Consider the following 72,089-nt stretch of genomic DNA (forward strand, 5'->3'; position numbering starts at 1 on the left):
AGCTGCCCCGCCCCCAAAATCAGTTATTGCCCCGCCCCCAGATCCCCCGTTTACATAGCCCCCGATCCCGTCCCCATTCCTCCGTTTTATAGGCTTAAATTTGACTTTTTTTGCTAAAAAAATTTGTTATATTTTGAACTAAAAAACTATTTTTCATAACTTAAAAAGCTTAAAATCTAGTTTTTTAACAACTAAAAAAATTAAAAATTCAACATTACAAAACGAAAAATCCAACAAACTTAGAAATATAAGATACGACAAATCTAAAATTACAAAAAAAGTACATGTCCAAAAATATATGATCAATTCACTATCGTATCGTCATATGGTGTGAAGTGTAAGAAAATCAAGAAACCCTAAAATTAGATAATGTATTCTCTCTCTCTCTCTCTATCTATCTCTCTTTCTCTCTCTTATATATATATATATATATATATATATATATATATATATATATATATATATATTATAAATATACAAACGGGGACCCCGCGGGAATACGGGATGGAAATACCCACTCCCGCCCCCGGTCCCGTAAAGAAAATGGGGTTTAATCCCACTCCCGCCCCCGCCCCCAAATTTTTAAAAAAATTAATCTCATACGGAATCGGGGTCTCATGGGAGCAGGGTCCCGCGAAAGTTTTTGACATCCCTGTTTCAGAGTGTAGACTGAGAGGGTACTCTTTATTGTTGTTAAGTGCCTTGTAGGATCAGTCTTCGTTAGGTGAGACTCGTGGTGTTTAGCTGCTACTTGCGAGGTGAGTCTTCTCACTATACTTGCTTGTGTGGTAGTATATGCATGTTGGCCCGTTGGGTCTTATTTGTCGATTGTTGATATATGTGAACTGAGTTGTTGGTAACTTCTAGACTGTTGTGGGTCCGTGGGACTGTTGATAGTCCCCAAGGTTTTTGATAACCCGTGAGAGGTGTTGTTAATCCACAGGGTATGTTGTCAGCCCACTGGGACCGCTGAAAGTCCTTAGGGTTGCTGATAACTCATAGTTGTTTATTATGTTGTGTTGTATGTGATATTTTGGGGAACTTATCAAGCTTTGTGCTTACAATTGTGGATTAACTATTTTGCAGGTATTTATCGGATTGCGAAGACGGCACTGTACACACAAATCAATAGTTTTATGATTCGAAATTCTGCAATGTCTCAGGCTTCTAAGTAATGGTTTATGAGCAAATGGCTGCCTTGAATGTAATTTTGTAAAAATGGATGTTTTTATTATTTTAAAAATGAAAAAAATAGGCATGTTTTTTTTTGATGTTACAAGTTGGTATTAGAGCCTTGATTTGAGGATTTGGATGAACACTCGTGGGATTCCAAACTCAAACTATGGAACTGAGAGTTTTACTAAACCTTTTTGGAAAAGATTCATTTAAAGAGAAGAAAAGAGAAGATGTGATGTGTACTTTCATCCGGAGCTCGTAAAGTGATTTCCCAAAATATCCATACTTGTTTTATATGATGTATGTGAGTTGTTATATGTGTTATAGTATGATGTGCATGTTATATGGTAGGCTAAGGTGTTGGATTAGTGTCTAAGTCCATAACTATAATTGGTATGTACTTGACCCGACTCGGCATGGTCCATTTGGGTTGCATGGCATCGGAACATTTGGATAGACCGTTTATGAGGAAAAGACATTTTGTGACATATTAATATATTATAAGTTCTAATATATTAATATGAAATCATGTTATTTAATTAGTATTGATCAAGAATTAATTTGGACTTAATTTAGTGAGCAAAAAGAGACTAATTAAATATATGGGGATTGATTGTGTAAATCATTCATTCTTATATATGTGGGCTTATGATCCAAGATTCCTTTATGTTGGGTTTAACCCATGTGGTGATCCATGGATACTCCATGGAGGTTAAAACCCATGGAGCATAAGGAATGGGTAAAGTCATGAGTTACATGGTGTAACCCTAATAGCCACACTATATAAGAACCCCTTTAGTTCAAGAAATTGGCACTAGTGATACATATTTTGAGGGCTAGCCGATTTGAACATGTATGTCTTCTTCTCATGGTTATTCCAAGAGTTCATGATGTTGTGTGAACCATTTGAGGTGTCACACTTGGGGCACTAGGCTCTCAAGCTTCATGGAGTCAAGCAACAACAACAAGGTATGTATTCTATCTATTTTAGTATCCTAGTATCAATGTTTTGGTATGCTAGTTAGGATAATACCTTGGATAATCATATTTGCATGTATAATAGAGAAAACATAGATCCAAGGTATTTAGGGTTGCATGTACACTTAGGAGTGTTAGAATGCTCAAAACCCATCAGTTGTATCAGAGACTAGGCTTGTTTTCAATTATACTTGATGCAAATTGCTGAAAAATGCTGAAAAAGTCGAATTTCGGGCATTCTGGGCACTAGACTCGCCGAGTCCACTGATGAACTCGCCGAGTCCATGAAGAAAATCATCCTACTCGGCGAGTAGGTTGATACACTCGACGAGTAGGAGCCCCTGACAGCATATCTTCGAGTTTTTTGGCTAGAAATGGACTAGGAACATTACCATAAGCTGTTTTTGAACCTATAATCCTGTTTTTGATGTGGTAATGTTCATACTAATCCAATTTCAAAGATAATTGTCAATAGATTCATGTTTTGTATTAGTTTAGTGATTAGGCTAATTACATGAAAAAGTTTGATTAAATTATCTTGTTCTTATGAGTTGCTTAGATTAATAGAAAAGTTAATTGATTATGTGTTTTCAATCCATTTTAATCTAAGAGTTGATTCTAAAATGTGTTTTTGTACCTTGTCCTCAAGTTATATGAAAAGTCACATTTAAGTTTCATAAAACTCATAAAAGTTGGTAATGGTTACAAAAATGAAGAGTCCTGTCCTCAAGTTATGGAGGTTAAAGAGTCACTTCATTAAGTAATAAAATGTGTAACCTTAATTAATTCCATAAATTACAAAATAAAGAAAAGTTACATTCTTTTATTAGTTTAAAGTCTTCCATAACTTGTCCTCAAGTTATGGAACTTGAAGAGTTTTTTTAATTAAAACTACTTTAAACACATAAGTTATGGAATTAATTAGTTTTGAATAGTTTCAAAACTTGCCCTCAAGTTTTGGAATTTGAAAAGTTTTCTCTTATGAATACTTTAATTCCAAGTTAGCCCTTAGAATTTTAAAAGTTAAAATTCAAACCCTTATACTATTATTATAATTTTAATTATATAGATATGTATAAGATAAAGTCAATCTTACTGTTAGTAGGCCTCATTCACGAAGTCGGTCTATAAGGGGGGTATAAGGTTACTGCCTATAAAATGGCAGTTTAATGGGTGTCCACTCTCACCCACCGCTTCCTTGACTGGTGGAGGGTCGTTAGCCGAACGGGTAGGAAAGGACTATAATTCTCCCTTCATTAAAAGTATTAATGATAAATACTAAGTAACTAAACACTTGTACATTCTCAATCTTAGTTACTTAGGAAAATGTGAAAAGGTGCTAACCCATGAAATTACACTTTGCACCTTACCAAGTCATTAGTGGAGCGTGTGTGGTTAACCGACACACTAATAAGGACTAGTAAGAGTGGCAAAGGGTAACTTGACTCTATTATAGATCGGTGGAGCGTGTGTGGTTAACCGGCACATCGATTAGGTGATAAAGTTAAGGGTACCAAGTCAATTTGCATGGTTATTCACACCTTGTTTGTGATCCTCGGCATCCCAGTCACAAACTTGAGAGGGCACAATCGAGATTCAAACATGCCATTGAAAGTTCAATGTATCTCAAAAGATCTAGGAGTTTCAAATCCAATTAAAACTTAATTATATTTCGTTTTTCATGGTGGAAATTGGTAAATTGTCATTTACCTATCTTCAACTATTTTATAACTTGGATTACGGCATCCCTCTTCCAGTTATAAATAGGTTGTTGGGTCCTAGCCTTAATATTTCATATTGGGTGTTATATTAAGGACTTTAAATCAACTATCTTGAATATCTCCCAAAAGATGATCTTCCCAAATCTCTTGAAACAAGTTTTCCTAAATGAAGATGATGTCCCATGGAAATCATACTTCATTCACCTCCTCCAATTATTCTCCCTAACCCACAAGTTCCTGAAAAGTTTAAGGTCACTCAAGCAAAGGTCTATATGTGATCACATCTTGGAGATGTAGTCAGATATTGACAAGCCGGGAGAGTTGGGTGTCAAAGTCTTGAGAAAGTTGGTGACTCAACTATTTTCTAAGTCACATAGTGAGTTCCTTTGGGACTCCTATGAAACAGACTATGACAAGACCCTTAATGATCTTATCTATTTGCTAAGATCAACTTCCTAAAACTTTATGGACATTGACAATGATGACATTGGATATCCAGTAAAGCTCTCTCTTCCCAATGGAAAGGGATCAGCCATAGTCAACTCGGTTGACCAAATGGTAAAGAGAAAGGCTAAGTCTGAGATAGTCCCATTATCAATGGTCCATTGCCAAAGAAAGGGGCATTGTTTGCGAAGCTGCCAAATTTACCTAAAGATGTTAAAGTCAATAAGTTTGACTCTACTTCAGGTAAAGTCCACTATCTAACTCTGCTAAGTTTCTATTATGAGATTCTTGATATATGATGTGACTGGGTCACATGGTGATGTTTTAAGAATCAAAGAAAAAGTGAAGAAACTTAAAGAAAGAATATGATGAATCTGATCGTGTAGATGGATTTCTATCACATAGTTTGAAGATCGGATTCTTGAGCTACTTCTTAGGAGTTATGATATTTTGCTTAGGAATAGATAACAACAAGTTTTCATATGGATTGTAAGGATGAGTTTTTCCGCAAAGTTTTAAAATAAAAGGTAAATCTTTTGATTTTATTTATTTTAAAATATCCTTACAATGACATTTGTGAAAAACTTTGTTGCTTATAAGATTCCGTTAAGAGCAAGAGTGGAAATATGAATTTGATTCTTTCATTTGTGGTAGTGTCTAAATTTACCAAATAATGAAAGATTCTCATCACCTAAGTTTCAGTTGGATAGAAACTTGGAATCATGCAAGTTGTATAGCATGATGAATAAGAACTTTCAAGCATTGGAAAAATTAAGACTAACTACTTGTTCACATGGATGCGTGAGTCAAGTAAAGGATCGAGTACACATTCTTGTGCACTGATCAAGCCCACCACAAATAATCGTTAAGACTATTCGTCATTATTTACTAAAATTCAGTAAATATGGTTATACTTACAAGCTTAAGTGTAATTCTGAGACATTGGAAAAGGTTTCAATGTATGGCAGAGCGAATAAGAAGAATCAATTTAGGCAGAAAGATAAAAGTTTCTCAAATCTGAAAAGATGGGAGAGTACTTTAGTATCATGTTATATAATCATCTTAATGATTAAGAGACCTTATCACAATTCATCATCTAAGTGCATTCTGGTAGCTAAGAAGAGGAGCTATGAATTGTTGAAGTGGTTAAATCAAGAAGATGATTTATACTTCGTTCCAAAAACAATTCTTAGAGTTATACTCTAAGATTGTAACTTGAGTGACATGTCTTAAAGAAGGTTTAAAACACTTGTCAAATGTAAGAGTAAAAGTTTTCTACTCTTGTACATTTGAAATTGGTAAGTTGTGATGTTTTGGATAAAACAAAGACCAAATAAGGCCAATTGTGTGAAGTGTTTGTCTTGATTAGAATCCACACTATCTCTTGAATATCTGACAAGAAAGTCTTATATGTCAAGAGGACAGTGGGAGTCTTAAAGGTCTTGAAAGTCTCAAGAACTAATCAAGAATAAAACCTGAAGTTCTTCACTAGCACACGACTTGAGGTTTATAACCTATCATGTCGACATGTCTGTGCCTATTCAAGTTGGCTTTGCATAGGAGTTCTGAGAGTTCTCAATTGGTTGCACAGCTACTTGGAAGCAATGGCAGGCCCTTGAGCTGCCAAATGGCAAGAATTTAAGATTGCACAAGTTTAATCCATATAAGTGTGGATTTGTCAGTAACCTTGTCTTGTGATTATGGTTTTGACAAAATTCATATGGATAGGAACTCATACACCATAAAATCTAAGTGTCATAAGGTTTCTCTCCGATTCATGAAAATGATGGTGAGGAAACGCTTTCACTAAGTAGATTTTAGCTAGATAGCAATTGTGATATTTGCATTCTCAAAGTCGTTAGTGGAGCGTGTGTGGTTAACCAGCACACTAACATGGACTTGTGAGAAGTGGTAAAGGTCTAAACAATCGAGACTATGGTTACGACATCCTTTTTCATAGTTCTTAAAATTGTTTAGACACACCTGTGAGCTATCTAAGATAAGGTGTATGATATTGATAAAGTTTTATCAAAGCAATCTAGTATCAGAAATCTGAACTTTGGTAAGAAAGTCAATAAAGTATTAATTTCTAGAAGTCCAACTGATTTCTGATTACATGTCAAAGCTAGTGGGAGCATGAGTGTTATGCCAATAATCATCATGTTAGTGGGAGCATGATAATTATGATAAAGATTGCAAGTTAGCAATATTAATTATAGAAAACAAAAGTTTCAATTCGTGAGGCTGCAGGGGTTGAAAAAGTTGTTTTGCTATAATTAAGGGAGAGGAAATTATACTTCATTTCAATTCTAAAAGCTTAGATTGAGGTTTTAAGTCGTATTTAGTCAAGGATATATATATGAATTTCATGTTGGAATGACTCAACATAAGGAAATTCTATATATGGGTCCATTATTTGCGTTCTAAAATTCGATTATGATTACGTCATCCCTTTTCATAATCTGAATTATGAGAACTTGGCAAATAGAAATGGAAATGTTATAGCAAAAGACTGGTTTAGTCTTTATGTGAGACATCATGACTCGTGTCCCATATGCTTCGGATATAGGATCGATTACATGTGCTATATTTATCCTTTCTAAAATTTTCCAAATGCCTGGGGCATTAAGAAGGGAAAAGGTCTAGAACTGGATATGACTAAAAGGATTAAGCAATTGTCGAGGACAATCTAAGGTTTACCAAAGATTGGTTGCTCAAGGACAGTTGGAAGTATAGTGTTAATTCTGGAAGGACCATATTGACATAATCTGTAAGGAGGCAACTCTTGTTCAGAAGTGATAGTCAAAATGGAATATGGAAATGTTTCAAAGTTGGAAATTATTCAATCTGTGTAAGATTAGGAAACTTAATGCAAGAAGGATGTTTCCAAGGAGTTGATCTCCTTGGAATGCTCTGTAATGGTTGTTGTCAAGTCTTTCTGACTCTGTGCATAATCATTACAGGAGGATCAATGCATATAAGTTTAGAATCTAACAGATTTCAGTAAATGGCATGAATTTGGAATTCTTGTATTTGCAGTAAGGATTTGGGACTGTGAAAGAGGATCATTGGAGTTATGTTCAATTGATCTAATTCACAAAGTGAAGATCATAGACAAACATAGTATGCATACTTGGTGTATGGCATGACTAGTGTTTAGAAAACATAGTGTACATGCTTGGAGCATGGGACAACTATTGTTTTAAATTCAAGAATAAAGTTGATAGCTGAAACAGTATACAATGAATAATGTGTAATCATATGGTGATAAATAAAAGGTGTTTTATTTATGTTCATAAGTTTTGATACCATATTAGATTCTATTATTATTGTGTTTCATTTTGCATGTTTTGACTTCCAGAATAACTAGGTCGTTTTTCCTGATTGACTAAGTTATTCAAACTATCCACAGTCGGTCATATATTGGAAGTAGATATGAATCAAGACTGTCATGGGTTGGCTTGTAGAGGTCTAAGATGTTGGACAAGGGGCTACAACACTCATGAGTGCTCATAAGTTCTGAGTATTGGATTCAACCCGCGCTCATTGGAATCACTTCATGGATTTTATCACGAGTGATCATGAGACGATAATATCTTATATTCTTCAAACCTAGAGATATGAGTTGTTACTATGAGTTGGTTGTACATTGATTGCACGAAAACGCATTCGGTAACTCGGTGTTATAAAACGTGCCTTTGTGTATGATTCAACAAGTAGTAGAACAAGCCATATGAGTCGAAGTTTATCCATTCCTTTTACCTTCGGGATAAAAGCGATATCTGTGGGCCCCTCGATGATTTGATGATGACAAATGGAAGTGCTCGGCCGAGCCAGGACTGATTTGATTTGTTCAATTAGTCAGTCGTCATAAATCGGAAATCGGAAAACAACAAATGGACAGAGAGAATGATTATAATCCATGTCTCAGTCCATATGATATCTAGAATGGAGGAATATATGATCCCTTATCTAATGGACAAGTCATTGACAAAGGTCAGAGTTCATCTACAAGGTCAGAGTTCGACAGCGGCTTTTGAGAGCTACGATTGCCAGTTGGTTCCTGAAGTCATACGCAATAATAGTTTTAGACTTATCCAAGTAGGAGACTGTTGGATTAGTGTCTAAGTCCATAACTATAATTGGTATGTACTTGACCCGACTCGGCATGGTCCATTTGGGTTGCACGGCATCAGAACATTTGGATAGACCGTTTATGAGGAAAAGACATTTTGTGACATATTAATATATTATAAGTTCTAATATATTAATATGAAATCATGTTATTTAATTAGTATTGATCAAGAATTAATTTGGACTTAATTTAGTGATCAAAAAGAGACTAATTAAATATATGGGGATTGATTGTGTAAATCATTCATTCTTATATATGTGGGCTTATGATCCAAGATTCCTTTATGTTGGGTTTAACCCATGTGGTGATCCATGGATACTCCATGGAGGTTAAAACCCATGGAGCATAAGGAATGGGTAAAGTCATGAGTTACATGGTGTAACCCTAATAGCCACATTATATAAGAACCCCTTTAGTTCAAGAAATTGGCACTAGTGATACATATTTTGAGGGCTAGCCGATTTGAACATGTATGTCTTCTTCTCATGGTTATTCCAAGAGTTCATGATGTTGTGTGAACCATTTGAGGTGTCACACTTGGGGCACTAGGCTCTCAAGCTTCATGGAGTCAAGCAACAACAACAAGGTATGTATTCTATCTATTTTAGTATCCTAGTATCAATGTTTTGGTATGCTAGTTAGGATAATACCTTGGATAATCATATTTGCATGTATAATAGAGAAAACATAGATCCAAGGTATTTAGGGTTGCATGTACACTTAGGAGTGTTAGAATGCTCAAAACCCATCATAAGGATCTACTCAGAGTTGCATTCTAGAGTGCCTGTTTAGGAATGATGCCTTTTGTATGTGATATTTGAACTATTAGATATGCGTGATAGTGTTTAGGCTATGAATTCTCAGGAAGTGCTTGTTAGAATTGTCTGATCCTTATGATGCCTTTTTGCCTATTGGTTTTCTACTCGAATCTTGTTTGCTTTGTGCTGTCTGATCCTTATAATGTTTGATTTAGCCCTATTGTGCAGCTCTCGTTTGAGTCCAATCGTTGTAGTGCAGGATCTTTCAGTCGAAAGATTGTTTAATCCTTGTTGCATGTAATTGTATTCGTAATATAGTTAGTTGGCATCGATAGGAGTTTCTTTCACAACTAATATCAGGGTGGGGTGAGTATTCTTAATGACCTTGGAAGAGTGATAGAGTGTGATAGTGTGAGCACTTGCGTATAAGGAAATCTAAGGTGGGAATATAGGCAGTTGGTGGTGGCTTTTCTAAGCATATGGGTGTACACCTGGCAGTGGTGGAGTTCCCAGAAAAGTGTTCTAGTGCGTGTTCATGTGCAAACATAATCCTAGAATGAGAGTCTAGGAAAAGCGGTAGTGTGTGCCTGTGGTGGCACGCATATCTGAGATTGATAGTGGTCTTGGGTAGTGACTTAGGGACTTTGAAGAAATTTCTTGGAACATGTATGGATAGGTGTAGAAGGTATTACTGTTGGATTAGTTTCTAAGCTCGTAACTATATTTGGTATGTACTTGACCCGGTTGTGCATGGTCCTTTTAGGTTGCCTTCACCAAAGCAACTTGATAGGATGATTTATGGAGAGAGAGAGAGAGAGGTTATTATTGTTTATTAATATATTATATGAATAATATATTAAAGGAGAAATCATATTGTTTAATTAATATTAGTCAATAATTAATAAGAATTAATTTTATGGCTAAAAGACATTAATTAAATAAAGGGGACTAGAACTGTCAATTGTGTGATAGTTGAATATTGGGCTAATGGATTCCATAGAAGTATGGAGTGGACGAAATCTATGGGGAAACCCATTAGAATTCGTCCAAGGCTTCTAAGGAGGGAGTCCATAGGCTGCTTAGGGCCTAAGCAGTCAGATTAGGGTTTCCTAGTTCAAAACCCTAATAGCCTCACTATATAAGGAACCCTTAAGGCCCCAAAAACATGTGGAAGTAATCCCTAAGGGTTCTTAGTCGTTTTTGGTGCTCCTCCTCCCTCTCATAAGTCATTCTCTTGCTTGTGGTGTTTGTAAGCCATTAGAGGAATGACATTTGTGACTTTATGCTCCAAGACAAGAAGATTCAAGCCATTCTTGAAGAGGTAATCATCTAGATCTGATTTCTTATGTTAATTTCGAAATATGTATGCTAGATCTAGGGTTCATAAGTCTTGGATGAATTGCATGTACAATAGAGAAACCTAGATCCAAGCTTTAGGGTTTGCATGAGCACATAGGATGTTCTTTTTATATAAAACCCATCAGTGGTTTCAGAGCCTTGATTGGTTTCTATTGTATTGATGCTCTTGTGTTTCATTCTTACTTAAAAATCGAGTTTTTGAGTCTTCTGCCTGACAGACTCGGCGAGTCCCAATGTGGACTCGACCTAAAGAAGTCAAGAGGAAGAAAACAAAGTCGTATACTTCATAGAGGAACCAATTGAAATCATGGACCTAAAGAAGTGTCTATCCGACGAGACTCTTGTGGTTCCACTCGACGATATCGAGGTAAACGAGAGTCTACACTTCATAGAGGAACCAATTGAAATCATGGACAAGGAAGTCAAGAGGACGAAACAAAGTCATATACTGATAGTGAAGGTCTGCTGGAACGCCAAGCGAGGACTCGAATTCACTTGTGAGTGGGAAGATCAAATGAAACAGAAATACTCACAACTTTTCCCCTAGTTGCAAGAACCCGTTCAAGATGCAAATTTCGGGACGAAATTCCCTCTAACGGGGGGATGATGTGACAACTGGAAAATTTTGGATTAAGCAAGGTTTAACATGTAGCTATGTATAAGTACAACCACAATGTAACCTTGTTGCAATAAAAATTTGAAAGCCAAAAGGGCATTATTTGTATAAGTATATATGTATGTATATATGCATACTTTGGAAACCATATTTGCAATAAACTCTTGAAAGTCAACAAGTTATAGCAAGTCAAGACAAGTCAAATAGTGGGAACATAAATTAAGACTTTGCTTTATAGTTTAGGACTAGGACCCCACCACCTTAGGGATTTCGGTTGCTTAAGGTCGAAATCACCTCTTAGTGGGTACTACAAAACCGAAATCACACGCTATGGAGTATCAAGGACCGAAATCACAAGCTATGGAGGACCTAGGACCGAAATCTCAAGGACTTTGGTGGTATACAAGGTGATTTCGGTCATGCATGGCCGAAATCACCAATTTGGTTTCCCTCCCAAAGTGTTTTCGGCTGGAAAAGTGGGAAAAGGACAGTTAACTTTGTGATGTAGATGCTTATCCTCCTTTCCCATGCAAAACAATACCCAACATGCATCAAAGTAATTGTCCAACAGATAACAAGGCAATCATCATTTTATCTTTTCTTCCGTAACTACGACAAATCACCCCACAAACCCCACCCATTCCATTTCCATCTAAAGATTTCTCCATTCCCTCTCAAGAAAATCAACTCCAAGCTTCCAAGTTCAAAATTCCCCAAGTCCATCCTTAGAATTTTGGTAAGATTTCCTTGTTAACCTAGTGTATTTATACACTTTCATATTAGTTTCATTATATTTACACACATTATTATGTGTTAAAACCCTTAGGATAATATCATCTCTAAGGAAGTTCATCAACTCCATTCAAGAGTTTAGTCTTGAAATCTTCACTTCATCACTTCAAACAACCCACAAATCCACTCAAGGTGAGTTCATACCCCCACATTTTCAAGTTTTTTTTCCATGTTTTAGGGGGTAATACGAGTCAAAATTTGTTTATCATACAAGTATTTGCAAGTTTCATCTTTATGTTAAAGTATAAGTCATTATTTGCATAAGATGTGGTTACCACTAGCTTTTGTACAAATATTTGTGATGTATTAGTTTTCATGTGCAAAACTAACAAGAATAAAACATGATCTACTTATAAAAATCATGAGAAAATTTATGATTTGCAAAACTATAAAGTTTTTGGAAACTTTTTTCCAAAATATAGTATTTCTAACAAAAAAGGGGCACATTCTAATTATTTCACTATTTTGTGGGTTACAACCCAAAAATATGATGTTGAACTTACACATTGAAACTAGACTAAATATTTACAATTTACTATGTGTTTATATAAATATTTATATAAATGTTCTTGACAAACAGACATGATAAACTATAATTGGTATAGTTTGGGAGTTACAAACACTACACTATCAATTTAGAGGAAATAAATAATTATTAAAGGTATAATTATTTTATTTACAAGATAACGAATTTTCAGTACTATAGACGTAAACCAGTTGATACAGACTTGTGAGACACTACTTCATTGTACCCACCAGGGTACCCACTAAAGTCCTGAATTATAACCAGAGTCTCTTGTAGGGAGAGCGTAACACTTGTGTATAGATCTATACGAGATTGACAATCCTGCACCTAAATTGTTAGCTACAGTTAGACCAGCATGTATGGGGTGACAAATGTCGTAACAGTCCCGACGCTAGAAGAACGTCGTTCAGGCCACTAGTCGTATTAGTAAGGTTATAATAACTCATATAGAGTATCGACAACACATTTGATTTACGGGCTAACATACATTCAAGTAGTTTTATATAAAATGATAAGATTACATAACACTATTTTCAGTACAACATTACTTACATTTTTAGTCTTTAGATTAAGACTTACAGTTCATTTATAAGAAAATATTGGATTTTTTGGAAGTACACACTATCTTTTTACACAAAACAGTTGCAAACTCCTTCGCATACAAAAACGCTTATGAACTCACCAACTTAATTGTTGACACTTTTCAAAATCACGTGTATTCTCAGTAAATCAGTAAACAGGTAACCACAAGGATTTTTGGTGGATGGGACGTCGCTGCATCTCGTTATTCATTTTATCATATGCACTTGATATATTATGTAAACAATATTTTGAGTACAATGTAAACATATTATTTTTCAATGTAATGGTTGTAATGCTTTGATCTCTATTATTCAATTGTTATGATACTGTACATGAAGTCCTCCGCCCCCAGATGTTTCTGCCGTTCTGGTTTGGGGGTGCGACAAGCATTGTTCTGGTTCTGCAGCGGATGTGGTTTTTACCTTGGGGGAGTCTCCGCTCAGATTTGGCGTACACGCCTAGTTTTGGAAATCTTTGGGATTTTAGTCATAGTTTCAAGCATTAAGTGTGGCAATGACTCGGGCAAGAAGTAATTGGTTGGAAGATCCCTCAAGGGGATTCAAAGGAGGGTTGTTACAAAAATGTTGGTAAGGACAAATTTTGAGGACGAAATCTAATTTAAGTGGGAGAGAATTGTAACACCCATTTTCCTTAATGGATCAATGTAGGGAATTAAGGAGTCAAAGACTTGATTTTTGGAGAAAACAATGAGTCAAGACGTGACCATAGGGAGGTCACAACGTGACAAGTTGAGAATGAGAACGCGTATCAGGAGGCTAGTTTTTCTTCTGGTCATCGTGTTGGATTCAAAAAGCTTTTATCGGATATTGCTTCTATTACTAGAAATGATGATAAACCAGGAGGTATGTGTGAGTTGGATAACTACTTGAAGGATAAGTTGTTGCCTAAAGACATGGAACTTGATTTGTTGGCGTGGTGGAAAACAAATGGGTTTAAGCACCCGACACTACAAAGGATAGCCAAAGATATATTAGCTATTCCTGTGTCCACTGTTGCCTCAGAATCAGCTTTCAACACTAGTGGAAGATTAGTAGGTCCTCATCGTAGTCGACTTCATCCAAAGACATTGGAGGCTTTAATGTGTGCTCAAAGTTGGTTGGTTGTTGAATGAAATTCGAGGTAATATACTAATTTATATTAATTATATGAAATTATGAATTGTTTTTGCATATTAATAATATTCTTGTTAAATTGCTTTTTATGTTTTCTTATATACAACAACTTGTCCAGAAGAGACTGAGGCATATTTTCGTTCTGTTGAATTTGATTATGATGTGGAAGAGGTAAAATGAGCCTACTAAGAATATTACTTTTATATACTTTATATGATTTTGTGTTTGTTTAACAAGTTGTAGGAAAACACTAAAGAAAGTGGGACACACAAGTTTGGATGATTTTGTTTGGTTTTGAGTTTGTTTTAATGTTAAGTGGTAATGTATTATTGTGATGAATTAGATTTTCATATTTAGTACTTTGGTGTTATGGACTTTTGGTTGGTTGGTTGTTGTTAACATATTAGACTATTAGAAATTTCTATTTGGTTCAATGATTTAAGAACTTATTTGGTATTTTAAGGATATGTAACGTTTTAATTTCTCATTCTGTAATTTTAGTTTTTCCATTTTTTCTGCCAAATTTCGGGTTTTTGGGTTGTTATCGGGTTTCAGATTTAGGGTCAGGTTCGGGGAAAGTTTCAGCCCCGACGGGGCGCCCCGATAAGAAACCCGTCGGGTATCGGGTAGGGGTCAGGCACATATTTAAATATCAGGTTCGGGGATGGGATATGTTGCCCAACCCCGTTTCCATTCCTAGTATGGTCACGAACTGACAAGGGCTACAACCCAAGCCCATAATCTTTTAAGGTTTCCTTCATATTTAAGCCCCTAATATTGGATTTAGGGTTTCATTTCCAGCCTCCATCACCCTTTAGAACTTTGATTAAACCCTAATAGCCTCCTATTCATTTTTGTGCTTATTCTTGGAGTTTTGGTGTCCTTGGAAGGAAGAAGAAGACCCTTGTGGTGTAGAAGACGACAAGCTTGGAGTTTGAGTTTGAGCCATTTTCTGGAGCATTGTGAGTATTCAAGATCCAAACTTTATGATGTTAGCTTTTAGATCTAGGCCTATTGTTCCTTTTTCTTCATATTGTGGAAGTTTGGATGGGAGGATTCCATAAAGTTGGCAACTTTACGGGTCCTTATGGTCCCTTGAATGTTGTATTTTATGGATTTGAGATTTGGCTGAGTTTTGATGTCATTCATGTGAGCGTGGTTTCATTTCTTCTTCATTTTGACCTTTTATGAGATCAAGACATGCATTAGACATGAATGTCTATAAAACATCGATTTTTAGGATGCTTTCGGAGTAAGAAGGCCCTTATGGAAAGTTGGAATGAATGGCCTTAAGGGTTAAGGGTTAAATACATTAAGTGTCCCAATCTATAGTAGTCACGACGTGACCATATGGTGGTCGCGACATGACAATGAGATTTATCTTGATTATTTTGGTCTGGATTGGTCATGATGTGGCGGCGGTTTTGGGTTGCGAATGAGTTGTCGAATCTAGAAGTTTTGGATCGGGACTGATTGTTGGCCACGACGTGACCATGGACTGGTCATGATATGAGAGTTAGTTTTTGGTATTGTGGTTGTCAACTTTGACATTGACCGTTGACTTTCGGCATGGGTTGACTTTTGGTCAAACTAAGGGTTTTAGAGTGTAGACCGAGAGGGTACTCTTTATTGTTGTTAGGTGCCTTGTAGGATCACTCTTCTTTAGGTGAGAGTTGTGGTGTTTAGCTGCTACTTGCAAGGTGAGTCTTCTCACAATACTTGCTCGTGTAATAGTATATGCATGTTGACCAGCTAGGTCTTATTTGTCGATTGTTGAAATATGTGAACCGAGTTGCTGATAACTTCTGGATTGTTGTGAGTCCATGGGACTGATGATAGTCCCAAGGGTTGTTGATAACCTGTGAGGTGTGCTGTTAATCCACAAGACGTGTTGTTAGCGCACTGGGACCGCTAAAAGTCCCCTGGGTTGATGATAACACATAGTTGTTTATTATGTTGTTTTGTATGCGATATTTTGAGGAGCTTACTAAGCTTTGTGCTTACAATTATGGATTAACTATTTTGCAAGTATTTATCAGGTTTCGAAGGCGTGACTATACACACACATCAACAGTTTTATGATTCGAAATTCCACAGTGTCTTCATTATAACTAAGACTTCTAAGTAATGGTTTATGAGCAAATGGTTTTCCCTGAATGTAGTTTTGTAAAAATGGATGTTATTATTATTTTAAAAATAAAAAATTTAGTCGTGGTTCTTTTTAGGGATGTTACAATTTATTTGTAAAAATATTTATTTGTTTATCCGATGTTAAAACCAAGTTTTAAGAATAATGTATGGATTAGTTTATCCGATATGAAAAAAATAGTTGATAAGTTATTTTTAGTGTTTGACAAATTTTTATGTTATGTTAATAAATGAAGCAACTTATCAAAAACTTATTAAATAAGTCAATAAGTAAGTAGGAAATGACTTATCAAAAATTCATTATTTAAGTTAATAAGTGTTAATGAAATATTTTTCTTCAAACTCTAAAAACTCTTTATTACCGAGGTCAAACCGGAATACGCCAATAAACATTTCAAATAAGAAATTCCAAACACCCTTTTAGTTAACATTCGTGTTGTATCTCCAACCAACGAGACAAACTAGTCATGTGAAAAAAGTTACAAGAATTATTTTCTTTTTCTTTAAATTATGTACTTGAAATAATTCATTGTATTCATTGTATAATTGAAAATGTTTACTATTTGATGTATTCTAGAAGTTAAATTTTGTGTTGTTGACTTATTGTAGAGTTAAAATTAGTCCCTCTTGTTTGTATTTTTTTTTTGTGAAGTTCAAAAAATTTTAAACTTGCAAATATAGTTTTTTAGAGGGTTTGGTTGTAGAACAAGTTTTTGTCGAAGTTGAAAAGAATATTATACCTTTTTAATTCATTTTTTATATATTTTTATTATGTTATGTTTACGATTATGAAAGAAAGTTGTAAATTTTGTCATGTATTTAGCAAAATTTTGGGATTTTAGATTCCAAACGATGAAATTTGCACAAAATGTTCCTATGGCCATGTTTCATTTTGAGTTTAGTCCCTCCCCAAATTGAAATTTATTTTCATTCATGTAATTTCTTTTTAAAAATTTTCATTTGTTTTAATAAGATTAATAAATAGAAAATGGTCAACCACCCCACCCTCAATCTAAACTCACATAACACCACAGTAGTCATGACGCCATCTTCCACTTTTTCATCTCTCATCTTTACCATTGTAGATACCAAAGGTGTAAAGCCCATCATCGGTAATGTAACACCTACTTTTTTTTTTTTGTCAAAATTTAAAATTGTTTAAAATGTAAAAAAAAAAAAATAGGAACTAAAATTGTTTAAAAAAAATAGTTTCAGTCAATCAAAACATTCATTTTTACTTTCTCTCACCTATCTCCTCTCGCTACCAACTTAGCACCTCATTTTTAGCAACTTGCTTAACACCTTTTAGGCAGTGATGACTTGTAACACTCATAATACCTCTTAGCATGTCACTTAAAGAGATCACTCCCTAGTCCCTATAGCCTAATAGGGGTGATAAATTGAAACTTATGGGCGCTTAATGTTACACACTGATTTGGGTGGTGTGAAAGGAAAGTAACTCTAGATTGGTCAATGGAAAACTTTGCAACCCACTAAAGACAGCAGACTGACTTTCAGATGCTCGCATTCAACTGGTTAAAGAAGCATCGAGCTAGAAGGAATAGACTTAGTTGGATAAATTGATGTATTGATCCTGCTTCCTCTTTCTTGTTTAACTGTGTATCTCTTGCTGCTAGTAAACCAACAATCAGAATTTAAAACGATTATTTTAACGCGCTTTATTAAATTATTGCAAACAAACAAAAGCATCACCAAGTATTTGGTCGGTACCCAAACCTATATTAATATCTATCTTATAATACAAGTAAGCTCAATTATATCCACCAAACAAAGAGACATTTGTTTACAACATTTTTTTATACGAAGAGACATCTGTTTACAACATTTTTTTATACCAACATATGTTTGCTTACATTACTTATTTTATTTTATAGACTTTATTTTTATTTTTATTTTTATTTCATCGCGACATTTAAGCTTGAGTTCCGACAACCTTAACTGGGCCACATCGAAAACCCCAAACACATTGTGTGAAAATAAATTTGGTATTCAACAGCCCACTAGCATAAAAAAAACTAATCGTTTCCGGGTTTAAAAAGACTTGATGATCATATTTTATATTTCTTTGCATCGATCGCATAAAATAGAATATTTTAGACAACAAAACCAACGTGTTATGAATGGGATTTTGAATTTGGTACAAGGATGGTGATTAATCCAGCTTCAATATCCATCATATCATTGTGTTTGAAAAAAATAAAGAAACTAACACATAAAAACCAGAAAATCATCTTTTCTCACCGGTCCCGTTGTTTCAATTTATGTTCATGTTAAAGTGACTTTGTGACTAGTGTCGTCACATGGTACCGTTAGCGTACGATTTTTTTTTTCTTTTTACAATCATATTTTACTAATTCAAAATACATTTTGACTATTTAAAATGTGTTGGAAAAAATGCATATAACTATACAAGGCAGAAAAAGGTATACAAAATGGCATCTGTGTTGAAAAATTATTGCTTATAAATTAGAAACAAGTCCAAAGTCGACGGTTGATTAGTTCCACGAGACAAGGACTCCTCTGCCACATGTCCATAAATTGATGGTCAACTTTTCCTCCCAAGACGCCACGACAAAACGTTTCGAGTCTTTAAAAAAACTCTGCATCTATTTCTTTAATATTTCCAATTTGTAAAGTCCAAAGACACACCAAGTACTTTTGTATTTTAAAACTTAACATCACAGTTCGTAGTTTGAAAATTGAAATTCAAACACGATTTTGAAGTTATAACAAAGGCTTAATGATAATATTGAATTTATGTATGTTCACATAAAAACTGTGATTCAACTCACGTTATCTAAGGTTAAAAAGTGATTGAAGATGGATTACTTTAAACAAAAGTACCAAATCATAAAAAAGAACAAAAAAATAATAATTGAACACTGTTACATCTTTTGAAATGGCACGAATCAGATTCAAGTAGACCCACAAAGACGATTAACAGCTGCAATAATCAAATCACAACCAGATACTACAAGAGTCAAAGCCATTTCAAAACCTGAAAATTCTTGTTTAAGGTATTTACAGTAGTCTAAATCATGTGAATCTCCAGTTAATTAAAGGAGACTTCACAATCTACGCCAACATTCTTTCAGATGTATCTACAACGGAAATTGGTGAGCCCACATATGAAAAAAAAAAAAGAACTCATCTGACAGGATCAAAATGATCTACAAAATTGGTTGTGAATTGTGATTTGTGACTCATGATTGTACTAGGGGTGGCAGAATCAATCACCGGCTTTGGACATAACGGAGAGCCGACTAGGCCTTGGTTGGAAGTCACTCCGCCGTCTCTGCTGGTGCGACGAGGGACGAATCAATGCCGCCAACGCTCTCTTCACCAGATCACCTTCCACAGTCCCGATTCTCACAAGCGAATTCGTCATCGCCGATCTCCGAGCGTACAATCTGTGCGAGTGATACGACGCCATACTGTCGTGACTACCGTTACCATTTCTTGTACTCGAGTTCTTGTGCAAACTACACCGAAACGATCCAGGATGCGTCGTCGGCGAGCAGAGACACGTCTTCTTCGATCCATGACTCCACGCCTTATTCGTATTGTTATTACGATCACAACGCCGATTCACGTTTCTCGGCGACGACGACGCCGCAACCGAACGGCCAGGAGACGAGTGACGATGACCGATCAAAAACCGAACCGACGGGGATGATGACGTGTAACCGGAACGAACGCTGATTCTCGAAGGCGACGTTGATCTGGTCGAGGAAGAGAAACCAGACATGGAAGAAGTAAAAGCAGAGGAAGACGATGAGATTGTGGAGGAACAAAACCTACCGGACGGTGAAATTGATCGCTGAAAACTACTCCGGATGACTGATGCTCCACCGGATTTGTTTCTCTCGGACGACATCATTAAATTGGCAGAGTAACCGACGAATTCAAGGAAGAAGAAACCGTAAAATTGGGAATTTATCAGGGTGGAGTTTAAGTGTTCAGTTTGGCAAACCCAGAGTAGCAAGAGCCACCGTTTATATAGCAAGTTCAAAAGGTCGTGGCAGAAGTGAAATTAAGTGTGACATAGATGGTCAATTATAACACGTCAGCCGTTGGTTAAAGGAAACAACGGCTTCCGAACTCTTCCATAAGCTATGGGCGGTGAGAAACAAAGAGCGAATATATTGGTCACGCTCCGTGAATATCACGCGCCTATAAGAGTGGCGCGTTGATAATATTTCTTTGACTGAGAGTGGGCTTATGGAATTAGATGTAACGGCTTGGGCGCGAAAGATGGCGCTTGTTGTCACATGATGAGTAAAGGACTTTTATTAGTAGCGACACGTGTCAAGTGTAGTGCTGAATAAAAATTTAATTTGCTAAAAAAAATTGGTTGTAATTTATTTAAAAAAAATTAAATATAAAATTCTAAATATATGATAACTTTGAATTTATAAGAATAAAAGAAATAGTAAATTATTAAAATTGAAATGTTTTTTTATCTTTTAAATTTAAACAAATAATTTACATAAATAAACAAAGGAAACTAATACTTTAATTTTAAAATTAGAAGATAAGTTCATTAATAAAATTGATATCATTTATTATTATATTTATTGTAATTATTACATTAAAATATTATATAAAATTTAATAAAATAATAAATACATAAAATGACATGTAGAATTTTAATTCAAAATAACCAGAAAATGACATTTGATAAATTGAATGAAAGTGTGACATATGACAAAAAAAATCTTCATTTATTATAGTAGATTACTCGTTACTATGGAAAACACTAAGGTTAAGGGAAGTAATAACATTCCTAACACATTGTCATGTCAGATTTTTTAGCGCTACATCATTTTTGACCATTTAGCACCTAATTTTAGTATTTGGTAGAGAGTGATAACACTCCTAACACTCTTTTTTTTTGATTTTTTTTCTAATTTAATTATTTCACTTTATTTTAATATATAAACATTTTTTGTTCACAAATATTAAACAAAAATTATTTTTTTAAACCACAAACAATAAATATTTAAGTGTAGGGTCCTTTTGGTAATTTCAGAAATTTGGTTTGTGAGAGGGATTAAGATGGGGGGTGTGATGTGTAAGTCTGGGATTTTTGGAGGTCCATTTCTGTCCAATTTAGATTTCCGTATCTTCTTCCTCCCAACGTTGCTTGCAGCGAGACTCTCCCATTTTCCATTTCCGAGCTTACACATCGCGATTCAACAATTAAACTGAGTCAAGAAGGAAGCAATTCTATCAAACACACTCCACCCAATCAAAATCGTCCAAGGCCTTCTCTTTTTTCTCGTCAAACTGTTGGCATGCCTCCAGTAGCGACCCCCCTAGCGAGAGCTAGGGGCGGTGTTCAAGCATGGTTGGCGAGCCTGACGAGTTTCATAACGAATGCCACTCTGTTTAGCCTAAAAGAACTTACAAAAAAATCGTGGAGCCCACATTATGATTTTATATGATTATGGTTTTATATAAATAGGAAGAATATTTAAGAACATAATATAAAAAGATATTTATTTTCTAAAAAAAAAGTAAATACTCCTTTAGGACCTGTTATTAATCTTTATTTTACCATATAACATCAATATACCTTTTGTCATAAAATAATTTTTATTGAACAATAATAAAACATATAGACTTCATTTTGTGAGAGTATTACATTTTTTAAAAATGATGCAAACGCTCCTGAAATTTAACTTCGAATAACTGACTATCATGTTTATATCGAACTAAAGTTATTTAAAAGCGTTATATAGGAAAAGTTCTTATAACAGTAACAACTAATAAACAATGTTTGTGTTGATAACAATTATTTGGACGTAGAGAAATATATCAATAATAAACTATAAGGTGCCTATAAGGGGACACCACGATATCCTAGTGGGGGCATAGTGCTCCGAATCTGCGACCGACCGGAGAACACGCGTTTACTTTAAAGAGTATACAAAGCTCATTATTTTTTATGATATCGTTCCTAAGTTTGGATTTGTTGTGGTAATTGTTTTTAGGGATAATGACTTAAAAGGGTAACATATTTTTCGATTTGTACACATTTAGTCACTAAATTTTTTTTTGTTCATATTTTACCATTGAACTTGTTGAATTGTTCAAAAAACATCCTTATGACTTGCTATAAGAGGTTTAGCCGGTTTTCCGGCGTTCTTGTGAGTTCCGGCGAGTCTCCGGTTATCTTCTCCAGCCAAACATTAATTTTTCCAGCACCTTTGTCATCTCCAGAAACCAACAAGTTTGAAAGGTTCCAAATTCGTCGGTTTTTAAGAAAGAAAAAGACCATAGAAGATCTGGTGTTCTTGGTTACAAGAACCCAAGAACTCATATTTCGATTTCAAAAGAAGAGGGCTATGAAGATGAAGGGACTGTGAAGTTGAACACGAAAACCATAGAAACCCAGATCTAGCACTATTAGAAATCCCAAAGCTCGATTTCTTGAACTCGATTTCAGATTTAAGTTAATGTGTGTGTGTGTGTTTTAGATTCGAGTTTTGGGTTCATAAATCGAAACGAGAACAAAGAGGTTTTTTTATCAGAAAATCAAACGAAGATGTTTGGAGATCTGAAAATCGAATGAAGAGATTTGGGTTTAAACTCGAATGAAGAGATCTAAAAATCGCTACAAACCTTAAACATCATTTGATTTCAGATCTGAACACTTCTGGAGCTCTTTTTTTTTTTTTGGGAAGAAGATGAACATGATGAAGACGAACACCTTACTGAAAATCGATGAACACACCATGTTTGAAGGTTTTCAAGGGAAGCTTCGAGCATCTGATCTGGGTTGAAGACAATAAACATCAGATATGGGTTGGAGTTTGAAGATGATGAACATCATATATGGAACAACACTCAGATTTCAAAACACGATGTAGCTTCAAACCTATTTTCCAGATCTGACCTTCAAATCGATTTCATCTATGGAGTGTATGTCGGATCTATAAAAACAAGCAGGTGTGTGTTGGAAATCGTTTCCAGATGGATTCTTCTAAAATAAACTCGAAATCTAGAGTTTTTTGGATGGATTTGTTCATATTGTGTTTCAGATCTTTATCTAGTTCATCAGGGTTGCTCATCGTGTTCTTAAGAGCTTCTTTATATTTGAGTGTATGTGTTTGTTCAGAACACGAACCCAGATCTGGATGTGTGTATGATTTCGTTTTTTGACAGATTTTCTATAAATGATTTATCAGATTTAAGTGTGTGTATATGTGGGTTAGATCAGAACACGATCCTAGGCTCAAGAAATTGTTTCAGGTTTGCTTAAGAACTCTATGGCTGGAGGTTGAAGACGATGAATAGTGATCTGATGGAAAATCATGAATGTCGGAGTTTTGAGTTCGCCGGAAAAATCAGGAACGCCGGAGAAGATGACCGGAGCTGTCAAATACGCCGGAAACCGGCTAAACCTCCAATAGCAGGTCATACGGATGTTTTTTGAACAGTTCAACAAGTTCAATGGGAAAATGTGGACAAAAAAAAAATTCAGTGACTTAATGTGTACAAATCAAAGAATATGTTACCCTTTTAAGTCATTATCCCTTATTTTTAACTAAAATATTACTTTTAGTTACTTTTGTCTTACTTTAGTTTTTGTGTAATGAACATAACACGTATTCAACATGCAGATATTGAGAGTTTTTAGAAGCTTTATTAAAAAAAAATTTATATTTGTAGTAAGAATTAATTTTTACTTTTTATTTTAAACAAAAATTTAATGATCCAAAAACCAATTCAAATAGTTTTTAAGAGCTTTTAAAATATATCAGTTATTTCTTTCGAACATTTATGCACAAAAAAAACTACACCTTCCATGTGCCAGCTTTTAGTTAGTTATGTCAAACGCTCCCATAACCATTTACTTAGGTGTTGTTTGTTTTTTCGAAACGAAAATTTCGGAAGTCTGCGGGCCACCTCTACAACCCTCTGTAGCAGAAGAGGGGGACCAAACGACTGCAACATGTACTAAAAAGTCTATTTGTTTTTTAACCTCTTCAGACTGCAACAGTAAGTTAAAGTAAGGTGTGAAGAAGTTTGAAGCAGAAGGTCCAATGCTACGTCACGCAACACACGCGCAACAGTTTTTGAGTCAGAAGTCTTCTGAAAAACAAACAACTGCGAAGGGTCAAGTGTGGCGCGTGTGCTGCGCGACACAACAATAAGTGGTCAGAAGTTGTTTTTTTAGAAAAAACAAACAACACCTTAGTTAAATGTAGCTCATCGAGGAAGAGATTGATCTTTCCATATGTGAGTTTCATAGTTGAAGTCCCTAAGTTTCAATTAGGAGATGACCAGGAGGGGCATGCCACATCGCCTTTTTTATTGTTTATAAAATATACCCAGGAGTCGGGTATGCCACTCTACTACCCATCAGACCAAATAAAATAAATAGTAAATACACGAATCATCCATGTGGTTTGGTCCAATATGCGAGCTTCGTCTATATATTTTGTTTTTTACACTCGAAGAGTCATTAATTAGTATTAAACTTACATGATTCGTCCCTAACATAACGAAAATGACTATATTGCCTTTACCAATTTACTTTTCAATTACTTATGATTTATTTATCACTATTTCTTTAAGAAAGTAAAAAAGCCCCGCTTTATACCCCACCCTGTACCTCATCCTTCCATTCACTCACATATTTCTTTCTTCCTTTCTTCTCTAAACTATAATAGAAGAACCCTAAATAATGGTTGTAGACCACCACCACCTACAACTACTCCGATAAATGCTTTCTCTGGGTCTGTCACCGTCTTCAATCCACCATTCACCATCACTCACATCCTACCCACCAACATCATTTTACTGTGACATCGTCTTCCGACGAACCAAACTGGGCCACCACGGACATCTACTCTGATAGACTCACTTACACAACCACAACTTTCTGTTAACAACTCTTGGTGTTTTAACGTGAGATTTTTCTCTTCAAATCGAGTTTTATGGTGATATTTTCTCTTCATATCGGGGTTACAAAATGGGGTTTTCTTTTCAGATCGTAGCTGCAACTAAGCATGTCGAAAATAACCGAAACTTGAATTACCCGCCCGAATCGTTTTCAATTCGAGCAAATCGGGTCCGATAAATCAAGTACCGGGTATATATTTTTGGGTGTGACAACCCGAATCTTTTCAGTCAACAAAAGTCAAGTTTCCGTTAAATAAATTTCCGAATTTCTCTTTTTCCGTTAAGTTCATAAGGGTTAGAAAATCATTTAAAATATATAAATAAAATTTATATAAGTGTCGGAACCAAAATCGCTCGAAAAATCAAGTTTTCCCTCGAAAAATCAGCCAAACTCGTTCAGCCAGGCGTTTACGGCTGTAAACCCTTGGGCCGTAAATGCTTGGGCCGCAAACCCGTTTACTGCCGCAAACCTAATTCCGACCGCAAACCCGACCGGTATAAAGCTTTTTCCTGGAGAGATTTCTCATTTTTCATCTTTTTCACCCAAAAACTCTCTCAAATTGCTCCCAAGAACCTCCCAAGAACATTCATATCATCAAGATCAAACCTTCAAATCTTCAAGTTTTTCACCAAGAACACCAAGAACAGCCTTCATATCTTCAAGGGCTGCAAACCTGTTCACAGCCGCAAACAGTTCACAACCGTAAACTCGTTCACGACCGCAAACCCTGGATCCCAACCGCAACCACCCTTGGACCGTGAACCTGGGCTGAAAACCCTCTTTTCCCACTTCAAACAAGTCTCGGTAATATTCCTAACCTAGAAATAAGTGTTTTCCAACACTAAAATTAATGGTTTCGCTAATTTAAAATACAATTATGTGTTAAATTATCATTAGGATACCGTTAATTCCACGTACTCCAACTCGAGGGTCATCTTTCCGGTTTTTGCTGTCGAGCACGTGCACATAACCAACTGTGAGTTCATACCCCTACGCTTTTACTATTTTTAACGTTTTAAGGGGGAGAATACAAGCCAAACACATGGAAATTTTTGTGTTCTTATACAAAGGATTTCAACAGAATTAAAACTTATGTAATTGATACAACCAAGAGATCACTACCTTTTTATAAAATATTTATATATTTTATCTTTTTTAACATGCTGAGCATAAGGGAAGTTTTCAAATACAACCATAATTGCAAAGTTTTCAGAACTATACGTGAATCGAATACATAACATACATGCAAACTATAATAGGTATAGCTTGGGATTCAACACACGTTTTTATCACTTTCAGAGCTTATACATTAACAAATATATAAACTATGATAGATGTAGTTTATGGCATATGATACTATTTGCCGAACACAAGAGTACAACACTAAATAATTATTTAAGTATAATTATTTTACTCTACAAGTATACATACAGTTACAAGTACAAGAAAACACTACAACACTACACGTAAACTAGTTAATACAGGGTTGTGAGGCACTACTTCAATTGTACCCTTCGGGGTGCGGACTAAATCCTACCACAGTATACCTGAGTCTCTTGGAGGGAGAGCGTGAGATTTGTGAATAGATCTATTCAGGACTTACAATCCCACACCTAAACTGCTAGCTACAGTTAGGCAGGCATGCCTGGGGTTACAAATATCATACCATTCCGACGCCTGAAGAACGTCGCAGAGGTCACTAGGTCATATCAAGCATGGTTATATCAAACTCACAAGAGTATAAAATAACCATAAGTTTACGGGATTTCATTCTTCATTAGTTTTATTTTAATTAATAGAGCCACTACTCAATACACTGGAGGATTCCAGGGAATACAATACATGGTTTTATTTTAAGTAATAAAACTACTATACATACTGGTGATAACCAGGGTTTTCATACAAGGGGTTTTCATACAAAACAACGCTATACAATACAATTGATGGTAACAAGGGCATACTAACTTACATTTTCATATACTACTACAGAATACGGTAACGAACATACATTTTGGAAAATATTGGATTTTCTTGAGAAACATACAAACATTTTTACAAATTCAATGGCAGGTTTTCATTACAAAAACATTCTTCTGAACTCACCAACTTAAATGTTGATACACTTTCAAAATCGCTTGTATTCTCAGGGAATCAGTAGACAGGTACTCCCGTGAGCTTTTGAGAAGACGGAGCACATAGAGTCACATCTTTTACTCTTTTGTTATATTTTGCTGTATACAAACTATGTATCAAACAAATGTAAATACCTTATACATATTCGCTGTAATGGTTGTGCTTACTTTGATTACTATGATGCAATTGTTGTGATACTGTACATGACGTCCTCCACCCCCGAACGTTTCCGCCGTTTCAGTTTGGGGGTGTGACAAATTGGTATCAGAGCTATTGTTTATAGTGAACTAAGTATATCGAACCTTACATGATATACAACTATAAACACTAAGGGGCCGAAGTGCTCTGAACTAAAAGTATACTTTTAAAAATCTAAGTATTTTATAAGAAGTATACAAGTATATATACATACCAGAAACAATATCACAAGAAGAACAAAACAAAAGTATTTAGATGTTGGACACTGCAGTTAAACCTGGACAGTTATGTAATCATATATGGAATAAATATAGCCTGATTAACTATATTTATTTGAGATACGACCAACATGTTTTTGGGAGTGATTGTGGTGTTGCAGCAGGCCTAAAACCTACCTAACTCTATACAAAAAGGGAACAATAGAACAGAACAGACAACCTAAAATACTGTAGGAGTATTTTATCTAGATCCAAACACAGTGTAGAGATTTCATTCTAAGTGTTGCTATTTATTTTTCTAGAGATTGTTTACTTGTATTAGTAGACTTCCTCTGTAATCGCTTAGTAGAACACTTTATCTATCAGGTTGAGATATATCTTGTTCAATATCACCTGACTCTAAATCATAAAGGAGTTACCATCCTTTTTCTTTAATTATTTTAGAGTAAGATGCCTCCGAAGAAGAGACCCAACAGAAATAACAACAACCCTCCGACAGATCCGCCGCCGCCACCTCCTCAGTACGATCCATCTATTTTTCGAGCAGCAGTGACAGCCGCTGTGGCTGCCGCCATGTCCCAAATCAACGCAAGTGGCACAAGTGGGGCGGGTAGTGGTGCCCATACATCCAATCTTGGTGACAGTCATGGTCACACAAAGGAGTGTACGTACAAGGATTTCACGAACGCCAAGCCGCGGTCTTTTGATGGCACTGGAGGTGTCATTGCTTTAACTCGATGGTTCGAGAAGACCGAATCAATCTTTGAGATATGTGCTTGCCCCGAACCCAACAAGGTGAAGTTTGCAGTGTGCACCTTCACTGATAGAGCGCTAATGTCACACTCCCAAACCGAGAACGGCGGAAACGTTCGGGGGCGGAAGACATCATATACAATATCATAACAATGCACAATAGTAAAACAAGCAACAACATCCATTGCATTAATAAAATAGTCAATACAAGTGTGTTCTGTGAATAGTTGTATGACACCAAAAATGTATAAATAACAAAATAAAAGACGAGCCTTGAACATGCTCCGTCTTCTCAAAACCTGGTCCAGTGTACCTGTCTACTGGTGACCTGAGAATACAAGTTATTTTGAAAGAGAGTATCAACATTTAAGTTGGTGAGTTCATAAGCATTTTAGTGTCAAGTGTTTGCGTTTGTTTCATGAAAATGTTTGTATATGTATAGTAAAAATGCTTGTATCTGTCTAGTGAAAATGTTTGTATACTTCCCAGAAAATCCTATATTTTCTGGTTAAATGAAAAGTAGTCTTCTACCAAGACTCAACTGTTTGTATGTTCTCTTCTCTTGAAAATAGTGTAAAATGTATGCTTGTACTTGAAATAGTATAAATGTATGTTTTCCATATTTGTAGAACTATCTTTACTCGAAAAATAGTATGCATTTCTCATGTGAGAATATCACTGTATGAATGTAATGGAAAAATGAAGATTTACAATAGTATTGTATAAAATACACTACTGATGCATTAACTACCTTAAAAACCAACTGGTTAATTTAGGTTTGAAATGTGATAAGGTTATAACCATACTTGATAGACTAGTATAAAACACGACGTTCTTCAGGCGTCGAAAATGATATGACATTTGTCACCCGTAGACCTGCAGGTCCCACTGTAGCTAGCAGCAAAGTGTAGGATGGTCAATCCCGTATAGATCTATACACAAACTCACGCTCTCCCTCCAGGAGACTTTGGTTATAAAACGTGACATAGCAAGAATATTGCTATGCCATGAAATAGTATCTCACATTTTAGTTATCTTGTTCTTGTTATAGTATGTAAGTTCCTTCTTGTTCTTGTAAATGAATAGTATACTTTGTAATGAATAGTAATAGTATGTATGTATTGACTCATGTATTGTTCATATGTTCTAGAAATAGTATGTAGTGATCCTCTAAACTATACACATTATAGTTTACTAGTATGTTTGTTTGAACTGTTACTGATTTGTAGAAAAGACTCATTTTCCCCTTGTGTGCAACTGAGTTAAGTATGTACTTTGAAAATGGAGTTTAATATTCATGTATAGATTTAGTAAGTATAACTATGTTTTAGCCGACAGTCGGACTAGTGATCCTACCCTAAGCCCACAACCAAACAAGGAACAAGAGTCAAGGTGTTTAGCAATAGTCCTAAGTCCGTTAAAGCATACTTATACATAAATATATAAATGAATACGATTTTGATAATAAACAACAATCTAAAATAGTTTAAAAGAGTTTTTAAAATGATTTTAACAACAATTATAAGCATAAGAAATCCTTTGTTTGTTTGTTTTCACATGTAAATGTTAACACAATTCTATTGTGTTCTACTTGTATCCCCCTAAAAGCATTTAAAAAGGTAAGTTGTAGGGGTATGAAATCACCTTTTGGGAGCGATTCGATTGAATGTTCGATATAGGATGATAAGTTCCCCGAGTTAGATCCCGAGACAAAACAAGTCCTAAAACGCATACCACATAGTATACACATAGTATATGTGCATTCAATTAGAGAATATAACCTCTAAGGCATTAAGGAAACAACCTAGGATGTAAGGAACACTTACAAAAGAAGTGTTAGAACCGAAATCAAGAAGCTGTTTGGAGTTTACGGCCAACCTTCGGTGTTCACGGCTGCAAAGGGTTTTCGGCCCTTGAAGATACATGTGTTTTCGGCTGGGCTTAGTGTGTGTTCTTGGTGTTTCTTGGCGAAATGAAAGAGCTGTAGGTGTTTACGGCCTAATGATCTTGATGAATATAGAACTCTTGAAGATCCTAAGCAATATCCTAAGAAGATTCAAAGGATTTGAAGGATGATATTTGAGAGAGAAAGGTGTTTGCGGTTGAAGATCTTGAGAGCAAAAGTCTTGAGTTTTCGACCAGAAGTGAAAATGTGAAGAAATTCTAGTCAAATATATATATATATATATATATATATATATATATATATATATATATATTTGATTGACACAGACATTGATTGACCATGAGGGTTGCCAGGATCCCGTACCAGCAGCCCACAAACCACCCAAGGAGAGTGGTGGAAAGAAAAAGTTCTGGAACAAGCGCAAGGGCAAATCTTCGCAGGAGCCCTCCAAAAAGCAACAAATAGTGGCAGTTCATGCTGCTACCACTCCTGCTGCTGCCCCCCACAACTCAAGCACCTGCCAGTAGATATGCTAGAACCCTCCCAAGGTACGACAAATGTAACTTCCATCATCACAAAGAGTGTCGTGATATGCAATGCAACAACTGTGGCAAAAAGGGGCATACAACCCGTTTTTGCAAGACACAAGTCCAACCAACAAATCAGGCTCCTGGAGCTGGAGTAAGCCAAGCCTGTTATGGATGTGGTGAAACCGCGCACTTCAAGAGGAATTGCCCAAAAGCAACGACAGCTGGCAACACGGGGAGAGTGCTAGCTATGGGCCAGGAGGAGGCAGTCGCTGATCCCACCGTAGTTACGGGTACGTTCCTCATTGACAACTCTTATGCATGCATTTTTTTGATAGTGGTGTGGAGAGAAGTTTTGTTAGTCATGCATTTAAGCACCCACTCAAGCATAAATCCCAACCTCTAACCGAAACGTTCACCGTTGAGATCGCTAACGGAAAGAAAGAGAGCACTAACGACGTATTCATAGGCTGTACCCTTAACCTGAACAATTATACCTACTGACTCAATTTGCCAAATGGTGTATCCCTCATTATCTATGGCGATAAACTCAGCACAAACCTTCGTATCATATCATGCATCAAAGCCCAAAAATATATGCGAAAGGAGTGTCATGCATTCCTAGCCCATGTCGTTAACAAAAAGCAGGAAGTTAAAAACCTCAAGAGCATCCCTGCAGTCTGCAACTTTACTGATATCTTCCCTGAAGATCTTCCAGGAGTTCCTCCCGAACACCAAGTCGAGTTCCGAATCGACTTAATCCCCGGAGCTACCCCCGTAGCCAGATCCCCTTACCGTCTAGCGCCGGCAGAAATGCAAGAGTTGTCCAGTCAGCGGAATGCACTGCTCAACAAGGGATTCATTAGACCAATCTTCTCACCCTGGGGAGCACCAGTCTTATTTGTGAAAAAGAGGGATGGATCCTTCCGGATGTGCATAGATTATCGCGAACTAAACAAGCTCACCATCAAGAATCGTTACCCTCTTCCCCGAATCGACGACCTCTTCGATCAACTCCAAGGAGCCAGATACTTCTCAAAGATAGACCTGAGATCATGGTACCATCAATTACGAGTCCATGAGGGTGATATTCCTAAGACATCATTTCGGACTCGATATGGTCACTATGAGTTTGTAGTAATGCCATTTGGTCTAACCAACGCACCTGCAGTATTCATGGACCTGATGAATCGAGTGTGCTGCCCCTTCCTAGACAAGTTTGTGATAGTATTCATAGATGATATACTTGTCTATTCTCGGAGTGAGGAAGATCATAGACAACAATTGAGGCAAGTTAGGAACTTTAAGGGCGGAGAAATTATATGCAAAATTCTTAAAGTGCGAATTATGGATCAGAAAGGTAACTTTCCTCGGTCACGTGGTCAGCGAAGAAGGCATACACGTGGACCCTTCCAAAATTAAGGCGATCGAGAATTGGTCAACACCGAAGACGCCCACGAAAATCCGTCATTTCTTGGGTCTTGTTGGCTACTATCGGAGGGTTATCCAGAACTTCTCCAGGATTGCTAAGCCTCTTACCACCCTGACTCAGAAAGGTGTAGCCTTTAGTTGGGGAGAAAAACAAGACACTGCGTTCCAAACATTGAAGCAGGCCTTATGCAGCGCACCTATCTTGTCTCTTCCAGAAGGGACGGAGGACTTCGTTGTCTACTGTGATGCATCCAATCAGGGGCTAGGCTGTGTGCTCATGTAACGATGAAAAGTTATTGCTTATGCCTCGAGATAGCTGAAGGCACACGAAATCAATTATAAAACTCATGACCTGGAGTTGGGAGCAGTGGTCTTCGCATTAAAGATTTGGAGGCATTACCTCAATGGAACCATGTGCACCATCCTCACCGACCACAAAAGCCTCCAACATATTTTTGATTAGAAGGAGATGAACATGAGGCAACGACGATGGGTAGAGCTACTCAATGATTATGAGTGTGAAATACGCTATCATCTCGGCAAGGCCAATGTGGTAGCAGATGCTCTCAGCCTGTAACGCCTCGATTCTCAGGTATTTATTTTTGGTTATAGATTTTCATTATTTCAAGGTCTACTCGACGAGTTGGTTGCCCTGACTCGTCGAGTAGCAGCGGGTTGGTCCACGTGTTTAAGTGACCTACTCGCCGAGTCCAAGAAGGGACTCGACGAGTAGGAGCTGGAGGATGAAACCCTAATTTCTGGGGTTTTGCACCCTATTTAAGGGATCATTTGCCTCCTTTGGCCTCCTTGCAGTCCCTTGAGAGCTCAGAAAACCCTAATTCGAGTGTGTGTGCACCATTTGTGTGTTTTAATCTTTGGAAGAGGATTCTTGGTGAGAAGAGCTTGGAGAACAAGTGACTAGAAGCAAGGAACGAGTGGGGATCAAAAATCTACCTCAGTTAGCATCTATTGAAGGTATCAAGTCGTTATCTTGGCCTCTTTTCCTTCTAAATATCATTTGGGTGAAGTTTAGGGCTTTTCTAGCATATTAGGAAGCTTTTCTTGTGTATGAGCTAAGATATGAAGTTGAAACTTCAGATCTGATCTCTCTTGGGTCCCATAAAGCTTCCAGCTTTTGCGAGTATGAGACTCCCCTTAGCTGTAAAACTCCATTGCAAGCTTGGATTTTTCATTTAGAGACTTTAGAGCCTTGCATGCACGTAAAGTTTGCAACTTTACGTGATAAACATGCCTTGGGGATTTTGTAACACCCAAAAATTCAAGCCAATTTAAAACTGTTTAAACAACCCAAAAGCCATTAGTTATTACAAACTTGTTTTCAAAATGTAAAATATCAGAGTATCCCAGAAACATAGTCATAAAAAGTGAGGAGCTGTACGATCACGCCTTTGCCTGCCACGATCCCCTGATGCACCTGAAACAATAAACTGAAACTGTAAGCCCGAAAGCTTAGTGAGTTACCCCCAAAATACCGATACACATACAGTCCACAAAACAATATTAGCAATATCATAACATAACAACTGAACAAAACAGCACGTAACGGGTCCACAGCTTTACAGACTGGAATACCCCTGGGCCCACAGTGTGAGTCTGGAATGCCTATCGGGCCCTCAGCTCACATCTGGTTTGCTATCGAGCCCTCAGTACGAGTCTGGAATGCCTATCGGGACCTCAGCTCGTATCTGGAATGCTACCGAGCCCTCAGTACGAGTCTGGAATGCCTACCGGGCCCTCAGCTCGTATCTGGAATGCTCCCGAGTCCTTAGTATGAGTCTGGAATGCCTACCGGGCCCTCAGCTCATATCTGGAATACTATGGGGTTTGTTGGCTACCGCACGGAGCAGTACAACCTCAACCCATCCCACATAACATGTCGACATGTAACAGATAAATGCACATACAGGTAATCAATCAGTATCACAGGTAGTCCTACAGACCTACCCTCTAGCATATCAAATTAGCATGTGTAACCAACTCATACTCAACATAATACAACTACTAGGATATCATATCAAATGGGCCGGCCTTGGTGCCTTAGACCCCTTAGTATAGTGAGGATAACTCACCTGGCGCTGCTGAAGTCCCGTAGACACAATCCCAGCTGCTGAATGACAGATTCCCGAACTGTCAATATCAAAACATCACCCAATTAATAATTGGGTTCCAAGCCCAAGGTCCAACTCATACTACAAAAACCCAATAGTCAAGTCATGGGCCGAAGCCCAACATATGGCCTAATTTTCCAAATTGGGCCCATACCTCTACATGGTCTTTCCTTAAGGCCCATCTACTTATTTTGGTCTGTTTACTTGTTCTTGGACAACCCATCAATAATCACCAAAGCCCACTAAGAAGGCCCAACTCAAGGCCCATGTGAAATTAGGGTTTCACATAAAATGACAATTAGGGTTAAGTGTTTCTCACTTAACCCATTAAGGACTTAATCCATTAAGTCCCTCACTTTACTAAATAAGTCATATGGTGTGATTGGGCTTAATACACCATTCCATTCCAATGGCCCAAATGTGGGTCCCGATAAGTCCAAGCCCAAAATCCCAAAATTAGGGTTTTCACATGAACGGCGATTAGGGTTAAGTGTTCCTACTTAACCCATTAAGGACTTAATCCACTAAGGACTTAATCCATTAAGTCCAATATTGCTTTAGGTTAATTTGCCAATGATTATTAATTATTATTTTAAGTTTAATAATTAATTCTCGTGTGTGTCCCAAACAATTCCCGCAATTAGGATTTTATGCTCTTAGGGCTTTCCAAACCCTAATTAGGGTTTCTCCAACCCAATACTAGCCCATTAATCCATTGGTTGGGCTTTTAGGTCACATTGGGCCTTATTGGCCCATTAGGGTTCCATTGGGCCCACTAGGGATTCTTTGGGCCTATTAGGGTTCCATTGATTCCACATTGTCCAAACATCCCCCAAACGAGGTCCAAACGCAATCAAGCACACCGCCACCCGGCACGGCGGCCGGTGGCGGCAGGAGGCGGCAACCACCACCCTAAGGTGGTGGTTTTAGGGTTTCTTTTCATTATTCTAATCACCGGTTACAAAGTTACAATGCAAAATACCAAATTCACACACTCACACACGCACTAAAATACATATACACGGCGGCACATGGTGGCAGCCACCACCTTACAGTGGTGGTGGTGGCTTTCCGGCCAAATAAACTCCACACACAACACATACTCGCACAACGGTACGCCCTACGAAGATTAGCACGATACAACAGCATACCCACCCGTGTGAACCATGAACTCAGCCACATTGGTGGCTGGCGACGACCGGAAACACCACAGAAGGTGGTCACTCGAGGCTTAAGGTGGCATCGGTCACAGTTAAGCGTAGCATCGCTGGGATGGAGAAGAGATAGGAGCAAAGGGAGACCGGAACAGCACCGACAACAGCCATGGGCGGCTGAGCACGACAACAGAAAGAAGAAGAAGAAAGAATCGCGGTTGAAGTAGCACCGGTGACAGTTTCTTATTCAACGGAAGCGAGCAACGACGGCAGCAGCTTCGGTATTCGACTTTGATGGTTGTAGGAGTGGAAGCGGCTGGGTTTGGCGGTCACAACAGCTTCTAACGGCGGTTCACGACCCACCTTCGCTCCGTGTTCCGCCGCTGGCCTCCGGTGGACTTCCCGGATGTACGCTGCATTCCCGACTATGGTGGTGTTGCTACGATGGCGAGATATCGGTGACGGAGGCGGCTTCCATGGTGGCGATGACCAGAAGTGAAGAACAAGGAGGTGGCGGCTGTTAGAAGAGGGAGGCATAAGGGTGGTGCGGCTGAGTGTTCTAGGGTTAGGGTTTTGCGTGAATTATGATACATATATACGTGGGTTAAATGAGGGTGACGGGGTAAATCCCGTGTCCATAAATAACTTTGCACAAATAACAAATCTAGTCCCTCCCCATAGAATCTTTTTCTTAGCCGGTCCAAATTTTACCATTTACGCCCTGTCTACTGAAATCCATTACAATTTAAGTCCAAAAGATACCAAACGCACCATGACTTCTTAAACCCTTTTCAAATTAAATCCCGACTTACACTTTAACCCCCGAAGATTCAAACCACGTCATTTGGCTTCCCGAAACCAACGCCCCACTAATTATTATTTAATTTCTGAGCTCTAACAATATAAAATAATAATAATTACTTCTCGAGGTTCCTGATTTATTATTTAATTAATCTCTTTAAAATGGGATGTTACAACTCTCCCCCACTTAAATTTGATTTCGTCCTCGAAATCGTTTCTTATCATTCCTTACACACCGAACAACTTGAGCTACTTGGCTACAATCCCGAGCATAACTCTAGCCTCTCCAAGGCAACCATATCCAACCCTCGCAGGGTTCTAAAACCGGAAAATAAACAAATCCCTTACTATATGATCACAATTACTTGATCCGAAATCTGGAGTCTCGAGATGGTCTGGCTTTCTAACAGACCGCACACACTGGATCATTGCCGAGTTCATTGCACTTATCCCCCAACTAGCTACTCAACTGCTAATAACCTGGGGTTCCCACCAGAAGCATAACCACTAATCACACACTGCTACCTAAAACTCTTTCCTTGACAAGAGATTAGGTACTCCTTCAAGAGAAATTCATTCTGATAACCAATTCCTAGCGATAAAATAAACAACGAGTTGTAAACTGGGAGATGAACCCCTTTTGGATCAACACGACAGTGTTTCCTTTGCTTCCTGAACCACATACATATCATAACCGGCTCATAAGCACACACACTCATACCTGGTCCAATCAGCCTCGGGCTGGAATACCAGGCATTGCCTACGACGGGTCCAGTCATCCCTAAGATGGAATACCCTCGTATCATACACATGTTTGGTCTAATCAACCCTCGGGTTGGAATACCAAACACGTCAGGTCCACTCAATCGTAGGGTCCAGTCATCCTCACGATGGAATACCCTAGATTGGAATACCGCTATATACATAAATCGGTCTAACCCATATCTAGAAATCCAAGGACCTATCCTTGCATCTCATCCAAAATCCTCTGTTTCGTCACAACCGAGTAACACACATCTAAAATATCGGGTTCCGGCCCGGTCGCGGAGCTAAAGGACTCCCACATAGTTGCCTCACATGACTTCCAAACGAAATCCTTCCTTGGAACTAATTGCCACTAGTTATCATGCCACTGCGTCTCTAACAACTTTCTGATCCAACCGATTGGATCCATGCGCGTATCCCGTCGTTACCAAATTCACGACCAAGAGCGATTGCTACTTGACCAATGGTAGCCTTGTTGGGTTTTGAGCAAACTAACACTCCTAAGGTGTTCATGCAACCCTAGAAACCTTGGATCTATGTTTGTCTAAAATACATGCAAAATAATTTTCCAAGGTTCATAACCTATCTAGCATACATGGGGTACTTTTAAACATAAAAGATACTAGAAGAATTACATACCTTTGTTAGTGAGTTGATTCCTTGAGAGTTTGAGAGCCAAGCACCAATAATGTGAATGCCTCAAATGGAAATCACAAATCACCACAAACTTGGAAAACTTATGAGAGAGCACTCTAATACTCTAGAAATCGACCACACCTTATGCACACACACATAGTGTCTTCTCAAGCACCATAAGCCTCTTTATATAGTGTAGATGATTAGGGTTATGAACCATGCAAACCCTAATAACCCATGTCTTTTCCTATTCCAAGGATCCATGGGTTAAAAGCTCCATGGATCATCCATGGACTCCCATTCAAGCTTAGCCCATTTCCTTATGAGTGTTAGCCCACACTATATAAGTACAATAGCCCATTATTTAATTAGTCACCTTATGATCACTAAATTAATTCATAATTAATTTAAGATCAATACTAATTAAATAATACAATTTCATATTAATATATTATAACTTATAATATATTAGTAGGCCGCAAATATACTCTTCTCATAATGTTATCCATATAAATAGTTCTGGTGAAGTGCAACCCAAATGGACCATGCCGGGTCGGGTCAAGTATATACCAAATAAGTTATGGACTTAGACACCTTATCCAACAGTCTCCCACTTGGATAAGTCTGATAACTGTATTTGCCTATATAGCTTCAGGAACCAACCGACAATCGTAGCTCTCGAAAACTCTGTTGAACTATGAAGCGCCATTTTAGATAAGTGATCACATAATCCTCTGCTGTCATGATATCAGCCGGAAAAATACATGGAACAATGTCTTACTTATTGTCCAGCAGTTTGTTTCCCGATTTCCGATTTGCTTGACAAAGAACTTAATCGAACACATCAATTAGTTCTGACCGGGCCCGGTACATAGGTCAAAACAAAATCATCGAGGGGCCCAGATATCGCTTCTATTTCTAGAAGGAACACATAAACTTCGACTCATATGCTTGTTCTACTACTTATTGAATTGCACACAAAGGCACGTTTTATAACATCAAGTTACTGATGCGTTTACGTGCAATCAATGCACAACCAACTCATAGGTAACAACTCATATCTCTAGGTTTGAAGACTTATATGATATTACTGTTTCATGATCACTCAAGATAAATTCCATGAAGTGATACAAGTGAGCGTGGGTTTATTCCAATACTCATAACTTATGAGTACTCATGAATGTTGTAGCAACCATTGCTATGGCTAAACACCTTTAGTCATCTACAATCCCAATTCATGACAGTCTTGATTCATACCTACTTCCGACATATGACCGACTGTGGAGAGTTTGAATAAACTTATTATTCTGGAAGTCAAAACATGCAAAGCTGAAACAATAGTAAATAATTGACAATGATAACAACACCTTACTCATAAATAAATCACAACTTTTATTCATCATCAAATGTCGATTACATTTTAAAAGTTTCAGTAATAACTATCTAATCTGTAAAACTAATATCGTCCCTCAGTCCGATGCGTCTCGCATGCTGTAAATGCTTCACCCTCGTCAGTCCCTTCGTAAGGGGATCCGCAGGGTTCTCATCTGACGATACCCTCTTTGCCACGAGGAGTCCCTCTTCTATCTTGTGTCTTATGAAGTGATATTTTCTGTCAATGTGTCGGGATCTGCCATGATCTCTTGGTTCCTTGGCTAAGGCAACCGCACTATTGCTGTCACAGAAAATCTCCATAGGCTCCTTAATAGCTGGTACAACTTCAAGGTCTCCGATGAAGTTCCTCAGCCATATCGCCTCCTTTGCCGCTTCACTCGCTGCTATGTACTCTGATTCACAAGTCGAATCAGCTACAGTCTCCTGTTTGGAACTCTTCCAAGTGATTGCCCCTCCATTTAAGGTAAAGACCCAGCCCGACTGAGAGCGGAAGTTATCCCTATCAGTCTGAAAACTAGCATCACTATACCCTACTACTCTCAAGTCATCACTCCCACCAAGGGTAAGGATCCAATCCTTAGTCCTCCGCAGGTACTTGAGAATATTCTTTACCGCAGTCCAATGAGCCTTGCCAGGGTTCCCCTGATATCTGCTGACCATGCTCAAATCGAAGGCCACATCAGGACGGGTACAAGTCATAGCATACATGATCGAGCCAACAGCGGAAGCATAAGGTAATCGAATCATCTCAGCTATCTCATCTTCTGTACTCGGGCTCTGAGCCTTGCTTAGTTTGGCATTGCTTTGGATCGGTAATTCTCCTTTCTTGGAATTCTGCATGTTGAACCTTTTCAACACCTTATCCAAGTAGATACTCTGACTAAGTCCAATTAGTCTTTTACTCATTTCTCTTAATATCCTTATCCCTAGGATATAGGCAGTTTCTCCAAGGTCCTTCATAGCAAAGCACTTCCCAAGCCAGGACTTAACCTCCTGCAAGGTTGGGATGTCATTTCCTATGAGTAGTATGTCATCCACATACAGTACCAAAAAGCTAACTATACTCCCACTATCTCTGACATACACGCAAGACTCATCTTCACTTCTTGAGAAACCAAACTCTTTGACCTTCTCATCGAAACAAAGATTCCAACTTCGAGATGCTTGTTTCAATCTATAAATGGATTTCTCAAGCTTGCACACTCTATTGGGGTACTCTGCACTGACAAAACCCTCTGGCTGATTCATGTAAACATCCTCAGCCAACTTTCCGTTAAGGAAAGCGGTTTTGACATCCATTTGCCATATTTCATAATCATGAAATGCAGCAATGGCTAACATAACCCTAGTAGACTTGATCTTTGCTACTGGTGAAAAGGTTTCATCATAATCAATACCCTGAGTCTGAGTAAAACCCTTCGCGACCAGTCGAGCCTTATAAGTGTGCACTTTCCCATCCATGTCGGTCTTCTTCTTGAAGATCCATTTGCATCCGACTGTCTTACGGCCTGGTACATTGTCAACCAAGTTCCAAACTTGATTGTCATACATGGACTGTATCTCGCTGTCCATAGCCTCCTTCCATTTAGCAGACTCTAGGCCTGTCATGGCTTCCTTAACACTGTTAGGTTCATCCAGATTTACCAGTGTACTGTCACTGATAAATGTATCACCTTCCGTAGTAATATGAAATCCATAATAAAACTCAGGTGTGTTCCTAACCCTTGTGGAACGCCTCGGAAGTATAGACTCGTCAGCTGGATCAACAGGAATTTCCTCCTCAAGTTGATTGCTAGTGTTTGAGGTTCCTTCACCAATTGAGTCTTGAATTTCTTCAAGGTCAATTTGCCTCCCACTGTATCCTTGGTTTATAAATTCTCTCTCTCGAAAGACCCCTCTCCTAGCCACAAAGACCACATTCTCACTGGGTCTGTAGAAGAGGTAACCAAAGGATTTTTGTGGGTAGCCGATGAAAATACACCTTTCACTTCGAGGTTCGAGCTTGTCATGAGTCTCGCGCCTCACGAAAGCCTCGCAACCCCAAATCTTGATATGGTCCAAATTGGGAACTTTCCCAGTCCACATTTCATGAGGTGTTTTAGCAACCTTCTTTGTAGGGACTAGATTAAGGATGTGGGCGGCAGTCTCTAAGGCATACCCCCAAAAGGAGATTGGTAGCGAAGCTCGACTCATCATAGAGCGAACCATGTCCAACAAAGTTCGATTACGCCTCTCAGCTACACCATTCAGCTGTGGTGTCCTGGGAGGTGTCAATTGTGAGACAATCCCACACTCCTTAAGATAGTCGAGGAACTCAGTACTAAGATACTCACCACCTCGATCGAATCGAAGCATCTTAATGTTCCTGCCTAATTGATTTTCTACTTCCTGTTTAAACTCTTTAAACTTTTCACAAGTTTCTGACTTATGTTTGATTAAGTAGACATAACCATATCTACTAAAATCATCAATAAAAGTCACATAATAGCGATTAGCATCCCTTGTGGCGGTTTTGAATGGTCCACATACATCAGTATGTATAAGGTCCAACAAACCCTCACCCCTTGCACAAGTACCAGTGAAGGGTGATTTTGTCATTTTTCCAAGTAGACAAGACTCACAACTATCATCCGAATTGAGGTCGAACGACTCCAAGACTCCATCCTTTTGGAGCTGGCCTATGCGTTTCTTGCTTACATGTCCAAGACGACAATGCCACAAAGATGCTTTATCCAAGCTAGTAGAAAAATCAATACATAATACATTATTTCCTAAATTATCTACAACCGATACAGCTTCATACACACCATCACAAGGTAATGCTTTAAAATAAAGAACATTATTAAAGAAAGCATTAATACTACCAACTTCATTATCAAAAGAAAAGGTAAAACCTTGTTTGTACAAAGCATGAAAGGAAATAATATTCCTCGCCATTTCAGACGAGTACACACATTTATTCAAATCTAACTTTAACCCACTATCTAGCAACAAAGTATAAACTCCAATCTTGGCAACAGGTGCAACCTTCTTGTTCCCCATGATTAAGTTTATCTTTCCGTGCTCCACATCCTCACTTCTTCTTAGGCCCTGCAAGTCACAACAGATGTGAATACCACAACCTGTATCAAGAACCCAAGAATTAGAATATGGTGAGTTATTAGACAATATAGTGTAAATACCTGCATGGGATGGTTTCACTTTCCCATCCTTGACATCCTGCAAGTACTTTGGGCAGTTTCGCTTCTAGTGCCCCTTATTTTGACAGTAGAAGCATTCAACATCCTTAGGGATGGCAGAAGGAGTGATAGAACCACCTTTGGTTCCAGATGAGGAGCCTTAAAGGGACTTTCCCTTGGTACCCTTCGAAGGGTGCTTCCTCTTCTTCCCTTTGCCTTGCCCGATAGCCAAAACAGGGGTAGTGGTAGGAGTAGGAGTAGTAACCGACTTACTCTTAAGACCACTTTCGACAGTCTTCAGAAGTCCTTGAAGCTTACTGAGTGTGACTTCCTCCTTGTTCATGTGGTATGTCATACGAAATTGATCATAACACGAGGGCAAGGAGTGCAAAATGATATTAATTGCCAACTCCTCAGGGAAGTTCACTTTCAGTTTCATTAGACGGTCCACATACCTTTGCATTTTCTGCATGTGGCTTGTGATTGGTTCGCTGTCCTTCATACGGGTAGTGATCATGGAGGAGATTATTTCATACCGCTCTTGACGAGCACTCTGATGGTACCTTTCCATCAGATCCTGATGCATCTCAAAAGGGTAATAGTCCTCATAGGACTTTTGGAGTTCAGCTTTCATGGTGGCCATCATGATGCATGCCACCTTGGTGGCATCTCTTTCATGTGCCTGATACTCAACGACCTCCTCAGGAGTAGCAATGGACTCATCAAGCTCCTTTAGCTCCTTATCGAGGACATATTCCTTGTCCTCGTAACGAGTGACCATCCTGATGTTCCGGATCCAATCCATGAAGTTGGAACCATCAAAGATGACCCTCCCACAAAGGTTCATGAGGGAAAAGGAGCTAGTAGGGTTAGAGCCCGAAGCATTGTTGTTGGAAGACATCTGAAAAGAAGAAAACAAGTTTAGATTAGATATATCGAATCCTTAATAATACACCCAAATGTAATATTAAGGCTAGGATCCAACACAATATATTATAACTTAGAAGAGGGATGCCGTAATCTAAGCTATAACATATTTGAAGGTAGGCGAATGACGATTCACCAATTTCCACCATGAAAACGAAATGAATTATTAGGTTTAATTGGTTTTGAAATTCCTAGATTCTTTTGAGATTCATTGAACTTTTCAATGGCATGTTTCAATCTCGATTGTGCCCTTCAAGTTTTGTGACTGGGATGCCGAGGATCACAAAACAAGGTGTGAATAACCATGCAAATTCACTTGGTACCCTTAATATTATCACCTAATCAATGTGCCGGTTAACCACACACGCTCCACCGATCTATGATAAACATTAAGTCACCCTTCGTGATCCTTACTAGTCCAAGTTTGTGTGCCGGTTAACCACACACGCTCCACCAACGACTTGGTAAGGTACAAAGTGTGAATTTCATGGGTTAGCACCGTATTCACATTTTCCTAAAGTAACTAAGATTGGGAATTTATTAAAGGTTTAGTTACTTTATAATATTCATTATACTTTTAATGAGAATTTAAAGTCATTGTCCTACCCGTTCGGCTAACGACCCTCCACCGATCAAGGAAGCGGTGGGTGAGAATGGACACCCATTAAGTTGCCATTTTATAGGCAACAACCTTATACCCCCCTTATAGACCGGCTTCGTGAATGAGGCCTACTAACGGTAAAACGACTTAATCTTATACATATATATAATAATTAACCATTAATGTTATAAATAGTATAAGGGTTGAATTTTAACTTTTAAAACTCTAAGGGTTTGGAATTAAAGTATGTTAAAGTGTGTGTAATTTTACAAATTCCAAAACTTGAGGACAAGTTTTGAAACTATTCAAAACTTTTCATTTCATAACTTATGAATTAAAGGTTCATAAAATGAAGACTCTTCATTTTCATGTAACTTATGTGTTTTAAGTGTGCATAAATGAAAGTGACCTTTGGAAATCCATAACTTGAGGACAAATTATGGACTCCATTAAAACACATAAATGATCAAGAATTATCAATAAACAATTTTGCAAATAATTCCTATGATCTAACAATAATTCATAAGAACATGAACATCATATCAAAAATTCCAAGAACATATGAACACATATTATCATGCAATTTTGATATAAGCCATTGTAAATGGATTAGCATAAACATTACACCATCTAAAACAGGTTTTATAACACCAAAACAGTTTAGGGTAATGTTTCTAGTCCATTTCCAGCAGCAAAACTCGAAAATCTGCATTCTGAGGCTTCTACTCGTCGAGTGCACGAACCTACTCGACGAGTAGGATGAATTTGTTGGGTTATGAGCATTCTAACACTCCTAAGTGTACATGCAACCCTAAATACCTTGGATCTATGTTTTCTCTATTATACATACAATTATGAACATCCAAGGTATTATCCTAATCTAGCATACAAAATAATAAATATAACAAGATAAAATACATACCTCTTTGATGTAGAATGTCTTCATGAAGCTTGAGTGCCTAGTGCCCCAAGTGTGACACCTCAAATGGTTCACACAACACCAAATACACTTGGAATAACTTGAGAGAAACTTGAACACTCCTTGAAATCGTCTAGCCCTCACACTCACACATTAGTGCACGATTTCTTGAGCCATGAGATTCTTTTATATGGTGGCTATTAGGGTTACACCATGTAACTCATAAATTTACCCATTCCTTATGCTCCATGGATTTTAAACTCCATGGAGTATCCATGGGTCACCCCATGGACTTAGTCCAACATAAGGAATCTTGGATCACAAGCCCACATATATAAGAATGAATGATTTACACAATCAACCCATATATTTAATTAGTCTCCTTTTGATCACTTAATTAATTCCAAATTAATTCTTGATCAATACTAATTAAATAACCTTATTAATATATTAGAACTTATAATATATTAACCAACCTTAAGTGTTATTTCTCTCATTATAGTCTATCCAAATGCATGATGCCATGCAACCCAAATGGACCATGCCGGGTCGGGTCAAGTCTTACCAATTATAGTTATGGACTTAGACATTAATCCAACAGTCTCCCACTTGGATAAGTCTAAAACTATTATTGCGTATGACTTCAGGAACCGATCAGCAATCGTAGCTCTCAAAAGCTTCTGTCGAACTCTGACCTTGTCGATGACTTGTCCATTAGATAAGGGATCATATATTCCTCCATTCTAGATATCATATGGACTGAGACATGGATTATCAATCATTCTCTCTGTCCATTTGTTGTTTCCCGATTTCCGATTCATGATGACTGACTGATTGAACAAATCAAATCAGTCCTGGCTTGGCCAAGCACTCACATGTATCATCTTTAAATCATCGAGGGGCCCACATATATCGCTTTTATCCCGAAGGTAAAACGAATGGATAAAATTCGACTCATATGGCTTGTTCTACTACTTGTTGAATCATACACAAAGGCACGTTTTATAACATCGAGTTACCAATGCGTTTTCGTGCAATCAATGTATAACCAACTCATAGTAACAACTCATATCTCTAGGTTTGAAGAATATAAGATATTATCGTCTCATGATCACTCGTGATAAAATCCATGAAGTGATTCAAATGAGCGCGGGTTGAATCCAATACTCAGAACTTATGAGCACTCATGAGTGTTGTAGCACCACTTTGTCCACCAACTTGGACCTCTACAAACCAACCCATGACAGTCTTGATTCATATCTACTTCCAACATATGACCGACTGTGGATGGTTTGAATAACTTAATCATTCAGGAAGAGCGACTTAGTTATTCTGGAAGTCAAAACATGCAAAGTGAAACACAAGAATAAATGAATCAAATATGGTATCAAACCCTGTGAATATAAATAAACACTTTTATTTATCACCATACTGATTACTCATTATTCACTGTTTCGGTTTTATCAACTTTATACTTGAATTTAAAACAATAGTTGTCCCATGCTCCAAGCATGTACACTATGTTTTCTAAACACTAGTCATGCCATACACCAAGTATAAATACTATGTTTGTCTATGATCTTTACTTTGTAAAATAGATCAATTGAACATCACTCCAATGATCCTCTTTTCACAGTCCCAAATCCTTACTGCAAATGCAAGAATTCCAAATTCATGCCATTTACTGAAATCTGTTAGATTCTAAACTTATATGCATTGATCCTCTTAATGATTATGCACAAAGTCAGAAAGACTTGACAATAATCATTACAGAGCATTCCAAAGGAGATCAGCTCCTTGGAAACATCCTTCTTTCGTTAAGTTTCCTAATCTTACACAGATTGAATAATTTCTAACTTTGAAACATTTCCATATTCCATTTTGACTATCACTTCTGAACAAGAGTTGCCTCCTTACAGATTATGTCAATATGGTCCTTCCAGAATTAACATTATACTTCCAACTGTCCTTGAGCAACCAATCTTTGGTAAACCTTAGATTGTCCTCGACAATTGCTTAATCATTTTAGTCATATCCAATTCTAGACCTTTTCCCTTCATAATGCCCCAGGCATTTGGAAAATTTTAGAAAGGATGAATATAACACATGTAATCGATCCTATATCCGAAGCATATGGGACACGATTCATGATGTCTCACATAAAGACTAAACCAGTCTTTTGCTATAATATTTCCATTTCAATTTGCCAAGTTCTCAAAATTCAGATTATGAAAAGGGACGCCGTAATCATAATCAAATTTTAGAACGCAAATAATGGACCCATATATAGAATTTCCTTATGTTGAGCCATTCCAATATGAAATTCATATATATATCCTTGATTAAATACGATTAAAATCTCAATCTAAGCTTTTAGAATTGAAATGAAGTATAATTTCCTCTTCTTAATTATAGCAAAACAACTTTTTCAACCCCTGCAACCTCACGAATTGAAACTTTTGTTTTCTATAATTAACATTGCTAACTTGCAACCTTTGTCATAATTATCATGCTCCCACTAACATGACAATTATTATGTTGGGTTATGAGCATTCTAACACTCCTAAGTGTACATGCAACCCTAAATACCTTGGATCTATGTTTTCTCTATTATACATACAATTATGAACATCCAAGGTATTATCCTAATCTAGCATACAAAATAATAAATATAACAAGATAGAATACATACCTCTTTGATGTAGAATGTCTTCATGAAGCTTGAGTGCCTAGTGCCCCAAGTGTGACACCTCAAATGGTTCACACAACACCAAATACACTTGGAATAACTTGAGAGAAACTTGAACACTCCTTGAAATCGTCTAGCCCTCACACTCACACATTAGTGCACGATTTCTTGAGCCATGGGATTCTTTTATATGGTGGCTATTAGGGTTACACCATGTAACTCATAACTTTACCCATTCCTTATGCTCCATGGATTTTAACCTCCATGGAGTATCCATGGGTCACCCCATGGACTTAGTCCAACATAAGGAATCTTGGATCACAAGCCCACATATATAAGAATGAATGATTTACACAATCAACCCATATATTTAATTAGTCTCCTTTTGATCACTTAATTAATTCCAAATTAATTCTTGATCAATACTAATTAAATAACCTTATTAATATATTAGAACTTATAATATATTAACCAACCTTAAGTGTTATTTCTCTCATTATAGTCTATGCAAATGCATGATGCCATGCAACCCAAATGGACCATGCCGGGTCGGGTCAAGTCTTACCAAGTATAGTTATGGACTTAGACATTAATCCAACAGTCTCCCACTTGGATAAGTCTAAAACTATTATTGCGTATGACTTCAGGAACCGATAAGCAATCATAGCTCTCAAAAGCTTCTGTCGAACTCTGACCTTGTCGATGAACTCTGACCTTTGTCAATGACTTGTCCATTAGATAAGGGATCATATATTCCTCCATTCTAGATATCATATGGACTGAGACATGGATTATCAATCATTCTCTCTGTCCATTTGTTGTTTCCCGATTTCCGATTCATGATGGCTGACTGATTGAACAAATCAAATCAGTCCTGGCTTGGCCAAGCACTCACATGTATCATCTTTAAATCATCGAGGGGCCCACAAATATCGCTTTTATCCCGAAGGTAAAACGAATGGATAAACTTCGACTCATATGGCTTGTTCTACTACTTGTTGAATCATACACAAAGGCACGTTTTATAACATCGAGTTACCAATGCGTTTTGGTGCAATCAATGTATAACCAACTCATAGTAACAACTCATATCTCTAGGTTTGAAGAATATAAGATATTATCGTCTCATGATCACTCGTGATAAAATCCATGAAGTAATTCAAATGAGCGCGGGTTGAATCCAATACTCAGAACTTATGAGCACTCATGAGTATTGTAGCACCACTTTGTCCACCAACTTGGACCTCTACAAACCAACCCATGACAGTCTTGATTCATATCTACTTCCAACATATGACCGACTGTGGATGGTTTGAATAACTTAATCATTCAGGAAGAGCGACTTAGTTATTCTGGAAGTCAAAACATGCAAAGTGAAACACAAGAATAAATGAATCAAATATGGTATCAAACCCTATGAATATAAATAAACACTTTTATTTATCACCATACTGATTACTCATTATTCATTGTTTCGGTTTTATCAACTTTATACTTGAATTTAAAACAATAGTTGTCCCATGCTCCAAGCATGTACACTATGTTTTCTAAACACTAGTCATGCCATACACCAAGTATGCATACTATATTTGTCTATGATCTTTACTTTGTAAAATAGATCAATTGAACATCACTCCAATGATCCTCTTTTCACAGTCCCAAATCCTTACTGCAAATGCACGAATTCCAAATTCATGCCATTTACTGAAATCTGTTAGATTCTAAACTTATATGCATTGATCCTCTTAATGATTATGCACAAAGTCAGAAAGACTTGACAACAATCATTACAGAGCATTCCAAAGGAGATCAACTCCTTGGAAACATCCTTCTTTCTTTAAGTTTCCTAATCTTACACAGATTGAATAATTTCTAACTTTGAAACATTTCCATATTCCATTTTGACTATCACTTCTGAACAAGAGTTGCCTCCTTACAGAGTATGTCAATATGGTCCTTCCAGAATTAACATTATACTTCCAACTGTCCTTGAGCAACCAATCTTTGGTAAACCTTAGATTGTGCTCGACAATTGCTTAATCATTTTAGTCATATCCAATTCTAGACCTTTTCCCTTCATAATGCCCCAGGCATTTGGAAAATTTTAGAAAGGATGAATATAGCACATGTAATCGATCCTATATCCGAAGCATATGGGACACGATTCATGATGTCTCACATAAAGACTAAACCAGTCTTTTGCTATAATATTTCCATTTCAATTTGCCAAGTTCTCAAAATTCAGATTATGAAAAGGGATGCCGTAATCATAATCGAATTTTAGAAGGCAAATAATGGACCCATATATAGAATTTCCTTATGTTGAGCCATTCCAACATGAAATTCATATATATATATCCTTGATTAAATACGATTAAAATCTCAATCTAAGCTTTTAGAATTGAAATGAAGTATAATTTCCTCTCCCTTAATTATAGCAAAACAACTTTTTCAACCCCTGCAACCTCACGAATTGAAACTTTTGTTTTCTATAATTAACATTGCTAACTTGCAACCTTTGTCATAATTATCTCTGATACTAAACACTTATGCTCCCACTAGCTTTGACATGTACTCAGAAATCAACTGACTTTCTTACCAAAGTTCAGATTTCTGATACTAGATTGTTTTGATAAAACTTTATCAAAATCATACACCTCTCTTAGATAGCTCACATGTGTGTCTAAACAATTTTAGAACTATGAAAAGGAATGCCGTAATCATAGTCTCAATTGTTTAGACCATTGCCACTTCTCACAAGTCCATGTTAGTGTGCCGGTAAACCACACACGCTCCACTAACGACTTTGAGAATGCAAGTATCACAATTGCTATCTAGCTAAAATCTACTTAGTGAAAGTGTTTCCTCACCATCATTTTCATGAATCGGAGAGAAACCTTATGACACTTAGATTTAATAGTGTATGTGTTCTTATCCATGTGAATTTGTCAAAACCATAATCACAAGACAAGGTTAGTGACAAATCCAAACTCATATTGATTAAACTTGTGCAATCTTAAATTCTTGCCATTTGGTAGCTCAGGTGCCTGCCATTGCTTCCAAGTAGTTGTGCAACCAATTGAGAACTCTCAGAACTCCTATGCAAAGCCAACTTGAATAGGCACAAAAATTTCAACACGATAGGTTATAAACCTCAAGTCGTGTGGTAGTGAAGGACTTTAGGTTTTATTCTTGATTAAGTCTTGAAACTTTCAAGAGCTTTAAGAGTCCCACTGTCCTCTTGACATATAAGACTCCCTTGTCAAATATTCAAGAGATAGTGCGGATTCTTTATCAAGACTAACACTTTACACTATTGGCCTAAGTTGGTCTCTGTTTTATCCAAAACATCACAACTTACCAATTTCAAATGTACAAGAGTAGATAACCTTTTACTCTTACATTTGACTAGTGTTAACAAACCCTCTTTAAGATATGTCACTCAAGTTACAATCTTGGAGTATAACTCTAAGAATTGTTTTGGATCGAAGTATGACTTATCTTTTTGATTTAACCATTTCAACAATTCATGACTCCTCTTCTTAGTCATAAGAATGCACTAAGATGACTTTAGAGGACCAATTGTGATATGGTATCTTAATCATTAAGATGATCATAAACATGATACTAAAGTACTCTCCCATCTTTTCAGATTTGAGAAACTTTTATCTTTCTGCCATACTTTGATTCTTCTTATTCGTTCTGTCTCACATTGAAACTTCTCCAATGCTACAGACTTATACTTAAACTTATAAGTATAACCATATTTACTGAACTTAAGTAAATCATGACGAATAGTCTTCTTGATCTTTTTGTGGTGGACTTGACCAGTGCACAAGAATGTGTACTCGATCCCTTAGTCCTTTCCTTATTCACATAAGGAATTAGTCTTAATTTTTCCAAGCTGAAAGTTCTCATTCATCATACTATACAACTTGCATGATTCCAAGTTTCGGTCCAATTGAACCTTGGGTGATGAGAATCTTTCCTTATTTGGTAATATTAGACACTACCACAACCGAAAGAATCAAATCCATTTTTCCAATATTGCTATCAATGGAATCTTATAAGCAACAACTTTTCACAAATGCCATTGTAAGGATAAATAAAATCAAAACCTTTTTCTTTTATTTTAAAACTTTGCGGAAAAACTTATCCTTACAATCCATATGAAAACCTTGTTGTTATCTATTCCTAAGCAATATAAATATCATAACTCTTAAGTAATAGCCCAAAATTCTGATCACCGAACCATGCGATTGAAATCCATCTTCGCGATCAGAATCATCATGTACTTAATAGAGTTAGACAATGGACTTTACCTGAAGTAGAGCCAAACTTATTGACTTTAACATCCTTAGGTAAATTTGGCAGCTTCGTAACCAATGCCCCTTCCTTTGGCAATAGTTACCTATGGACCCTTGATAATGGGACTATCTCAGACTTCGCCTCTCTCTTTACCATTGGGTCAACCGAGTTGACTATGGCCGATCCCTTTCCATTGGGAAGAGAGAGCTTTACTGGATATCCAATGTCATCATTGTCAATGTCCATAGCGTTTTAGGAAGTTGATCTTAGCAAATAGATAAGATCATTAAGGGTCTTGTCTTAGTCTGTTTCATAGGATTCCCAAAACAACTCACTATGTGACTTAGAAAGTAGTTGAGCCACCAACTTTCTCAAGACTTAGACACCCAACTCTCCCGGCTTGTCAATATGTGACTACATCTCCAAGATGTGATCACACCTAGACCTTGCCTTGCCAATAGGGCTTGAGTGACCTTAAACTTTTTAGGAACTTGTGGGTTAGGGAGAATAATTGAAGGAGGTGAAAGAAGTATGATATCCATGGGACATCATCTTCATTTAGGAAAGCTTGTTTCAAGAGATTTGGGAAGATCATAAATGTCTAGACCAGACATCTTTTTGGGAGATATTCAAGATAGTTGATTTAAAGTCCTTAATATGACACCCAATATGAAATATTAAGGCTAGGACCCAACAAACTATTTTATAACTTAGAAGAGGGATGCCGTAATCCAAGCTATAAAATATTTGAAGGTAGGTGAATGACGATTCACCAATTTCCACCATGAAAAACGAAATAATTTATTAGGTTTTAATTGGATTTGAAAGTCCTAGATCTTTGAGATTCATTGAACTGTTCAAAGGCATGTTTCAATCTCGAGTGTGCCCTTCAGGTTTTGTGACTGGGATGCCGAGGATCACAAAACAAGGTGTGAATAACCATGCAAATATACTTGGTACCCTTAATATTTACCCCTTAATCAGTGTGCCGGTTAACCACACACGCTCCACCGATACTATGATAAATATTAAGTTACCCTTTGCCTACCTTGTTAAGTCCAGGTTAGTGTGCCGGTTAACCACACACGCTCCACTAACGACTTAAGCAAAGTGCAAAGTGTAATTTCTTGGGTTAGCACCAAATTCACATTTTCCTAAGTAACTAAGATTGGGTATTAATAAGAGTTTAGTTACTTAGTATTTATCATTAATACTTTTAATGAAAGGAGAATTATAGTCCTTGTCCTACCCGTTCGGCTAACGACCCTCCACCAGTCAAGGAAGCGGTGGGTGAGAGTGGACACCCATTAAACTGCCATTTTATAGGCAGTAACCTTATACCCCCCTTATAGACCAGCTTCGTGAATGAGGCCTACTAACGGTAAGACTGACTTTACTCTTATACATATATATAAATATTATTAACTTATAATATTATAAAGTATAAGGGTTGAATTTTAACTTTTAAAATTCTAAGGGCTAACTTGGAATTAAAGTATTCATAAGTGAAAAATTTTCAAATTCCAAAACTTGAGGGCAAGTTTTGAAACTATTCAAAACTAATTAATTCCATAACTTATGAGTTTAAAGTAGTTTTAATTAAAAAAAAAAAAAAAAAAATTTCTTCAATGAGGTCTACTAACGGTAAGACTGACTTTACTCTTATACATATATATAAATATTATTAACTTATAATATTATAAAGTATAAGGGTTGAATTTTAACTTTTAAAATTCTAAGGGCTAACTTGGAATTAAAGTATTCATAACTGAAAACTTTTCAAATTCCAAAACTGGAGGGCAAGTTTTGAAACTATTCAAAACTAATTAATTCCATAACTTATGAGTTTAAAGTAGTTTTAATTAAAAAAAAAAAAAAACTCTTCAAGTTCCATAACTTGAGGACAAGTTATGGAAGACTTTAAACTAATTAATAAAAAAAATAATTTTTTTTATTGTAACTTATGGAACTAATTAAGGTTACACTTTTTTTTTTAATTTAATGAAGAGACTCTTGAACCTCCATAACTTGAGGACAAGTTATGGAGTCATAAAACCATTTAATTAGAACTAGACTCTTCATTTTGTAACCTTTGCCAACTTTTATGAGTTTTATGATTCTTAAATGTGACTTTTCATATAACTTGAGGACAAGTTACAAAAACACACTTTGGAATCAACTCTTAGATTAAAATGGATTGAAAACAACTATTTCACACAACTTTTCTATTAATCTAAGAACCTCATAAGAACAAGATAATTCAAATCATCAATCTTCAAGAAATTAGCATGAACATACAAACTAATACAAATCTTGAAATTATGACAATTATCTTAGAAATTGGATTAGCATGAACATTACCACATCAAAAACAAGTTTATAAGTCCAAAAACATCTTAGGGTAATGTTCCTAGTCCAATTCCAGCCAAAACAATCGAATATATGCATCCAACTCGATTTTTCAGCTATTTTTGCAAGTATAACAAGAAAACAAGCCTAGTCTCTGATACCACTGTTGGTTTATGAGCATTCTAACACTCCTAAGTGTACAGGCAACCCTAAATACCTTGGATCTATGTTTTCTCTATTATACATACAATTATGAACATCCAAGGTATTATCCTAATCTAGCATACAAAATAATAAATATAACAAGATAAAATACATACCTCTTTGATGTAGAATGTCTTCATGAAGCTTGAGTGCCTAGTGCCCCAAGTGTGACACCTCAAATGGTTCACACAACACCAAATACACTTGGAATAACTTGAGAGAAACTTGAACACTCCTTGAAATCGTCTAGCCCTCACACTCACACATTAGTGCACGATTTCTTGAGCCATGGGATTCTTTTATATGGTGGCTATTAGGGTTACACCATGTAACTCATCACTTTACCCATTCCTTATGCTCCATGGATTTTAACCTCCATGGAGTATCCATGGGTCACCCCATGGACTTAGTCCAACATAAGGAATCTTGGATCACAAGCCCACATATATAAGAATGAATGATTTACACAATCAACCCATATATTTAATTAGTCTCCTTTTGATCACTTAATTAATTCCAAATTAATTCTTGATCAATACTAATTAAATAACCTTATTAATATATTAGAACTTATAATATATTAACCAACCTTAAGTGTTATTTCTCTCATTATAGTCTATCCAAATGCATGATGCCATGCAACCCAAATGGACCATGCCGGGTCGGGTCAAGTCTTACCAATTATAGTTATGGACTTAGATATTAATCCAACGAATTTACTCATGGACTCGGCAAGTCCCCCCATGGACTCGGCGAGTTCATGCTGCAGAATGCAGAAAACTTGAGTTTTTCAACAAGTTTGCAACAAGTATCAAACAAACAAGCCTAGGCTCTGATACCACTGTTGGGTTTTGAGCAAACTAACACTCCTAAGGTGTTCATGCAACCCTAGAAACCTTGGATCTATGTTTGTCTAAAATACATGCAATATAATTTTCCAAGGTTCATAACCTATCTAGCATACATGGGGTACTTTTAAACATAAAAGATACTAGAAGAATTACATACCTTTGTTAGTGAGTTGATTCCTTGAGAGTTTGAGAGCCAAGCACCAATAATGTGAATGCCTCAAATGGAAATCACAAATCACCACAAACTTGGAAAACTTATGAGAGAGCACTCTAATACTCTAGAAATCGACCACACCTTATGCACACACACATAGTGTCTTCTCAAGCACCATAAGCCTCTTTATATAGTGTAGATGATTAGGGTTATGAACCATGCAAACCCTAATAACCCATGTCTTTTCCTATTCCAAGGATCCATGGGTTAAAAGCTCCATGGATCATCCATGGACTCCCATTCAAGCTTAGCCCATTTCCTTATGAGTGTTAGCCCACACTATATAAGTACAATAGCCCATTATTTAATTAGTCACCTTATGATCACTAAATTAATTCATAATTAATTTAAGATCAATACTAATTAAATAATACAATTTCATATTAATATATTATAACTTATAATATATTAGTAGGCCGCAAATATACTCTTCTCATAATGTTATCCATATAAATAGTTCGGGTGAAGTGCAACCCAAATGGACCATGCCGGGTCGGGTCAAGTATATACCAAATAAGTTATGGACTTAGACACCTTATCCAACAAGCCTTACATCACAAGCAACCTTAAGCAATCCATTGCTTTCTTGATCTCTTACTGTAGTGACGTTTCTACGGTCCAATCACCGGCTCAACCCGATCCAATCCGTCTGGGAAATTTCGAAATCCAATCCGTGGGTTTTCATTTCCTCACTGCTACACCCGAACTGGTGGATACTACTGCCCCTTCCGCGTCCTAACAACGCGCTCATGCTATCTACCAACCTAGTGAATGTTGCGGCTACACCCGCAGATTTACAACACTTCTCACACTATCTGCCAACCTGGTGAATGCTACGGCTACCCCCGCAGTCTTACAACACTTCCCATACTAACTGATCGCTAGTGAATGCTACGGCTACCCCCGCAGTCTTACAACACTTTCCATACCGGTCGAACACGCGTTCGACCTAACACACCACTGAACTTAATTCATGGCTAGAATCCCAACCTGATTTCCCAAGTTCTGCTATCAAGCACCGAGAAGACGCGATTCCCATGCTGGGAAGTCTTACCGAACTCCCAACTCACACAACACTCTAACCAAACCGCCACTAGGGTTGTCTTTCTTCCTAAAAACGATGCGACTGATCATGCTTCTGCATTCCGGGATGATTCTCCCCCACTTAGCTTTGACTAAGTCTTCACAATATATGATAATTTGGAGAATTCTAGATCCTCCTCACTTTCCAACGATCGATCTGATGACAACCAGACCTTTCCAACTAGTGCTTCATTACCAGCCAATCGCAAGTGATCACATACTTCTAAGAACTAGTTGAACACTTCCTGAATCCCAGGGAAACTGATAGTCCCTAAAACTTGAATGATCCCACACTCAAATCTTGAAGTCCAAAAGATAGATGCTCCAACTATCATCTCAGCAACGGGCTACTTCCATTGGTGTCTTCCTCCGCTATCAAATAACGGTTACTGAACTACTGAATCCTGACGATGCTGAATAACCATCATGTGGGACCCTGTCCGCAGACCTCCCACATAATACCCCTCTTCCCAAAGTGTTTCAACAATTTTCCCGATTTGGCTCCAGGAATCATATCATTCAGGGCCTCGCACCCTGACTCACTCACCAACTCGATCATCCACAACTGAACCGCAATAGTTGAAACAACCTTTGCCCTAAATCGGGCTACAGATTTCTCCCAAGACATAGCCTCCAGTCCCAAAGTGCAATAGATTGTACAATCAATGCTTACCGTCCGATACCAGAGATCCAATCCGAACCGGACCTCACGAGATACACATGCCACATCAACCCACCTGCGCTTACCAGCGCTGAAATATTGTCGCCAACCCCATGCGACTAACTGACCCGAGCTGGAATACATCCTGATCCTGGGGTCACAAGCCTACCCAATCCTTCGAGCTCGTAAACTGAAAGGGCACCATCCTTGCCCTAGAAAACGACATCCCAATCTTGTCAATTAACCATTCTAATTCCAGCTGCATAACCCAGCCAAACATAATCTTTACTCCTTTCCGGAGTCCCCGCGACTCACATTCCGGCCTCGAGCAAAGCCCCCTAAGCCTCAAATCTTGAAACGCATGTGCTAGACTCTCCTGATTAACCCGCAAAATGTAACAAGTATAGAACATCTCCCTGATCCGAAGTAACTGCAGCCCTCTGCTCGTCAGAATATGTTCCGGTAACAAGTCCTGGTACCGAAAAGCTCGACCAACTCCTCCCCTTGCCGTCGTTACAGCTGATATAGCTGCCGCGGCAACCGACTCGGTAATGTCTGCATAGCGCTCGTCGAAATACTCAACCATGGCGGTCTTAATAGACCAAAACATCCCCGAAAACTGTCCCCAGACAACTCGATCACCTCCTCCCGGATGATCACACTAACACGGTCCTTTGACATCGCTGGCCTATCCTGGCTGCCAGCTCCCGATCCTAACCTGGATCCGGTCTCAAGACGTCTCGTAACCACCATTCTGGTAACACACCAGAAGGATAATTGATAACCCATATAGAGACAGGGGACCAACTCCCTACCCAACCCTAGGGGTTGTGACTTCCTTGCTACGCGTATGGGTCATGTGCTTTCAGTAGTATGGGCCCCTACTACCTTCCACACTTACCCATATTTGTCTCAAGTATCACCACAACGCCCTAACTGAATACACAACATGGCGAGCGCTCAATCCTCACTCCTAGAGGAATGCTAAATATCTCATAACTGGCCTCCCGGCCTCACACAACCCACCCATCCATGAAACTTCCACCAACCCTGCAGCACTAGCATATGCTAGCCATACATAACGTTGGACCCTATAGACTTTCGAATATCCAATCCTACCCTAAGCTCCCAATCAAACAGGAACAGAACATAAGGCCAAATCAAACATTCTCAGGCTATAAGATCTTAATTATGTATAACCGTGATGCATACACTAAGCAACTACAGTAATGATGTCAATCTCATATAAAGGAAACCCTAGGCTAGCAGGCATCATGTAATCAGGCAATTCTATCATGCAATTCCTGAAGATCCCTAGCCTAGTACTAACATGTTGCTCTGACATATCTGATAATCAAATAACTTGTATGGTATTTTGGGGTCTACTTACTGGCTTCGGCTGATCGTACACCCTGCATCCTCCTTTACTTATTTGAAAACATTTTTTTAAAAAAATCATTTTGAAAATCCTTTCCTTGATTTGAGACTGGAGTTACACGAGTGTTCCTCCAATTCACTCAAACCAAGGCTCTGATACCAACTTGTAACACCCAAAAATTCAAGCCAATTTAAAACTTTTTAAACAACCCAAAAGCCATTAGTTATTACAAACTTGTTTTCAAAATGTAAAATATCAGAGTATCCCAGAAACATAGTCATAAAAAGTGAGGAGCTGTACGATCACGCCTTTGCCTGCCACGATCCCCTGATGCACCTGAAACAATAAACTGAAACTGTAAGCCCGAAAGCTTAGTGAGTTACCCCCAAAATACCGATACACATACAGTCCACATAACAATATCAGCAATATCATAACATAACAACTGAACAAAACAGCACGTAACGGGTCCACAGCTTTACAGACTGGAATACCCCTGGGCCCACAGTGTGAGTCTGGAATGCCTATCGGGCCCTCAGCTCACATCTGGATTGCCACCGAGCCCTCAGTACGAGTCTGGAATGCCTATCGGGCCCTCAGCTCGTATCTGGAATGCTACCGAGCCCTCAGTACGAGTCTGGAATGCCTACCGGGCCCTCAGCTCGTATCTGGAATGCTCCCGAGTCCTCAGTATGAGTCTGGAATGCCTACCAGACCCTCAGCTCATATCTGGAATACTATGGGGTTTGTTGGCTACCGCACGGAGCAGTACAACCTCAACCCATCCCACATAACATGTCGACATGTAACAGATAAATGCACATACAGGTAATCAATCAGTATCACATGTAGTCCTACAGACCTACCCTCTAGCATATCGAATTAGCATGTGTAACCAACTCATACTCAACATAATACAACTACTAGGATATCATATCAAATGGGCCGGCCTTGGTGCCTTAGACCCCTTAGTATAGTGAGGATAACTCACCTGGCGCTGCTGAAGTCCCGTAGACACAATCCCAGCTGCTGAATGACATATTCCCGAACTGTCAATATCAAAACATCACCCAATTAATAATTGGGTTCCAAGCCCAAGGTCCAACTCATACTACAAAAACCCAATAGTCAAGTCATGGGCCGAAGCCCAACATATGGCCCAATTTTCCAAATTGGGCCCATACCTCTACATGGTCTTTCCTTAAGGCCCATCTACTTATTTTGGTCTGTTTACTTGTTCTTGGACAACCCATCAATAATCACCAAAGCCCATTAAGAAGGCCCAACTCAAGGCCCATGTGAAATTAGGGTTTCACATAAAATGACAATTAGGGTTAAGTGTTTCTCACTTAACCCATTAAGGACTTAATCCATTAAGTCCCTCACTTTACTAAATAAGTCATATGGTGTGATTGGGCTTAATACACCATTCCATTCCAATGGCCCAAATGTGGGTCCCGATAAGTCCAAGCCCAAAATCCCAAAATTAGGGTTTTAACATGAACGACGATTAGGGTTAAGTGTTCCTACTTAACCCATTAAGGACTTAATCCACTAAGGACTTAATCCATTAAGTCCAATATTGCTTTAGGTTAATTTGCCAATGATTATTAATTATTATTTTAAGTTTAATAATTAATTCTCGTGTGTGTCCCAAACAATTCCCGCAATTAGGATTTTATGCTCTTAGGGCTTTCCAAACCCTAATTAGGGTTTCTCCAACCCAATACTAGCCCATTAATCCATTGGTTGGGCTTTTAGGTCACATTGGGCCTTATTGGCCCATTAGGGTTCCATTGGGCCCACTAGGGATTCTTTGGGCCTATTAGGGTTCCATTGATTCCATATTGTCCAAACATCCCCCAAACGAGGTCCAAACGCAATCAAGCACACCGCCACCCGGCACGGCGGCCGGTGGCGGCAACCACCACCCTAAGGTGGTGGTTTTAGGGTTTCTTTTAATTATTCTAATCACCGGTTACAAAGTTACAATGCAAAATACCAAATTCACACACTCACACACGCACTAAAATACATATACACGGCGGCACATGGTGGCAGCCACCACCTTACAGTGGTGGTGGTGGCTTTCCGGCCAAATAAACTCCACACACAACACATACTCGCACAACGGTACGCCCTACGAAGATTAGCACGATACAACAGCATACCCACCCGTGTGAACCATGCACTTAGCCACATTGGTGGCTGGCGACGACCGGAAACACCATAGAAGGTGGTCACTCGAGGCTTAAGGTGACATCGGTCACAGTTAAGCATAGCATCGGTGGGTTGGAGAAGAGATAGGAGCAAAGGGAGACCGGAACAGCACCGGCAACAGCCATGGGCGGCTGAGCACGGCAACAGAAAGAAGAAGAAGAAAGAATCACGGTTGAAGTAGCACCGGTGACAGTTTCTTATTCAACGGAAGCGAGCAACGGCGGCAGCAGCTCCGGTATTCGACTTTGATGGTTGTAGGAGTGGAGGCGGCTGGGTTTGGCGGTCACAACAGCTTCTAACGGCGGTTCACGACCCACCTTCGCTACGTGTTCCGCCGCTGGCCTCCGGTGGACTTCCCGGATGTACGCTGTATTCCCGACTATGGTGGTGTTGCTACGATGGCGAGATATCGGTGACGGAGGCGGCTTCCATGGTGGCGATGACCAGAAGTAAAGAACGAGGAGGTGGCGGCTGTTAGAAGAGGGAGGCATAAGGGTGGTGCGGCTGAGTGTTCTAGGGTTAGGGTTTTGCGTGAATTATGATACATATATACGTGGGTTAAATGAGGGTGACGGGGTAAATCCCGTGTCCATAAATAACTTTGCACAAATAACAAATCTAGTCCCTCCCCATAGAATCTTTTTCTTAGCCGGTCCAAATTTTACCATTTACGCCATGTCTACTGAAATCCATAACAATTTAAGTCCAAAAGATACCAAACGCACCATGACTTCTTAAACCCTTTTCAAATTAAATCCCGACTTACACTTTAACCCCCGAAGATTCAAACCACGTCATTTGGCTTCCCGAAACCAACGCCCCACTAATTATTATTTAATTTCTGAGCTCTAACAATATAAAATAATAATAATTACTTCTCGGGGTTCCTGATTTATTATTTAATTAATCTCTTTAAAATGGGATGTTACAGATTTAGATCTGCAATATGGAACCTTATCATGGCTTAAAAAGCATCTGAATGGATGAAGGACTGAAAGGACTCGGCAAGTTGCATGGTCAACTCGGCGAGTCCGATGAAGATTGTCGTGGGATCGGCGAGTCAGTAGAGTGACTCGGCGAGTCAGCTGGGGTTTTCCCAACCTTTGGACACGCATGAATCGGCGAGTTACAGGGAAAATCGACGAGTTGGATAAGGAGTTTACGGCCGCAAATGTTAGGAACTCGACGAGTCACTCAGGTGACTCGGTGAGTTGATGAGTTAGGCAAGGAACTCGGAGAGTGGCTGGTTGTACTCGACGAGTTGAGGTCAACATGGACTGTTGACCGTGACCGTTGACTTTGACTTTGACCAAGGGTTGACTAGTTGACTTCTGGTGGCATTTTGGGAAATTGGAAATTTATGGATATGGTTCTATGATGAATATAGGAGGTGGAGTTTGTGACGGTGATCCGAGAGTTGAGCTTATCACTTCAGCGCGTCAGTTGTGAGGTGAGTTATCCTCACTATATCTAATGGGTCTAAGGCACCAATGTCGGCTCTTGTCGGATTTGTATCCGGGTTTATTGTATAATATGTTTATTGGTTTACATCCTGGTAGTTAGGATGGTAATGTGCTTAATGACCTGGTTAGGTCTGTACCCTGGTAATAGGATGTTTCTATGATTAGTGATCTGTTAGATCGTCTTGACTGTTATATATGCTAGCGTATGATATGTACGTGCACATGTTTGTTGATTGGGGGTTGGGTTGTGGCGGTCCTGCTTTGTGCTGAAGGTCAACATACCTAGGGCGGTCCAGATAAACTGAAGGCCCTGCAAAGGGGTTCAGTTAGGCCGAAGGCCCAACGAGCGGTCCGGATAGGCTGTAGGCCCTGCAAGGCGGTCTAGAAATGCCGAAGGCTCGGAGAGCGGTCCAGATAGGCTGAAGGCCTGCAAGGCGGTCCAGTCAGGCTGAAGGCTCATTATGCATGTTGTTTGCCTATATGTTTATATGATATGGTTATAACTGTATGGCATTGGTATTTTGGGGGAAACTCACTAAGCTCTCGGGCTTACAGTTTTCAGTTTATTGTTTCAGGTACATCAGGGGATCGCGGCAAGGCAAATGCGTGATCGTACAACTCCTCCTGTTTTGTTTATGTTTTTGGGAAAACTCTAATATGTTACATTTTGAAAACAAACTTTGTAATGATAAATGGTTTTAAGTGTTTTGGAAAAAGTTTAAATTTGGCATGATTTTATGGGTGTTACAAGTTGGTATCAGAGCCTTGGTTTGAGTGAATTGGAGGAACACTCGTGTGACTCCAGTCTCAAATCAAGGAAATTTCAAAATGATTTTCAAATGGTTTTCAAAATAAGTAAATGAGGATGCAGGGTGTACGATCAGCCGGAGCCAGTAAGTAGACCCCAAAATACCACACAATTATTTGATTATGTGATATGTTAGAACATCATGCTAGTGCTAGGTTAGGGATCTTCAGGAATTGCATGATAGAATTGCCTGATTACATGATGACTTCTAGCCTAGGGTTTCCTCTATATGAAATTGACATCATTACTGTGGTTGTTTAGTGTATGCATCACAGTTATACGTAATTAAGATCTTATAGCCTGAGAATGTTTGATTTAGCCTTATGTTCTGTTCTTGTTTGATTGGGGACTTAGGGTAGGATTGGATATTCGAAAGTCTATAGGGTCTAGCGTTATGTATGGCTAGCATACACTAGTGCTACAGGGTTGATGGAAGTTTCATGGACGAGTGGGTTGTGTGAGGTTGGTAGGTCAGTTGTGAGACAGTTAGCCTTCCTCTAGGGGTGAGGTTGAGCGACCACCACGTGCATGTATAGTGTTAGGGTGTTGTGGTGATACTTGAGAAAAATATGGGTAGGTGTGGAAGGTAGTATGGGCCCGTACTACTGAAAGAACACGACCCATATGCGTAGCAAGGAAGTCACAACCCCTAGGGTTTAGTAGGGAGTTGGTTCCCAGTTATTTATGTGGATTTTATGATATCTTCCTGTTATATTTTCAGTATGGTGGTTACGAGGCGTTTCGTGACAGGATCCGGATCGGGATCAGGACAGGGTGATCAGGAGGCCCCAGTAGCGCCTGTGGTTATCGGCCAGGAGGGGCCAATGTTGACCGAGGATTGATTCAGGGAGATCATCCGCAAGGAGGTGGTCGAGATTGTCTGGGGTGAGATTCCGGAGTTTTTTGGGTCTATAAAGACCTCTATGATGGGGTATTTCGATGACAGATATGCAGCCCTTGCTGAGACGGTTGCCGCAACAGCTACAGCGGCTGTAACCGCCGCATGGGGAGGAGTTTGTAGGGCATTCCAGTACCGGGACTTAGATAACACGAAGCCCCCTACTTTTGATGGGATTCAGGATCCCATCAAGGCCATGAGGTGGTTATCGAATGTGGAGGGGTGTTTCTTCACATGTTCGTGTCCAACTGACCAAAAGGTCAGATGTGCCCTGAACCTGCTGAGGTCTGGGGAAAAGGACTGGTGGAGGTTGATGACTGGGTCTTATACTGATGATCAGAGAGCTGCGGTTACTTGGGAGCAGTTCAGGGATATGTTCTGCAAACACTATATTCCACGAGTTGAGCGGGAATGGTTAGCTCAGGAGTTCTTGGATTTGAGACAGGGTACCGAGTCGGTGACGGAGATCACCCGGATGTTTACTGAGTGGGCGATGTTTTGCCCGGAGTTTGCTTCTGAGCAGGCTCAGATGATGCGTTATCTGGGTATGCTCAAGACTGATATCCGTCACTTTGTTGCCACCCAACGATGTGATACTTTGCTAGAGTTACAGGAGGCCGCCAGGCGGCGGAAGCTTGAGATTGAGTTGCAGCTTCGAGAGGAGAGGCAGGCTCCGACGCAGTCCCAGCCGACGCCGAAGCGGGCCAAGACCGCTGATACTAGGTCTAGAGGGCAGCAGGGCCGCACTTGTGGGAAGTGCGGGAAGATTCATTCGGGGGTGTGCCGATCGGGTAGCAGGTGCCACAAATGTGGCAAGGAGGGGCATTATGCGAGGGACTGCCGCCAGACCGCCCCTGCTCCGTATATGAGTATATGTTATCTTTGTCATCAGGTTGGTCATGTGAAGACCAACAGTCTGCAGCTCCCTGCTAGGCCGACGCAGGCTCCAGCGCCAGCTACATTGAGGATTACCGATGAGAGGCAGAGTAGAGCAGAGCCCCCGAGGGCTCAGGGGCGTGCCTTCCAGCTTACAGCCGATGAGGCCAGAGCAGCATTGGATGTGGTTGCTGGTATGTTTCTATCCCTTATTTTATTGCTTATATCTGTTTTATACTTATCTGTTGTACCTGTGATTAGGTACGTTTTTAGTGAACTCCTTGCCTGTATTGGTTTTATTTGACTCGGGGGCGAGTCGGTCGTTTGTATCTCAGACGTTTAGTAGGGAGTTCAGTGTGCCAGTAGGAGAGCTAGAGTGTCCGTTGCGAGTCTCTATCGCCAACAAACATCGGGTTTCTGCTTTTTTAGTCTACCGAAGATGTGAGTTGGAGATCTTTGTGGTGTCTTTCACGATCGATTTGATTCCGATCCCCATGGGGGATGTGTGTGTGATTGTGGGTATGTACTTAATTAGTCGATTCGTTGCTATGATCGACTGCGGGTGTCAACGAGTGGTGGTTCGAACCCCAAGTAGGGGAGAACTGATCGTCTATGGCGAGGGTACCAGGCATGGATCAGGGTTTTGTTCAGCTGCTAGGGCTCGTCAGTATATTCAACACGAGTGTGCGGGTTATCTAGCGTACGTGGTGGATACGCGAGGCAGAGATCAGATTTCGGTATCAGAGGTTCCAGTGGTCAGGGAGTTCGTTGATGTATTCCCGGAGGCAGAGATGCAGGAGCACTATCCGGAGTTGTTCACAACGACAGACTTCGAGGGCGAAGTCTAGTTCAAGTGGGGGAGGATTGTAACGCCCCGATTCTCAGGTATTTATTTTTGGTTATAGATTTTCATGATTTCAAGGTCTACTCGACGAGTTGGTTGCCCTGACTCGTCGATTAGCAGCGGGTTGGTCCACGTGTTTAAGTGACCTACTCGCCGAGTCCAATAAAGGACTCGACGAGTAGGAGCTGGAGGATGAAACCCTAATTTCTGAGGTTTTGCACCCTATTTAAGGGATCATTTGCCTCCTTTGGCCTCCTTGCAGTCCCTTGAGAGCTCATCAAACCCTAATCCAGGTGTGTGTGCTCCATTTGTGTGTTTTAAGCTTTGGAAAAGGATTCTTGGTGAGAAGAGCTTGGAGAACAAGTGACTAGAAGCAAGGAACGAGTGGGGATCAGAAATCTACCTCAGTTAGCATCTATTGAAGGTATCAAGTCGTTATCTTGGCCTCTTTTCCTTCTAAATCTCATTTGGGTGATGTTTAGGGCTTTTCTAGCATATTAGGAAGCTTTTCTTGTGTATGAGCTAAGATCTGAAGTTGCAACTTCAGATCTGAGCTCTCTTGGGTCTCTAAGTCCATAAAGCTTCCAGCTTTTACAAGTATGAGACTCCCCTTAGGTGTAAAACTCCATTGCAAGCTTGGATTTGTCATTTAGAGACTTTAGAGCCTTGCATGCACGTAAAGTTTGCAACTTTACGTGATAAACATGCCTTGGGGATTTGGATCTGCAACATGGAACCTTATCATGGCTTAAAAATCATCTGAATGGATGAAGGACTGAAAGGACTCGGCGAGTTGCATGGTCAACTCGGCGAGTCCGATGAAGATTGCCGTGGGCTCGGCGAGTCAGTAGAGTGACTCGCCGAGTCATCTGGGGTTTTCCCAATCTTTGGACATGCATGAACTCGACGAGTTGCAGGGAAACTCGACGAGTTGGACAAGGAGTTTACGGCCGCAAACGTTAGGAACTCGACGAGTCACTCAGGTGACTCGGCGAGTTGATGAGTTAGGCAAGGAACTCGGCGTGTGGCTGGTTGTACTCGACGAGTTGAGGTCAACATGGACTGTTGACCATGACCGTTGACTTTGACTTTGACCATGAGTTGACTAGTTGACTTCTGGGGGCATTTTGGGAAATTGGAAATTTATGGATATGGTTCTATGATGAATATAGGTGGTGGAGTTTGTGACGGTGATCTGTCACACCCCAAAACCGAGAACGGCGGAATACGTTCTGGGGTGGAGGATGTCATGTACAGTATCATAACAAAGCATAATAGTAAAGACAAGCAACAACATCCATTGCATTAAGATAATAATTGTAATACAAACGTGTTCAGTACAAATGTTAGACACCAAAAATACAATCAAAATAAAGTGGAGTCTTATGTGTGCTCCGTCTTCTCAAAAGCTGCATCCGTACCTGTCTACTGATGACCTGAGAATACAAGTTATTTTGAAAACGTTTATCAGCATAAAGCTGGTGAGTTCATAAGTATTTAGTGTCATTTCATGTATAAAATATTCACAATTATACATTGTAAAAGAAAGTTTCGGTGTTCGAAAATAGTATGAGCCCTAGAAAACCCTATGTTTTCCAGAAAAAGTAGTCTTCACCAAGACCCGATGGTTTGTTTGTTCCTTTGATAATGTACAAGTTTTCTCAGTAGTTATTAGTTTGAAAATATAGTTTTAGACTTTATTCATGTATAGTAATGAGAAAAATGTTTTACCCCAACAGTATCACTGTCGGCCATATGAAATGAAATGCAGGCTCCAGGTAGTATTAAATGTACAATACTCCTCAGGGAGTCTGTTGCCTTTAATTCTTAAAGTATTAATTAAAGGTTTGAATGTGAACTCGTACGTAACCATGCTGATTGACGATCGAATCCCTTTGACCCTCCGAGTCATATGTAGTGATGTGACATTTTGTCACCCCTGGGCCTAGACGGATCGGACTGTAGCTAGCAGTCGGGATGTGGGAGTGTCTGTCCCGTATAGATCTATACACATAATGCCCGCTCTCCCTCCAGGAGACTCTGGTTACGCGGTGATAGCACAAAGATGTGTCGTATCGAGAAATAGTATGTCACATTCTATTTTAGTAAGTTCTCTTGTATAGTATGTAGTGTTCTCTTTGTATAGTACATAATGTTCTCCTCGTATAGTATATAGTGTTCTCTTGTATAGTATATAGTGTTCTCTTGTATAGTACATAGCATATATTGACTCACAACTGAACTGACTCTAGTAGTTGTCATGGCTATAGTAGTAGTGAGTAGTATCCCTTAACTATACCTATTATAGTTAAATAGTATTGTTGGTTGCATGTCTTTGATATCCAAAGGCATTGAACTGATATGAAAACTTTTATATCTGACACAAATATATGAGATATATAACTAAGAATTCAACGAGAGTCGGACTAATAACAAAATACCCTAAGCCCACAATCAAACAAGAACAGGAAATAAGGTGAGTTATTAGTCCTAAGTCCTTCAAGTCTTACTTATATAAATATATTGGTGTAGATATGGTTTGGGAATAAAAATAGTTTAAACGAATTTTGGAAAATAGTTTTATAGTGATTTACACGAAAATGAATTTGGTAAGCATTTGAAAACAGTTTAATTGGCAATATAGTTGAAAGTATAGAAAATCCCTTTTTGGTGGTAAAAACAGTTAATAGTGTAGAAAATCCTTTTGGTTGCAAGTTATAATTCACATGCGATTGTTACTATAACTTGTTTGGTTCAACTTGTATTCCCCCCCATAAAACAGTTAAAAACATTTAAAAAGGTTCATTTAGGGGTATGAACTCACCTGTAGTGAGTGAAGTGGATGGAAACGCCGGGTAGGATGCTAGGTGTCAAGTGAGGACTTGAACACACACACGGATCCTATGTAACATGTAGTGATGTATAAAGCATCTAATTAGTTGTGTAATCGCTAATTAAGGGAGTAAAGGCACTTTAATGTATGAAAACACTTTGTTTCAAGTGTTAGGAGTGCTAAAGGTTGCATCTAAGGAGTGTATGGCCTCACTATGGAGTTTACACTTCACTTTGCCACCCTTAAGTGTGTTTACAGTTGGGAGACCATTTCCCCCATGAGTTTACGGCCGCAAACTCATGGAAATGGTGAGTTTGTGTGTCTAATGGTTTCATGCATCACAAGGAAGGCTCCTAGGATCAATTCGAGGGCTTGGGAAGTGATTAGGGTTCAATTGGGTACTCCTTTGGAGTTTACGGTCCTTGGACCACTCCTTGGGAGTTTACGGTCGTAAACTCTAGGGTTTACGGTCGTAAACCCTTGACCACTTCTTGGGAGTTTACGGTCGTAAACTCTGGGGTTTACGGCCGTAAACCCTTGACCACTTCAACCATTTCATGTTTTGGGGTCCTAAGCTCATCTACACTAGTTTCATGTTCATCAAACAAGCTAAGGAAGGGTTTAGGGGCATCAAAACACCATTTGAGGTGTTTACGGTTTTGGGTTTACGGTTCTTGAATGTTCAAGAACCGTAAACTCAAGTTTATGGCCAAAAGTCACGATTTTGGGTTCCTTAGTTCATGCATGCAAGTATCTAAGCTATATCTAAGCATTAGAGAAGGTTTGGAAGTGTTTTGGGGCTTCAAAACCCGCATATAGGAGTTCACGGTTTTGGGAGGCTCCCCAAACCGTAAACACATGCATGTTGAGGTATTTGGATGATTCAAACTTGAGATGGCATGAATACTAAGTTAAACAACAAGTTAGGAAGATTACCTTTGATTTTTGAGGCTTGAAAGTGGTGTTCTTGAGCCAAACCCGATTTTAGAGAGAGAAAGTAGAGAGAGAAAGCTCCAAGGTGGGGAAAAGGCTCTAAAGGTGGACACTCCTCCTTTATATATGGCTGCCTAGTGGGGACCCACCATACACTGTCGTTTAAACGGAGCTAAATGTTTTTACCCGGTAAACTAACCGTAACCCGACTTAGAAGCTTTTATTCCGTCATTAAATATATATTATTTTAATAACTCAAAACGAATTATTTTAATAAATAAAAGTTAACGGAAAATTTTAATAGAACTAACTTTTATTAACGGAAACGGGTTACAATGACGGAGTAAATTTCGGGTTGTCACATGATCCGAGAGTTGAGCTTATCACTTCAGCGCGTCAGTTGTGAGGTGAGTTATCCTCACTATATCTAATGGGTCTAAGGCACCAATGCCGGCTCTTGTCGGATTTGTATCCGGGTTTATTGTATAATATGTTTATTGGTTTACATCCTGGTAGTTAGGATGGTAATGTGCTTAATGACCTGGTTAGGTCTGTACCCTGGTAATAGGATGTTTCTATGATTAGTGATCTGTTAGATCGTCTTGACTGTTATATATGCTAGCGTATGATATGTACGTGCACATGTTTGTTGATTGGGGGTTGGGTTGTGGCGGTCCTGCTTTGTGCTGAAGGTCAACATACCTAGGGCGGTCCGGATAAACTGAAGGCCCTGCAAAGGGGTTCAGTTAGGCCGAAGGCCCAACGAGCGGTCCGAATAGGCTGTAGGCCCTGCAAGGCGGTCTAGAAATGCCGAAGGCTCGGAGAGCGGTCCAGATAGGCTGAAGGCCTGCAAGGCGGTCCAGTCAGGCTGAAGGCTCATTATGCATGTTGTTTGCCTGTATGTTTATATGATATGGTTATGACTGTATGGCGTTGGTATTTTGGGGGAAACTCACTAAGCTCTCGGGCTTACAGTTTTCAGTTAATTTTTCAGGTACATCAGGGGATCGCGGCAAGGCAAATGCGTGATCGTACAACTCCTCCTGTTTTGTTTATGTTTCTGGGAAAACTCTAATATGTTACATTTTGAAAACAAACTTTGTAATGATAAATGGTTTTAAGTGTTTTGGAAAAAGTTTAAATTTGGCATGATTTTGTGGGTGTTACTGTAATACCCACGAGCCCACAGTACGAGTCTCCCTCAGCCCGTAAGTGGAATGCTCCCGAGCCCACAGTACGAGTCTCCCTTAGCCCGTAACTGGAATGCTCCTAGGGTTTGTTGGCTACCGCACGAAGCAGTACAACCTCAACCCATCCCATATAACAAACACATATATCATAAGAATCGAGCATGCAATAATCATATAACATCACCGGTAGTCCTACAGACCTACCTAACAGGCATATCTACTAGCATGTAATTCTAAGTCATACTCAGCATCTAACACAACTCAAGATAACATATCAAATGGGCCGGCCTTGGTGCCTTAGACCCCTTAGTATAGTGAGGATAACTCACCTCGCAACTGTCGTCTGAAACTAGAAAGCTTGACTCCCGGATCACCCACGCGAACTCTCCCACCTATGGCTACCATAAAACCCTTTTTCATAAGTTTCCAAATTACCAAAATACCCTCAGAAGTCAACTGGTCAACTCTTGGTCAAAGTCAAAGTCCATAGTCAAAGTCAACAGTCCATGTTGACTCGACTCGTCGAGTGTAGTTCCCCGACTCGTCGAGTCCTTCCTGAACTCGAGAAGTCATGAAATCCTTGATTGGCTCGTCGAGTTCCCCTTTAACTCGCCGAGTTCATACGTGTCCAAGAATTGGGAGAAACCCTAGCCGACTCGCCGAGTTCAAGGCAATCTTCAACGGACTCGCCGAGTTGTTCATCCAACTCGTCGAGTACATGGCCATCTTCATGTGTCTCGCCGAGTCGACCTTGCGACTCGCCGAGTCCCTTCAGTCCTTCATCCATACAGACGCTTTTTAAGCCATGCAGCGGCTCCATATTGCAAATCCAAGCTTCTAAGGCATGTTTATCACGTAAAGTTGCAAACTTTACGTGCATGCAAGGCCCTAGAGACTCTAAATGACCAATCTAAGCTTCTAATGGAGCTTTACACCTTAGGAGAGTCTCATCCTTGCAAGAGCTGGAAACTTTATGGACTTAGGACTCAAAAGAGGTTCAGATCTGAAGTTTCAGCTTCAGATCTAGCTCCCAAACTAAAATCCCTTAATGAATAACTAAAGAAAGCCCTAGCCTCCACATATGAATGATTCAAGGAGAAAAGAGGTCAAGGTAACAGCTTATTACCTCCAAGGCGTGCCCAAAGTGAAGTAGACTCTGGATCCACACGAAATCCTTGATGCTAGCCTCTTGATCTACAAGTTTCCTTCACAAGAATTACTTCTCAAAGCTCCAAAGCACACTCCAAGCTCATATTCACAGAAATTAGGGTTTCTGGCTCTCAAGGAGTGATAGAGGACAGTGGGAGGCGCT

General features: G+C 38.7%; 1 protein-coding gene across 1 annotated transcript; it reads right to left on the reverse strand.

The window, feature by feature from the left end:
* Positions 1-19,378: 19,378 nt before the first annotated feature.
* Positions 19,379-20,344, reverse strand: LOC145104883 (uncharacterized). The gene has a single exon (XM_079042049.1). The coding sequence runs from the start codon at positions 20,267-20,269 to the stop codon at positions 19,619-19,621; it is 651 nt and encodes a 216-aa protein (XP_078898175.1). The 5' UTR covers positions 20,270-20,344; the 3' UTR covers positions 19,379-19,618.
* Between the last annotated feature and the right edge of the window lie 51,745 nt (positions 20,345-72,089).

Source organism: Lactuca virosa, chromosome 1 (assembly GCF_052849685.1).
Source record: "Lactuca virosa cultivar CGN04683 chromosome 1, Lactuca_virosa_CGN04683_v6, whole genome shotgun sequence".
NCBI classification, from domain to species: Eukaryota; Viridiplantae; Streptophyta; class Magnoliopsida; order Asterales; family Asteraceae; genus Lactuca; species Lactuca virosa.

Excerpts from the sequence above, each read along its gene's own strand:
- LOC145104883 (XM_079042049.1), bottom strand. The coding sequence starts at position 20,269 with ATGATGTCGTCCGAGAGAAACAAATCCGGTGGAGCATCAGTCATCCGG.